Below are 72,089 nucleotides of genomic sequence, written 5' to 3'. Positions count from 1 at the left end.
TTTGCCAAAACAATTAGTAATGTCATCCTTTTGAAAACAAACTTGAATCTGTAGTTTGTCCCTCTTTTATAACATATTTTTATTTACAAAAATATATTTAGATCTGAATGCACCATGGCCTATTCACATCACCATATAGGGCCTGACCTACTTAATTTTACCCCCACTTGGGTAGATATCACTTTATTTAATGAGTAGATCCATTATTGCTTTGAAGCTTTAAAACACTAGTAAGTCAAAACTTCATATATTTATTTTATTAATGAAGTTGTGATTTACAAAATATTAATGCATAATGGACAGGTGCCCATACATCACTGCACAGCCAACACTTTGCATTGTTGTGGAATATTTGTTACATATGATAAAGAACATCATGACATAGAACTGGTAACATAGTCCATAACTTGTATTTGATGTACTTTTTCTTTAAACCACCATATTAATAGCACCATGTATTATTATTGTACATTTTTTATAGTTCATGAGAGAACATTTTTATATGTGTACTGATATACACAGTCTATTCTCCACCACAGGGTACAGTGTTATTCAGTCCCATAACTGATAACATCCACACAACATGTTCTCTCAGTGGCTCTCAGTTTCATCACAGATTTGTGCTGTCATTATCTCAGTCAATTTTAGGACATTTTCATTAATCCATGAGGAAAAATTTCAGATCCCCTTATACTCTATATTGTTGACCCTTAAGCTTGATATATTAGTTTCTTTGCCATTGATGGATAAATATTACGATATTACAGTTAACAACAGCCCATAAGTTACAGTAGTTATAATTTCCCCATGTGTCACCATATGCTTTTATTAACTATTTTTTTTATTTTTAAAGAAACTTTAGATTACATAAGTGGTATATAAAAATATAAGGAATTCCCAAATACCCCAGTCCTTCTACCTCCTATAGTTTCTCAATCAAAATATTTCTCATTAGTGTGGTATATTTGCTAAAACGGAAGAAGACATTGAAAAATTGCTACCAACTATAGATTGCAGTTAGCATTATAGTTTATACTCTCTCCTGCACACTTTTTTAGGTTATGACAAAATATACAATGGCTTGTATCCATCATTGCAATGTCATGTAAGACATCGCCAATGTCCTGAAAATGCCACCATTTTACATTTATTCTTCCTTCTCCCATCCTTCAGAACCTCTGTTGGCCAGTTCTTTTATATCACTGATGAGTTTTTCCATATTTAGACTAATAATAAGTTCAGAATAGAAAAATAATAAGTCTACTTTAGTCCATTGTTCAGTCTCCAATCTTGAAGATTTGGGGATAGCTATACTCCCTCTGCATCTAAGTGAGATGGAGCTTAGATTCCATGAGGCAGGTAGATGGAAGTTACTTCCATGCAGTTGCAGACACTCTCTGTTCCTTGGGATGGGTGTTGTCCATCATCATCTCCTTGTTAGTTATCCTGGATGAGTCCAATGAACTGGAGAGCAGGTATTGCAATTCTGCTGAAATTCAGGGCTCAACCAGCATAGAAAAAGACCAAAAGGTTAAGTCTCTGGACATATTTTTAACATGTGTAGTACAAATTATAGGTTCAAATAAAAGGATGAGAAGAGCATTGTTTAGAGAAACTATTAATGAGTCTAGGTCTGTTGCAGCAGAGAACATAAATTCCAAAGTAAGGCCCACTGACAGCGTGCCAACTTTCTGAGCTGTCTGCTCTGCTTTTAAGTTTCTGGAGGTCTATAGAGCCCTCTCTATACCAGCTATTTGAGGCACGTTTCCTTTGTTAGTCAAAGAGATCCTACTGAGACTTGAAGTCTCTTAGCCATAAAACGTTTTTATATTTATCATTGCCCCCTTTTGGTCAAGGTCTTTTTTCAGATGCATTGCTAGTTGGCACTTTGTCATAATCCCTCAGTCCAAGGGCCTCTCATCCCTGGGGAGTCATGTCTCACACAAGTGGGAAGGTATTGCATTTATATGCTGAGTTTGGCTTACAGAGAGGCCACACTGAGCAACAAGGAGGCTTTCAGGAGGTAATATTTAGGCAATATGTAATCCTAGGCTAAGATTTAATTTCACAAGAAAAGTTTCATAAGTAGAATCATCAATATTAACATGCTGGAGTAATGTTCTTTCTTCACTAGGCAGTGTCCTTGCACTCAGGGCATTCTTGTCCTATTAGAGAATGTAGCAGAACACTGCTGGATGGTAACTCAATATTGTTTTGGATATTGTTTTTATTCCACCAACCAAGATGATGCCCCATTAACATTTTAACATATTCATTTGCCCTAGAGTCATGCTGAACCCTTTCCTATGCATCCCCCATCACTGACACTCTTCATTCGTGATCTGCTCCTGCCACTGTTGTGACATTCTGTGATCCAAAACCTCTCCATAAAAGAAGTCAATAGAATAACCTAAAACATTAATAAGAAAATGAAATAATAATTTAAAAATAGCCAACAAAATAAAGTAATAAACTTTTGAAATAATTAAAAGTTAGACATTGTGTATGTCATCACTGTAAGATCTGTTTTGCAGGAGTACAGTGACGTTTTCTTCCATATATTCCCCCAGTGTCTTTTTTTTTCTCCTCAAAGAAGCCTAATATACAGAATAGTTACATAGAGGATAGAGGGTTTCACATATTCACATTGTACTCTTGCTTTTCTCTTCCTTATTAATATCCTTTTACATGTGAAAGCTACATTTATGAAAATTGATGTATAATTATTGAAGCATTGTTCCTAACCGTGGTCAATTATGGTTTACATTATATATCACACACTTTTTTAGGTTTTGACAAAACTTGAAAGGGCTCGTATCCATTATTGTAAGATCATGCTGAACAAATCTACTGCCCTAAAGATGTCCTAAATTCCGTCCATTCTATTTTTTTTTCTGCTCCACTCAGAAACTAGAGTAACAGGAGGTGGGGCAAGATGGCATCTGAATGAGTGAAACTCATAATCTCTCCTGCAAAGGACCAGCTGAGTAGGTTTGGAATCTTGCTGAAGCAGGCTGTTTCAGAGGCTTGCAAGGCAGGAGGTGTCTGGATATTTATTTGGAGAAACTGTGACAGAAGAAGTACGTGCTCAAGGTAGAATTGCGGGTTTCTAGCACTGAGGTTGGAAGTTGTGAGAAGGTGGTACCCTTCTTCCTAGGGCTGGTGGCCATAGCATTCCTGGAAAACTGTCGGTTGTGCAGCGGCATTCCCAAGTCCCATGTAACCCAGATGCAAGTTCTCCAAGTCCAGGTCCCCTAACCCCTGTAGCTCACATTCCGCAGACCCACAGACCCCGAGTCTGCAATATCCTGGATGTCCCTTTTCCAAATCCAGTGCTTTCTGAGATCTGGGATTACCTGTACCACTCCAGTTTTGGACTGACTCCATTATTGGGAGGGATTTGTTGGGAGATGTAGAGGAGCCAAATGAATGCAGGTTCAATTTTTGGGTCACCCTCCCCCTTTTTGAGCTTAGAGGAGCATACCAGCTGGCTTTGGGAGAGCCTGGGAAGAAAGATGAGGCAAATCTGCTGAGAAAGCCCAATTTACCTAAACACCCTGGAATTGGTAACTTGGTCTGTGAGAAGGTGGAGTCAGAAAATCAACTAGTCCTCCCCTAGCACACCTAAGGGAAAGGGACTGTAAGATCTGTTTTACAAACTTCCAGTACCATATTCGGTGTTCCTGGTGAGGTGTGGGTGCTCGCTCTCTCTGGAAATTAAGAGTCATTGTTTTCTGTGGTGTGTTGGTTCACCAAGGACATACTTAAATCTCCTACTGGACCCTTCACACAGCTTTCCTGCTGCCCTGGGAGAGAAAGAAGTGAGGAAGGGAAAAGGGGGAAGGTCAGACTCCTAATCATTTCATTTAACTGCAAAGAGAATTCCTTACTTGAAACTCTGTCAGGTTTTTTGTTTGTTTGTTTGTTTTGGTTTGTTTTCTTGTTTTCCCTTCCTCTTTATCCCTCCATGGCCTCTTTTTCTCTTGCTTCCCCCAGTTCACCCACTTTTTCTCCTTCTTCTTCTTCTTCCTTTTATATTAAGTGCTGCAGAGTGGTTCACACTTGCTGTGTTTCTTCACCTTTGTTTCCTTTTTTCCGTGTGTACTGATTTTGGCTACCAAAGCTATCCCCTTTCCTCTACATCTTACAATCCTCCATTGTTTATTGTTTCTCTTTCATTCCACCTCACTTTGGTTGGCATACTATTTTTCTGACTTTTTTTTACTAATATCTTTGTTCTGTTTTCAGTGTTTTATTCACTCTTTATATTATTGTCCTTTCTTTTCTCTTTCCCTCTCTCCTAACCACTCTGTCCTTTAAATTCATATTGTATTTCTCCCCATATTCAGTTTACTGTCTCATTAAAGATACTCCACTTTTCTTACCGATATAACTCTACACAGCTTACATGAGTCTCATATCCATTCTCCTAGATCTCTGTTCCCATTTGCTATAATGTTACTATTATACTTTTTCTTTTCTTATTCCTTTTGCTTTATTTGGTCCTAATATTTTCCGTCCAGTGAACTTAGCCAACAAGGAAATAAAATAAGAAGTAAAAAGTGACAAAAAGAAGAATTAACATGCACAGAAATACAGCAGCTAATTAAACCCCAAGATTAGACAAAGAAGATAATCACCTGAATAAATATATCATCATAAAACAATCACCAGAAAGCAAAAAAACTACAAAACAAACCAAAAATCAGGAAAATATGGCCAAATCCAATGAACAAAGTAAAAACCCAGAACATTGAAGAAGAAATTAAAACTCTCAAAACAAATATTAGGGACCAATTTAATGAAGAGAAGGAAGAGATTAAGAATATGAAGAAAACACATGGAGAGAATACAGAAGAAATTGCAATCATATGCAAAAAAAGATAAAAGATATGATGGTGATGAACAGCAACAGCACAATTCAAGAAGTCAAAAATACACTCTCAGCAAATAACAGCAGATTCAAAAAGGCAGAGGAAAGAATTATGATGTGGAAGGCAGTGCATGTGAAATCAAACAGATAGTAGAACTGATTGATGAAAGTTAGAAACAATCCAGCAGGGAATTAGGGACCAGAATGACAATGCAAAATGCACAAATATATGCATAATAGGCATCCCAGATGGAGTAGAGAAGGGAAAGGGGACAGAAGGGTTGTTGGAGGAAATAATACCTTAACACTTCCCAAACCAGTTGAGGGAGATGATGCACATGTCCAAGAAGCACAATGCACCCCAAACAGCATAAATCCCAACAGGCCTACCCCAAGACATATACTTGTCAAATTATCCAATGCTCAAGACAAAGAGAAAATTCTAAAAGCAGGAAGAGAAAAGAGAACCATCACATACAAAGGAGGCTCCAAAAGATTAAGTGCCTATTTCTCATCTGAAAACATGGAGGTGAGTAAACATTAGTATGACATAGTCAAACTACTAAAAGAAAAAATTTCCAACCAAGAATACTCCATCCAGGAAAGCTAGCATTCAAAAAAGATGGAGAGTTCAAAATATTCACAGATAAACAGAAACTAAGAGAGTATGACAAAAAGGATCCTTTGCTTCAAGAAATACTAGAGGGTATTCTGAAGGAGGATATAAAAAAACAGGAGAGACAGATTTGGAGGGGAGTGTAAGAACAACTAAAAAAGACAAACAGAAAAAAAAAAGAAAAGAAAATATGACAAACACAAATCCAAAGAAAATATGGCTAATATAAGTAATTTCTTGAAAGCAATAACATTGACTATGGATGCATTATACTCACCAGTCAAGAGACTAAGACTGGAAGATTGGAAAAGGAAATATGACTGATCTACATGCTGTCTACAAGAAACATATCTTTGACTCAAGAATTCAATGATGTTGAAAGTGCATGGCTGGGAAAAAACCTAACATGCAAAAAATGACCAAAAAAGGGCAGGAGTTGCTATATTAATATCAGACAAAATAGACTTTAAATGCAAAACAATTGTGAGAGAGAAAATGAAAACTACATATTAGTGAAAGTCATAATATTTCAAGAAGAAAGAACAATCATAATTATTTATGCTCCAAACAAGGGCATCTCCAAGTACATGAGGTAAACACTGGAGAAGGAAGTGACAGAATAGATGCATCAACAGTTATAGTGGGGGACTTTAATACACCACTATCACCTTTGGAAAGAACATCTCTAAACAGAATCAATACGAAACAAAGACATTGAGCAATATATTAGAGTAGCTGGAACTAATAGATATATACAGAACATTCTCACGTGCACATGGATCATTCTCCAACATAGACCACATGCTAGGACACAGAGAAAATCTCAATGAATTCAGAAAGATTGAAATCATACAAAATAATTTCTCTGACCACAGTGGAATGAAGCTGGAAATGTGCAAGGGCCAGAGACCCATATTTGGCAACAAGATATGGAAGTTAAACAACAAACTCCTAGAAAAACACTGGGTCAAGTAGAAAATCTCAAAAGAAATCAATAACTACCTTGAAACTCTTGGAAAATATAACACAGCATATCAAAACTTACAGGATGCAGCAAAAGTAGCACTAGAGGGAAATATATAACCAACAATTCATACATGAAAAAAGAAGAAAGAGCTAAAATTGAAGAATGAACTGCACACTTGGAGAAATTAGTTTAAAAAAAAAGAAAATAATAACCAAACCCAAAGGCAGAAGAAAGAAAGACATAGTAAAGACCGGAGCAGAACTAAAGGTAATAGAAAATAAAAAGTACTTGAAAAAATAAACAAAACCAAGAGTTGTTTATTTGAGAAGATCAATAAAATTGACAAAACCTTAGGTTGATTAAGAAAGAAAAATATGATAAGATACAAATATACAAAATACGAAATGAGAAAGGGGACAAAACAAATTAAGGAATATCAAAGAGGATATTTTGAAAAGCTCTATTCCAACAGGAAGGCCAATTTAGAGGAAATGAACAAACTCCTGGAAACACATAAGCAGCCTACATTGATAAAAGATGAAATTGATGATTTCAGCAAACCAATCACAAGTAAAGTGGTAGAATCGATCCTTAAAAACTTCCCAACTCATTGTATGTCCTTCATTGTACGTATGGGTGGACTGGGGGAAAGTGTAAAATATAATGTAAACCAGTATCCATGTGGTGCAGCAGTGATCCAAAATGTATTCAGCAAATGCAATGAATGTCCCAAATGATGAAAGAGGTTGCTGATATGGGAGGAGTTTTGTGAGGGGGGTGGGGGTTACATGGGGGCCTCATATTTTTTAATGTAACATTAAAAAAAGAGTAAAATAAAAATTAAAAAGTAGAAAAACAAAACAAAAAAGAAAAACAGCTTCCCAACTAAGAAGAGTCCTTGCCCAATGGCTTCACAAGTGAATTCTATCAAGCATTCTGGAAAGAAATAACACCAATCTTGCTTAAACTCTTCCAAAAAACTGAAAAAGAAGGAAGATTGCCTAACTCACTCTATGGTGCTGACTTTACGCTAATACCAAAGCCAAACAAAGACACCACAAGAAAGGAAAATTACAAACCAATCTCTCTAATGAACCTAGATGTGAAAATCCTCAACAAAGTCATTGTTAATCATATTCAATAACACAGTAAAGGAATTATACACTATGACTAAGTGGGATTCATTCTAGTGTGCAAGGATGGTTCAACATAAGAAAAGCAATTAATGTAATACACCATTTAAACAGATTGAAGGAAAAAAACCTATGATTGTAGGGTGGCACCGTGTGGGAGCGCGGCGACAGCAAGGGTCGGCTCGTCTCCAGGCGCTGGTGCGAGTCGGACCCGGGTGGCGGGAACGGGCGTTAAGGCCCTCCACTTGGGGTTCGGGCGTACTGCCCGCCCCTCTGCCCAGCTGCACCCGCTTCCCCCTCGGTGGCCTAACCCCACCTCTCCCCCGAGGGCCACCGCCGCGCCATGACAGCCCCGCCTCGCTGCCGCCGAGAACCCTGGCTACCCCGTCTTCTGCCCGCAACCAGTGATGCACCCCTGCATGAACCTATAAGCCGTCTGCTGCCCCCCGGCCACGCCCCCTGCCCCTCCCCCATCTTCGCCCTATATTAACTGCTGTACTTCCTGAATAAATCAGACTTGCGCACAGATCCTGGTCTCCTCGGTAGCCTTCTTCCTACCGCGCGTCCTCCGCACCTTGCCAGGCCCGGAGCACCTTCTTGGAAGGCCCCTCCGTGTGTTGCAGCCCTCCGCCCGAGCCCACACCTCCCCTGCAGCGGCCCTCCGGGCGAGCCCACACTGCGACATATGATCATATTTATAGATGTAGAAAAAGCATTTGAAAAATACAGCACACTTTCTTGATAAAAACACTGCAAAAGATTGAAATAGAAGGAAACTTTCTGACCATGATAAAGTGTATATATGATAAGCTCACAGGTAAGATCTTTCACAATGGTGAAATCCTAAAATCTTTTCCTCTGAGATTAGGAACAAGACAAAGATGTCCAATATCACACTCTGAGGGAAGAACCAGACATAAACAGCATCCAAACTGGAAAGGAAGAAGTCAAAATTTCTCTATTTGCAGATGACAAGATCCTATATATAGAAAACCCTGACAAGTCTAGAACAAATCTCTAGCTCTTATAAATGAGTTCATTAATATCTCAAGTTATAAGATCAATGTGTAAAAATTAGTAGCATTTCTGTGCACCAATAATGAGCAATCAGAGGAGGAAATCAAGAAACATACCATCTACAATAGTAAATTAAAAAATCAAATACATAGGAATAAATTAAACTAAAGATGTAAAAGATTTATACACAGAAAACTACACAACACTATTCAAGGAAATCAAAGAAGACCTAAATAAATGGAAGACTATTTCCTCTTCATGGATAGGAAAACTAATTATCATTAAGAAATCTATCGTACCTAAACTGATGTACCGTTTCAAAACAATCCCAATAAAAATCAATGCAGAAATTTTTAATTAAGTAGATAAACTAATTATGAAATTTATGTGGAAAGGAAAGAGGCCCTGATTAGCCGTAGAAAGATTGAAAAGGAAAAATGAAATTGGAGGAATCATACCACCTGACTTCAAAACATACTACAAATCTACAGTATTGAAGAATGCATGGTATTGGCACAAAGATAGACACACTGATCAATTGAAATGAAATAAGAGTTTTGATATAGATCTCATATATTCAGTCATATGATATTCAACAAGGCCTCCAAACCCACTTAACTAGGAGAGAATGACCACTTCAAAAATTGGTACTTGGAGAACTGGATATCCATATGCAAAAGAATGAAGGAGGATCATCAACTCATACCTTGTATAAAAATCAACTCAAGATGGTAAAAGACCTGAATGTAAGAGCAAAGACCATAAAGCCCTTGGAAAGCAATTTAAGGAAGCATCTACAAGACCTTATAAAAGGAAATTGTTTCATCAATTTCACACCAAAAGCACAAGCACAAAAGAACAAATAGAAAAATGGGACTTCCTCTAAATTAAAGCCTTTTGCACATCAAAGGAGTTTGTCAAGAAAGTGAAAAGACAGCCTACTCAATGGGAGAAAATATTTGGTAACTATATATCTGATAGGAGACTAATATCCTGAATATATAAAGAACTCCCAGATCTCGAAAATACAAAGACAACTCATATAAGAATTGGCAAGAGTTTTAAACAGTCACATCTCCAAAGAAGAAATACAAATGGCTAAAAAGCACATGAAAAAAATGGTCACTATCACTAACTGATAGAGAAATGCAAATCAAAACTACAATGAGATATCATCTTATTCCCATGAGACTGGCAGCTATCAAAAATCAGAACTCTACATGTGCTGGAGAAGATGTGGATGAATGGGAGCACTCATTCCCTGCTGGTGGGAATCCAGCTGTTCTGGGGAACAGTTTGGAGGGTTCTCCAAAAACTAGCTAAAGATTTTCCATATGACCCAGTAATTCCTCGGCTGTGTATATACCCAGTAGAACTGAAAACTAGGGCCCAAACCAATATATGCACATCAGTGTTGATAGCAGCAATATTCACTATTGTCAAAAGTTGGAATCAAACCAAATACCCATCAACAGATGAATGGATAATAAAATATGGTATTTACATTCAATGGAATAATACTTGGCTATAAGAAGTTATACAGTAAAACCACAAGTGAAAACATGGATGAAACTTGAGGACCTTAGGTTCAGTGAAGCAAGCCAAGCATTGAAGGACAAATACTGCATGGCTTCTCTAATATGAAATAAGTAAACCAAGCTGTCTCATAGAGCTAGAGATTTGATGATAAGGCTTAAAGGAAGTTGGGGGAGAGGAATATTGCCAGCTGACACCTACATTGATGAAATCTATGTAAGCCTCAAGTAAGTATTTGTAGATGGAAGAGATATAATGGGGCCATAAGGATACTTTTGGGGGGTTATTTGTTGGTGGAAAAGGGGCTAGAGATGAGAGGTTGTGTCAGATGACCCGAGAAATTAAGGAGAGGGTGGGGGGAACATTTAATATAGGAGATTGTTAGTTATGTGCTTGAAATTATAATGTTGAGAAAATTCTTTAAAAATAAAATAAGGAAAGTTACCTATTTAAGATGCTTAAAGGGGGCATCTGAAACAGGCCAGGGTTCTAGGGACTGTATGAGTGCTCATTTTGTCATAGTGGATTATGTCATTGGGTGGGACCCATACAATGAGTGTGAAGGTGTTGCCACATCTTGGGGAGTCCTGATGTACTCAAACAGAGGGAATTGTGTCTGTGGAGAGAATTGGTGACTCCCAATGGGTTAGAGTGGTTAAAATGTCAAGACCTCAACATTGTTGCAAATATCTGTGAATATGTTCTTTCAAGTAATCAAGATCGATTGTCACTGTGGGCCCTAAGGGGAGGGGAGAGAGATTTAGAATAGATAGACTCAGTGTAACTGTGTGGCAATGGAAGTGTTCCATAAGATCATGCACTGATAGATGTAGGACATGTTAAATTACACCAAAAATGTATAGAAGTCTATAGGCTAAAATGTTAGCCATAATGTAAAACATAAGATAACTAAAAATTTAGAAAATTATTTAGTATAAAATATAAACCAGAAGGTAAAACTAAATGGAAACATGTTTGAAAGCTATGTTTCAATATCAGTACATCAACTGCAGTAAATACAATATGAATATATAAAAAGATCATTGCTGGAGAAGTGCCAGAGTGTTTGATGTTGGATATGTGGGAGTACCCTATATTGCATATGTGAATTATTGCAATCTAAAACTTTTGTGAAGACAAAATGAATAATTAGTAAAAAAAAAGGATGTAGACACTGAGGAATAAATAAAAGTAATTGCCTTGCAACTGTGCACACAGGGCAACAACTTTTGCAGTGATAAAACGCAAAATGCCAAATACAAAGCTTTTTCATTTTTTCATTGTTTGATACGCCAATTTATTTTGACTTTAGTTTTTCTAAATTAGTATGTATTCTATATCTAACCTTAAACCCATCACTATATTCCATTTTACTATTAACGGAACTTGGTAATATGTTAGGTATAATTTTTGAAGAAGTTTCGGGCCACAGAGAAGTTCAAATATGGCAGGGGATGAAACCTGGTGTGGGGTGTTATTGATGGGGGAGCACATGGTTGGGAGGGAGTTCTCCAGGGCATGTATACAGGGAACATAAAAAATGGTTGGATATTTCATAGCAGTTACAGTTAAAAATGACAACTGAGGGAGTCCTGAGTTCCTAGCCAGAGGAACTTTCACATTACCCAATGGAACAGCAACAATCCCCCAAGGGCAATGGCAAAGAACAACCAAGAAGGATGGTCCAACAATGAGCCCTTGATACTGATGACTATGTTTATGAGCCTGTGCATCTGATATATGAACTAGGCCTAGAGCATCAAGGTGCCTAAGGGTTATCTCCTGAGAGCCTCCATGTTGCTCAACTGTGGCTATTCTCTAAGCCAAACTCAGCATGTAAATGAATTACCTTCCCCCAGTATGGGACATGACTCCAGGGGATGAGTGTCCCTGGCATAGAGGGATTACTACCAAGCACCTGCTGGTGGTGTAACTAGAAAAGGCATTTCAATAAAAGGGTCAACAAAGACCAACAGAATATCTCAGCCTACATATAGGATCAGGTATTAAAAACTGCTTTTTGATGTTAATAAAAGGGAGAAATGGAAAGGACAAATGAGTTTATATGACTATGAGTATCCAAAAAGGAGTTGGGAGACCATCAGAGGAGTCGTGCTCACACACATCTCAGCAAGATCCCATAGACTGCTAAAGTAGATACAAGCCTAGGTACTTGTTCTCCTGAGGGCTACAGATACCCAGAAGTTCTATGGTCATGGCAGATGACTTGGGAGTTCAATATCAATTCAGTTGGCCCTACTTTGCAGTTTCTGTGCCTGTGATGTAATTGAACTTGGATATGTCCTTCCTTTACATGTCTCTTCTGTCACTTTTACTGAATCTGTGGTTGGTGCCGGAGTTGGTTTATACTCAGGACACATGAATCTCTGGACTTTCCATGTGACAGCTGGGCCCTGAGCTTCAGCAGACTTGTAACTCCTACTCTCTGGCTCATTGGATTTACCACAGTCAACTAACAAGGTGGTGAAGAAGATGGAGAAGGTCAACCACCACACCAGAGAGCCAAGAGTACCTATAACTGCAAGCAGGAGAATTGCATCCATCATCCATGTGAATCTAAGCCCCCTCTCAATATAGAGGTGTAGTGGACATAACCATCCCAGGGTACACAGGATGGAGCAATAGAATATGGATTAGAGTGGGCTTACTGATATTCTACTATGGAACTATTGTGATTAGTAATGGGAAAATTGTAACATTGACGTGGAGAAAGTGGCCACGTAAGTGCTGAGGGTTGGGAGAGGTAAGAAGAGATATGATGTGGGGGCATTTTCAGGGCTTGGAGATGTACTGGTTGGTAATGCAGGGACAGATGCTGCACATTGTACCTCCTGCCATGGCCCACTGTATTTACTGGGGTAGAGTGTAAACTACAATGTAAACCATTACCCATGTGATGCAGCATTGCTCTATAATGTATTCACCAAATGCAATGAGTGTGCCACGATGATGAAAGTTGTTGATGTGGGAAGAGTGGGGTGAGGGGGATGTGTAGTATAGGTGGAACTTGTAGTATTTTTAATGTAACATTTAAGAAAAATAAGAGAAAAAAGAAACTACATTAACAGTTATATATTAGTTTTTAAAGAGTATGAATCATAATTACTTGCAATAATATTGAGGGTTACACATAATGATCTTTTTACTTTTTTTGATTACTGCCTATGTTCTTTAGGGAACCTTGTCCCTTTAATTGAGAACTTAGCAAGACTCTCCAATACAGGAGTTTGATTTTTTTTCTTTATCCGTTTCCACCCGCTGATAAACATATTATAAGATGAACACTTATATATCCCATAGAAGCCTGCCTCAGTTACACCTGTCCCATATACCCCCCAATATCCAACATCCTACACAAGTACCTTCCCTTTCCATATTTGTCAAAAGTACACTCCCAACATTGTAGTTTTATCCACATACCTACAACTCCCAGAGTTCACCTGCTCCTTCCTGTGATCTTCCTTTCAGTTCCATGAATAGCCCAATCCAACACCCCCACCTATTACACCTCAGAAACCAGCACCTCCCAATCCAATAGCATCACTGCTCCACTGTGCTGCCAAACCACTGCACAAATTCACCCTTCCAGTTTACAACAGATTTTGCCCAAAAGGGCATGATCTCACCACATTCTACTCCCTTTCTGTCTCTTCTAAATCTGTCTTCCAAACTCTATCATTGTGAATCTGCTCAATTTGCTTAATTCCATATCATGAATTATCATGAAGTCATGTAGTGTTTGTCCTTCAGTGCCTTGCATACTTCACTTGACGTAAGATTTTCAATGTTCATCCATATTATCCCATGTGTTAATACTGCATTCCTTCTTACAGCTGAGTAATATTCAAATGCATGTATATACCATAATTTGTTTATACATTAATCTGTTGGTGGACATTTGGGTTGCTTCCAACTTTTGGCAATAGTGAATAATGCCAGTATTAATATTGGTGTGCATACATCTGTCCATGCCCCTGCTCTCAAATCATCTGGTATATATACCCAACAGTGGGATAACTGAATAATACGATCGTTCTATAGTTAGATTCTTGAGAAACCACCAAACAGTCCTCGCCAATGGTTGCATCATTCTGCCTTCCTACCAGAAGTGGATAATTGTTCCCTTTCCTCCACATCCTCTCCAATATTTGTAGTCCTCGGTTTGTTAATAGCTGCCAGTCTAATGGGCATAAGATGATATCACATTGTAGTTTGGGGTTGTGATTTCCTAATAGCTAGTAATGTTGAGCATCATTTCATGTGATTTTTAGCATTTTTCTTTCTTCTTTGGAGAAGTATATATTCATATTTCTTGCACATTTTTTAAATGACTTGTCTTTTTATTTTTTTACGTGTAGTATTTCTTTATATACACTGAATGCTATTCCTCTATCAGCTAGTTGGTTACCAAATGTATTCTGTAATTGTGTAGGCTCTCTTTTCACTTTCTCATTACTCATTTCAGGCACAATCACATTTGTAAATCAGCAGTGTTAATTATACTCAACAAAATATGTTCCATAGATTCTATTTCCGCCTATTACAACCAACCTTATTAAAATTTTTCATACATTAAGTGATGAAGCATCACTTCTCTCCTTCTCAAACCTAATTCTATATCTGAATAAGCTATATTGAAAATTTAACTGTCTGAATTTACTCATTAAAATTAGCTTATATTAACAAGACCATACAATGTTTTTTGCGTTTGACTTATATCACTCAACATAATGTCCTCAAGATTCATGCACTTTGTCATATGCAGAGAGTACATTTTTTCTTTCAGCTGAACAGAATTCCATCACATTTGTGGTCTTTAGACCACATTTTGCTTATCTATAAATAAGTTGATGGACACTTTTGCAGCTTCCAACTTTTAGCAAACATGCAAATTGCTGCTATCAACACTGGTGTGCACATATCTATTTCTATCTTGCTTTCAGATCTTCTGAATACAATCCTAGTAATGGGATTGCTAGATTATATGGCAGTTTTATATTTAGGTTCCTGAGGAATCACCCAGCTCTCCTTCACAGAGGTTGCACCATTCTAAAGTTCCACCAACAGTGAAGGGGTGTACTCATTTTTCCCTATCCTCTCTAGCACTTGTACTTTTCTATTTTGTTTTGTTTTAAATAATGGAGATTCTCTAAGATGTGAAATAGTATTTCCTTTCACTTCGGTCTTCATTTCCTTAATAGCTAATGACATTGAATTTTTTCATGTGGTTTTGTCCATTTGTATTTGTTCTTTGGAAACATGTCTGTTTAAGACTTTATAAACTTTTCAAATGGTTCCTAGCTGTTTTATCATTGAGTTGTGTAATTTATATAACATGGACACAAAACCCTTATAGGATATGTGCTTTCCTAACATTTTCTCCCATTGAGTGGGCAGCCTTGCCAAACTCTTAACAGATACCTTCTTGTTGGAAAGTATTTAATTTTGAGCAGTCCCATTTTTCTATTTAGTTATTTCATTGCTTGTGCTTTGAATATAAGGTTTCAGAATCCACCAACTGTTGTAAAATTTGAGAGAGGTTCAATTATTTGCGTATAGAGAGGCCAGGAATCAGGAATGATTTTGAGAAGGAAAAATGGTTTATTGATGGCTGGCTGGACTCGGGAGCCCCGAACAAGATTTTCAAATTTCTTTTATACAGAGAGGAAAGGCCAAACAGTCCCTTTGTTTCAGTTCTAAATAGGCTTGAATTAGCATATATATCTTCCACAGCTTAGGTAAGCTTTTAGCATGGACTCCAGACATTCTAGATAAGCTTTTAGCATATTTGGGTTGCATTTCCCCTAAATACTTAAAGTTTATAGACCTTGCATTGCTAAACAGTTTCCTGGGACTGGAGTCCTTGCCATGAGACTGCAGCCTTTTATCATTCCACACGTACAAATCACAAATAGTTTAGGTTATCTCTGAAGAGACAAAGAGCCTCCCACCCATAGCTCACATCATTTCCCCCCTTTGCCAAACTTTAATTTGCTAAGCTTTGGCATAATTATTGTTGGAGCTTTGAGGTGGATCCATCAATCTTTAGTGTAGCATCCAGGACTGTTTTAGAAGTTTTTATTCTGGACAGCAGAATCCTGGGGCAGGGGCTGCCTACCGACATCCTGGGGCCACTGGCACTCCCGTGGATTTCTAGTCAGGTTCCAAGTCCATCTATTAATTTTGTTTTACACTTAAAGAGTTTACACCTTTAATCTAAATGGGATGCTGAAGGGAGATGATCTCTTTTCTGTAACTGCTTCCTGCTGGCCATGGGCTGTAGTCATTGCCTAACAAGGTGTAAACTTATTTTAACTGGAGGAAGATGGATCCGGCATTCTGTACGAAGTTGGATGAAGTTTTCATATGGTTAATAAGATGTTCACTCTGAAAGAAACAAACTTAATTAAAAATTTGGAATACCCATTTTTAAAAGAGGACATTGGGTTACAGAGGTAGACAAGGTTAGGTGCCTATAAAGATGGCACTCCTTCTTAAAAGCTGGTGGGAACAGCATATATATTCTTTTTTAAGTTATTTATCTTTAGAGAGAAATTGCAACAGACACTTAGCTTTGTCTGAAGACACATTCCAAGCTGTTCAATGGTTGGCACTCATTCGCTCCGTCAGATACTCCTGGTGAACTGACACTCTTTGGGCAACTGACTTCATTCAGGATTAGAACACTAAGTTGGAAATTCTCTTAGTTTTCAAGCTGTGGGAGTGATCAGAACCACAGAATAAATGGTTTTTACACCTTGGTTTTAATTGTACAATTTCTAGCAATTTTAACTTGTTCAAAAGGTGACTCACCATCAGCAAGCAAAAGCCTCACCTTTGTTACACAGTAGAGTACAGCAGAATATATTAAGTTGACTGAGCCTGGCTGAGACTGTCACCTTATTCTATAGACATGTTTATTAACTGTTCAGAAAATGAATTTACTAGGAATTTAACATGTCCAATATACTCTCGTACTTGATCCAAAATAGAAAAGATAACATTATAATTATTAGGCATATATTTAGTACAGGATAAAAGTACAGCACTTAATATTAACTAATGTATTACTTAATGCATAAGGATTCAGAGTTGCAATTATTAGTTTTGAGTTTCAGGTTTGTAATACTTTACATGTTATCCTCCATGAGAGCAGGCCATAATGCCAATTGTGTTTAAGTTTTACTTACAGCATCCTGGTATCATGGTGCCACTTAGAATGTTCTTCATGCAGTGAGCAAGTCGCAGCATTGTTGATCCTACAGAGATTTTCCAGTATTCTACTAGCCTGATGCATAGTGCTCTCTGGCACTATGGAACAGTGCCAGTCTGGAGGCGATGTCCATTCTACACTTGGCTGTACTGAGTCATCATTGGCTGCTGCAGGAGCTTGAAACTGCAATGTAGTTTCCATCGACTTTAGGAGCAGAAGCAGAGGCTGAGATAGCAAATATTTCTAATTGAAGGGTCAGTGACCAGCCTAGCCAATAACTCACATGGAGAGGAAAATGCAATGTATACAAGGCCTGGTTGAATGCACAAGAGTTTGATAACGTTAAAGTTTGTTCCTTGTTTTTATATATATTTTTTAAACAATTTAATGCAACACATCATATATCAAATGACTGTTTACTTACACAATTTTACCATGAAGATAACAGTAGGTACTTTACTTTAGTAATAGAGGGGGAAAAACATTATTTTTCATTGTTAAAATGAAAACAGAATATTTCCAATAGAATCAAGATAACTTTTTATTACCATTTACTTAAATATGTACCTTGTGGTGGCCTTCAGACAGGTTTTATTATCACGAAGTTATTTTTTTTTGCAACCAATACCAATCTAAGTTTTCGTTAACAATGACTTTTAGAACTAGAACTATTTAACTATTTTCAGTTTGGAAGATGTTTTACAAACTCTTTATAATTGGCTATAACCACATTGACTAGCCACCTCATGTTTAAATAAACTTATTAAATTACAATTACCAACCAAAGAAATTTACTCCATTTATTTAAGAGAGCATATCTACAATCTTTTTCTTTTAGCCTAATTTCAATAATGTGAACTTATATTTTTCATTTCTGTAAAGATTTAGTACATATAATGTTAATTTAATTTATAAATTAACTATGGGAGATAACACTCAAGTTAAATAAAATTGAAACCATTATAGTTTATGCAAGGAATGTTCTCTTTTTTCCTTACAGGAATCTAAAAACTTCTCTTTAAGTTATGAAAATGAATAATTTAAAAGCATACTGACTACCAGGTTTAAAAACACATTACACAATTACTTAATTTGTTTAATCATAATCCAGGAAAGACCTCTCTGTAGTTTTTATGGACTTTTCTTTGCTTACTGAAATTTGTTAATAGAGCCACTAATTACCTTTATTTTGTTGGAAAGAAACCTTCTGGAAGAAAATAAGACTCACCAGATTGTGGAGAAGAAAAGAATTTATTCTCAATCTTGCAAGAAGGGGTGCAGAGCCAGATATGGCTGGCGCCCCGAACAAAGAAAAATGACATAATTTATACCCTGAAGCCTAGCACGCAAGCTCTTCCTGCTTCTCCATAGATTGGATACTTCAGAAGTTACAGTTTATCTGAGAAGATCTAACTTTCCCGTGCAAAAGTTTGTGATTTAACTGCTTCCTCTATCACATTCTAACCATTTTGGTTTTTACCTGTTTCCCTTTTTAAAATAAGGAATAGAATTTAGTGATGAAATGGCACTGACCTAGCTCCTTCTTGGGCAACCTTTCACTGCCCATAGGACTGGCCTAAGCCGGTCTCCTCCACTGCTGTCCAACCTGGGAGTGGGAGACTGAGGCAGCAGGCCACCAGGTTACACCAATCAACATTTTTGTGTGTGTGTGAAAACTAACCTAATCTTTGTTGTTTTTTTTTCCTTCACATTTTATGGCTGACAAAAGGTTTAAACTGGGAAATTACCGGGCAAACTGATTCTTAATTCCCTAGCCTAGTAGATAGGTTTAATCTGCCACACCTAGTCTTGCCTTAATGCTTTTGCAAAGTGGAGGCCCTTTCCCAATTGTTTCTATAATCATATTTCTATATGACTTTTTCATCCTGCTTAGTTTAATTTGGGCTTTAAGAATATTTACATATATAACTGCATATTTAATGTTTAACAATTTGAATAGAGCTCTTTTAAGAATTTTTATTTGTTAATTTGATATTATTATATTGATGTATGAAGACATACACTGAGCAAATGGGCAGACAAAGAGTTATACACAGAAACACAACTCATTGATATTACTTATAATTTGCATTATTTTATATATTGTTTAGCTTAATTTGGGGTCCAGAAATATACATTACTTATATAACTGCATATTTAACCTCAACAATTTGAGCAAATAGGCCGACATGAATAGTTTGACACAAAAACATAACTTTAGTTGCTTTAAACTTATAATTTTTGCAAAGCAAGTGTGACTGCAAAACATTTCAAAGACTCCTGAAACTTTTCTTTATTTGCACTATGACTGTGCAGTTTTACACTATGACCATGCAGTTTTACCCAAGAATTTTCTTTTTTAATTAATGGATTGTAACTAAAATGTTCTCAATACTTTAGCACTATTTTTTGTTTCAGAACTTTATATTTTACTTTGAATTTAGCAGAATTTTGGGTAAACAACAAGATTAATTTTATATATATTTACTGAGGCTATTTGAAGCCTCAGGGAGGACAGACTGGTTTCTCTCATGAATTGCCACTCTTAGGAACACTGACCCTCAAGGCAGAAGACTTCTCCCCCTCCACCCCCCTTTTTGATTTTGGAGATAATAAAACTCCAGTGGTCGTTTAACCTTATTCCATCAGGCAGCAATTTATTTAGTTTACACTTGAATTCATGAGAGAAAGGGTTACTAATACCAGGACAGGAGACAGTGATGTCCCAGCTCTTCTCTGGCCTATAGGGGCAAAAGCTATTATAAAATAACCATAGGAAAGGCAAGGGGTGAGGTTAGGTTTGAAGTAACCATAAACAAAGGAAAGGTTAGTTTAGAATTTACACTTAAATAATAGTTTCAGGCTAAATTCACTCAGCTATAATTTCGGTTATTGTCTTTTCACTGTTTTATAATATAAATGCATTTATAAATGATTTGAACTCTTAGTTACAGTTTTTATTAATTTTTTTAAAAACCTGTTAATTTTATAACACCTTTAAACACCTTTCATTCAACTTATAATGTATTAAATGAACTTAACCATTACTTTAATTTTTCTTTTAAGGTAAAAGAATAAATCTCTTGCAGTTAGTTTGAAATAAAAAGCTACTTTTCAGGATTTGATTTCTAGAACATAATGTTCTTTTTTAAAAAAAGAGATAAGACCCTTTCTTTTTCAAACACTGAGGAAATGATGAGGTTAAAGGACAAGAAGCTATTTTGATAAAAGATTTTCTTTGTATATTGATCTTACTCAATTTTAATCATAAAAATTTTCTTTCCACAAACCTTCTACACTTTCAGTATTCATTCAGGTTTTGTCCCACACTCTACTCTTTCCAATAATCAATCATTTTACCTTAGGACAAAATCATCTTCTGTTTCTTTAAAACACATTCCATATATCCCACATACTAAGTTACCAGGCAAACTTCTTACAACATATAATTGCCATTAATACTAAACAAGCTTGTTAAAATAATGAACTTTTCTTCATTTTAAATACTTAGTAGCATATAATACCAGAAAGTTTTTTTGGAAGCAAGTTGGCAGGGTGAGGCTGGCTGCCGAAGAAATGTTTTCTTATTATAAAATTACCTTTTATTATTATTATTATCAATTCAGTTTTTGTTTAGTGATGACTTTCTGCAATTAGCCATTTAAATATCTTAATTTAAACAAAGCTTTGTTAAACTTTTGTAATTATTTATACCTTTAAGACAAATTTTACCTTCACAGAACACATTCTCTTACTTAAAGTTACTACAATACCGTCTAAGAACCTGGGCAGAATGCAAACATGTTTTGGGTTTGACACCCTATGGAGGGAACTTTACTGCATTTATTCTGATTCTGCTTTTCACCCCCTTCACTTCCCCCCTTCCAGGCAGTTGGGTGCACAACAATCAAACAGGAATGTGGCTTATGAATAGAAGGTGTGGACTAACTGGAAAGGTGCGAACCCCTCCCCCCTTTCCAACTTTCAGCCAAAATGAGCAGACAGAACCTATTCAAATTCGGCAACTCTCCCAGGGACCCAGCCACCATGACTGGGGCAGCCCCAACAAACTTGGGTGCATTGCGTGGACACAGACGGCCTCCAAGCCCTGGTAAAGGGCCAGACCAGAGACAAGCAGCAGAGCATGCACAAACATCTAGACTCTGCAAACATCCAGACTCCTCACAGTTTTGTCCCATAATCATTTCACCTCCTTGCCAATGGCAAGAGAGGGCTCCAGCTCCACTGAATTCTACTTTACATAACCACACAACTCCAACACTAGCTTTGAGCTGACAGACAGAAGCACAAAGGTCACTAATCTGAACCACAAGTTCTATATATGTATTTTCAGCACTGCTGCCCCCACAGCCATCACAAACCTTAGAACACTTATCATTTGGTATAAAGCAAATTCATTCACAATTTAGCACTATAACAAAAGATTTCAGCTAGACTTTTTCCACTGTTTAACTTTACACACAGACCAAACTCCACTAGGAAAGCCAATCCATTTTTCTGTAACCAAGTTTTTTTTTTTTTTTTTCAATCTGACCAATTTCCAGGACATTAGGGCTCGAACCTATAAACAACCCTTCCTATTAAAATCAAGCCTCCACTCCTTTAGCGGATATAAGACCAGTACCAGATTCTAACATGCACTTAGACAAGCCCAAAACACCAGGGATTTTCCCCGTTTTTTCTCCAGGACATTAGGACTCAAACCTATAAATAGCCCTTCTTATTAAAATCAAGACTCCACTCCTTTGGTGGATGTGAGACCAGTACCAGCTTTCAACATGTAGTTAGGCAAACCTAAAACACCAGGGCTTTTCCCCAGTTTTTCTCCTTTTCCCAGGCCTAGAGAGAATGGCTTCCCCCCCCCCAATTTTCTGGGGCTACTAGGGTTCTCTTGGGACGTGATCAGCCTCCTCTTCCTAGCAATTAAAGCTAGGGCTTTCCAGACTGTGCTCACCCGGGGAGACTTACCTTCTTCTGTGTTCAGAGTTCTTTTTCGTTCCCAGAATCTTTCTCTTCAGACCTTCCTTTGCCCTTGATTTTTGTCAGGAAGATTCTAGTGGAGCCCACATCTTTTCTGGATTAAATTTAATCCAGGGGCACCCAGATTTGGGTTTCACCCAACTCTTCCCAGCTTCCTCGGGGATTTGGAAGGGGCAGCAAAATGCTACCGTCTCTGGCCTTCGTTTGCTGTCCTGGCGGAGTCGCCAAAACTGTTGTAGAATTTGAGAGAGATTCAATTATTTTCGTATAGCAAGGCCAGGACTCAGGAATGATTTTGAGAAGGAAAAATGGTTTATTGATGGCTGGACAGACTCGGGAGCTTTCTGTTTCAATCCCGAGCCCAGGAACAAGATTTTTGAGTCCCTTTTATACAGAGAGGAAAGGCCAAATGGTCCTTTTGTTTCAGTTCTCAATAGGCTTCAATTAGCATATATATCTTCCACATCTTAGGTAGGCTTTTAGCATGGACCTCAGGTATTCTAGGTAAGCTTTTAGCATATTTGGTTTGCATTTCCTCTGAATACTTAAAGTTTATAGATCTTGCATTGTTAAACTGTTTCCTGGGACTGGAGTCCTTGCCATGGGACTGCAGCCTTTTATCATCCCTTATCCACAAGTCACAGATAGTTTAGGTTATCTCTGAAGAAACAAAGAGTCTCCCACCCATAGCCCACATCACCCCACTTCAGCCAGGCTTATAAAGAGGTTTCTTGCTCCTTGTGGGTTGGAAAAGGGCTTTTCCATTTCTTCATGGAAGGAGTGGAACACAGAGTGGGCTTTACTTAAGAGTGGGTTCCCGATACCCAACCCAGATGTAGGTTCCTGTGTCTATTTCTCTTCCATCAATGTGGAGGCCCATTTGGACTCCCTGAGTCTGTTAGGATTCAGGGTTAAGGATGGTGAAGTTTAAGAGGTTACATTGACCACATGGATAGTTAGCTGGGACCTTTTCTTTGGTGAGGATGGTTGCTTTTCTAGTTGTGTCTGTGTTCCAGGTAGCCCATGTGACACAGGACCAGTAGGGGCAGTAGTATGCACCTATGTATTGCACCAGAAGCACCCCCCCTTGGGCTGCACTTTCCATTTTGGAACACACATATACTTATTGTTATGAGTATATGTCTGCTCCCAGCTGAGCCCTCCACAATCAGTGTTTCATGGTATCCTGGAGTCTATATCTTGACATGCATCAAATAGGAGGGACACTCGTTGGTTCTGGCTAGTGACTGGAGTAGAGGAAAGTAGCTCCTGATTTTTATCAAGCACTGTTATTTCCCATTTATGGGAGACTGTTGGGGTTCTAGGGTCATAGCAGGTTATTCAGCCAGATGCATTACAGACACTATAGGAGATTCCCAGAAACTGGCAGGTGGTTACCTGACCCTTGCAGGTATAATGACTATGATATATTAATGTGGTATTGAAATGGGCCCCTGTTTGCACCTTTTGAATACATGGCTCACACTCTGATATCGACCTGGGACCAGGGGAGGGTCAGGGCTAGGAGTAGGGAAAATAGCCGAAGGGGCATTGTAACTGGAATTAAATTGGATTCCTATTCTTCAGCTGTGCATAGACCAGTCAGGTTCTGGGGTGTGACTGGAGTGGGGCTTGGTGTTCTGTTTCATTGCAAGATGAATTTGGTTGAACTGTGGGTGCCTGGAATACAGGTACAGGACTCTGGGGCAGCTCACTTTCAAGTGAGCTATGGTGTATCCATGGGGTGATTTCAGCTACTTTATCTGCAGTGAGGGTGGATAAAATGACAAGATTGCATCCTTGCCATCGAGGGGTTAGTGGATCTGATTTCCAGTACTTGACCCAGACTCCATCTCCTGGCTTGTACGGGAGTATGGAGATGCTTAAGCTAATGGGGGTCCTTTCTTGGACAGTGATGCAGGTTTTGTAGTGTTTTTCCTAAGCTGATCATTTGCTGAGCTATTGATGTTTCCTCTTTCTCTGAGATCCCCTTCTATATTTCTGATTGAGGGGGGGGGTGGTCCTAAAGAGGCTTTCATAAGGGGCTAGGCTTAGTTTTCAGCTTGGGCCAGCTTGAACTTGGAGGCAAGCACTTGGAAATATTTGCATTCATGTTAGCCCAGTTTCTTGGCAAATCTTGGCAATATAAATTTTTATTGTAGAGTTCATTTGCTCTACTCTTCCTGAGCTTTGAGGATGGTAAGCAGTGTACAGTCTCCATTGGATGCACAGTGCCTTTGCAAACTTTTGAGAGATTTCAGAGATGAAGGAGGGTCCATTGTCAGAGCCAATTGTGAGGGGTAGCCTATATCAAGGAATGATTTCCCTGAGGAGAACTTTGGCTACTTCTTCAGCTTTCTCTGTTCAAGTAGGAAAGGCTTCCACCCAGCCAGAAAAGGTGCAAACAAGGACAAGGAGATACCCATAGCTTCTGAATCATGGCATTTCAGTGAAATCAATGACTAGATCTTCAAGAGGTATACTGCTGATTCTCTGGACTCCAGTGCTCCTGTGAGCCCCTGGCAAGGTTCATTTTTTGCACATGTCACACACCATTGTCATACAGCATGGGTGATAGCAGCTAGTCTTGGGATGTAGAAGAATCTTTCTAACACTTCTTTAAGATGTTTTTTTTCACAAGTGTGTGTTCTCAGGGTAGTGTTGAACTATAGTTGCAGGTTAATATTTGTGGCACAACTATTCTGTGATCAGGCAATGTCTACCGTCCACTTTCTCCTTGTGTCCTGCCCTCAGGGAGTATCCACTCTCTTTCGAGGGGTATACTGTGGCTCTTGGTGATTCAGAGGCTGCGGGATAAGAGCAGGCAGTGTATACTGGATATTCTGATGTTGTAGAATTTGGGAGAGGTTCAATTATTTGCGTATAGAAAGGCCAGGACTCAAGAATGATTTTGTGAAGGAAAAATGGTTTATTGACGACCAGACAGACTTGGGGGCTTCCTGTTGCAAACCCAAGCTCTGAACAAGACTTTTGAGTTTCTTTTTAAGGTTAAATGATCCTTTTGTTTCAGTTCTCAATAGGCTTGAATAAGCATATATATATTCCACATCTTAGGTAAGCTTTTAGCATGGACTTAAGACATTCTACATAAGCTTTCAGCATATTTTGTTTGCATTTCCCCTGAATACTTAAAGTTTATAGACCTTGCATTGTTAAACTGTTTCCTGGGACTGGATTCATTGCCATGGTCACCAAGGGCAGGACTGCAGCCTCTTACTGTCTCATGCCCACAGACAGCTTAGGTTATCTCTGAAGAGACAAAGAGCCTCCCACCCATAGCCCACATCATGATAGTTAAGTGGCTGAGGAATGAGACCAGCAGCCAGGTTTTCAGATAGGGACCCTTCCTATGCCACTCTTTTGCTTCAGTATCTGCCTTCACATTTCCCTGGGCAATGGGGCTGTGGTTTAACTGGTGTCCCTTACAGTGCATTACAGCCACTTTGACAGGCTTCCAAACTGCTTCTAGTAGCTCCAGAATCTGTATGCATATTTAATGCTCTTTCCTTCCTAGTCAATGAGTCCTATTTGTTTGTATAAGCCTCCATGCACATGTAGGGTAAAGAAGGTGTATTTGGAGTCTGTGTAGATGTTTAAGTTGGCTCCAGCCACAAGTTGCAGGGCTTGGGTTAGGGCAATGAGTTTGGCTTTCTGTGTTGGTGTGTTATCTGGGAGGTACTGAGCCTCTATTGAGTCTCAGGTGTTACTAGAGCATAGCCCACTCATTGATTTCTGCCCTGCATGAAGTTACTCCCATACATGAAGAACTCCATGTCAGGATTTAAAAGTGGTTGGTCTTGGAGGTCTGGCAGGCTGAAATATACTTCCTGCAATGATTCCAGGCAGTTATGGACTGGAACCCCTGGCTCCACGGATAGCAGGGTGGCTGAATTTAGGGTTTTTACAAGTTTAAGTTGAACAGCAGCTGAATTTTCACATAATAGGGTTTGATATTTAAACAGGCAGCTGTTAGTGTGAGTCACCTCCTATTCATAAACCCCATTCCTATTTGATGGCTGTGCACCCGACTGCCTGGAAGGGGGGGGGGTAGTGAAGGGGATGAAAAGCAGAATCAAAATAAATGCAGTAAAGTTCCCTCCCTAGGGTGTCAAAGCCAAAATATGTTTGCATTCTGCCCAGGTTCTTAGAAGGTATTGTGGTAACTTTAATTATGGGAATGTTTTCTCTGAAGGTAAAATTTGTCTTAAAATAATATAATTATTGTCTATATGCTTATAAATAATTATAAAAAGTTTAACAAAGCATTGTTTAAATTAAAGTATTTAAATGACTAATTCCAAAAGTCTTTATTAAACAAAACCTGCATTGATAATACTACTAATAAAAGGTAATTTTATAACAGGAAAAATTGTTGGTGGCCAGCCTCCCCTGCCAACTTGCTTCTAAAAAAACTGTTTCTGGTATTACATGCTACTAAGTATTTAAAGTAAAGAAAAATTCATTATTTTCACAAACTTGTTTAGTGTTAATGACAATTATATGTTGTAAGATGTTTGCCTGGTAATTCAGTATGTGGGATATATGGAATATGATTTTATTGTTAAAGAAACAGAAGATGATTTTGTCCTAAGATAAAATGATTGATTATTGGACAGAGTAGAGTGTGGGACAAAACCTGAATGAATACAGAAAGTGTAGAAGGTTCGTGGAAAGGAAATTTTTATGATTTAAGTGGAGTAAGATTTAATGGGTCTGTCTATAAAGTTTTAAAAGGTTTAGTATCAAATAGTATACTAATGCAAAGAAAAAAATTTTTCCTTTTTCAAAGTCTCTCAAATCATTAGTTTGTTTTGGTAAAAGTTTCCTGAATAATAGTATACAAAGAAACTCTGTTTTATCAAAACAGCTTCTTGTGCTTTAACCTCAGCATTTCCTCAGTGCTCAAGGAAGGAAAGGCAAGACTTCAAGAAATTGTTATTAATAAAATTCTTGTAGCTTAATTAATAAAGGTATCCAATTCACCTTAAGGTTAAAAAATTAATAAAAACTGTAACTGAGTTAAGATCATTTATAAATCAATTTATATTATAAAACAGCAAAAAATAATAACTGAAATTATAGCTGGGTGAATTTAGCCTGAAACTATTATTTAAGTGTAAATTCTAAACTAACCTTTCTTTTGTGTATGGTTACTTCAAGCCTAACCTCACCCCTTGCCTTTGCCTATGGTTATTTCATAAGAGCTTCTTCCCCTACAGTCCATAGAAGAGCTGGGTCATCTCTGTCTCCTGTCCTGGTATTAGTAACCCTTTCTCTCATGAATTCAAGTGTAAACTAAATAAATTGCTGCCTGGTGGAATATTAGCCCTTCGGTTTAAATGATCACTGGAATTTTATTATCTCCAAGGATTGGGGGGGAATAAAGGAAGTCTCCTGCTTTCATTGTCAGTGTTCCTAAGAGTGGTAATTCATGAGAGAAACCAGTCTGTCTTCCTGAAGCATCAAGAATTAATCTTGTTGCTTATCAAAATTCTGCTAAATTGAAAGTAAATATACAGTTCTGAAACAAAAAAATGGTGCTAAAGCATTGGGAACATTTTAGTTACAAGCCATTAGTTAAGAAACAAATTCTTGTGTAAAACTGAACAGTCATAATGCGAATTAAGAAAAGTTTCAGGAGTCTTTGAAATGTTTTGCAGTCACACTTATTTTGTAAAAAATGGAAGGTTTAATTAAGTAACTAAAGTTCTGTTTTTTTGTCAAACTATTCATGTCTGCCTATTTGCTCAAATTGTTGAGGTTAAATATGTAGTTATATAAGTAATATATATTTCTGGACCCCAAATTAAGCTAAAGAGTATATAAAATAATGTAAATTATAACATCAATGAGTTTTGTATCTGTGTCTAACCCTTTGTGTCTGTCCATTTGCTCAGTGTATGTCTTCATACATCAGGATGATAGTATCAAATTAACAAGTGAGAATTCTTAAAAGAGCTCTATTCAAATTGTTAAATATTAAATATGCAGTTATATGTGAATAAATATTCTTTAAACCCAAATTAAACTAACCAGGATGAAAAAGTCATATAGAAATCTTATTATAGAAACTATTGGGAAAGCCCCTCCTCTTTCCAAGAGGTGTGGCAGATTAAACCTATCTACTAGGCTAGGGAATTAAGAATCAGTTTGCCCTGTTATTTCCCAGTTTAAACCTTTTGTCAGCCATAAAATTTTAAAAAAAACAAAAATTAGGTTATTTTTCACATAAAGGAAGAAAAATATCGATTAGCGTAACCTGACAGCCTACTGCCTCAGTCTCCCACTCCTGGGTTAAACAGCAATAAAGGAAACAAGCTTAAGCCAGTCCTATAGGCAATAAAAGGATGTTCAAGAAAGAGCTATGTCAATACCAATTCAGCACTAAATTCCATTCCTTATTTGACGAAGGGGAGCAGGTAAAAACTAAAATGGTTGGAATGTGATAGAGGAAACAGTTAAATCACAAATTTTACATGGGAAAGTTAGATCTTCTTGGATAAGCTGTAACTTCTGAAGTATCCAATCTATAGAGAAACAGAGGAAGAGCATGCATGCTAGGCTTAAGTTTATAAACTGAGTTATTTTTCTTTGTTCTGGGGGCAGCCATATCTGTTTCTGTGCCCCTTCTTGCAAGATTGAGAATAAATACTTTTCTTCTCCACAATCAGATGAGCCTTATTTTCTTCCAGAAGATTTCTTTCCAACAAAATAAAGGTAATTAGTGGCTCTATTGACAAATTTCAGTAAGTAAAGAAAAACCCATAAAAACTATGGAGAGATCTTTCCTGGATTATGGTTAAACAAATTAAGTAATTAAGTAATGTGTTTTAAAACCTGGTAGTTAGTATGCTTTTAAAAATTATTCATTTTCATAACTTAAACAAAGAAAAAAGTATTTAGCTTCCTGTAAGGGAAAAAGAGAGCATTCCTTGCATAAACTATAATGGTTTCAATTTTATTTAACTTGAGTGTAATCTCCCATAGTTAACTTATGAACTAAATTAACATTATATGTACAAAATCTTGAAAGTAATGGAAAATGTAAGTTCACTTTGGTGAAATCAGGCTAAAGGAAAAAAAATTGTAGGTATGCTTTCTTAAATAAATAAAGTAAATTTCTTTGTTTGGTAATTGTAATTTAATAAGTTTATTTAAACATGAAGTGGCTAGTCAATGTGGTTATAGTCAATTATAAAGAGTTTGTAAAACATCTTCCAAACTGAAAATATTTAAATAGTTCTAGTTCTAGAAAATATTGTTAACTAAAACTTAGATTGGTACTGGTTGCCAAAAAATAACTTCATGATAATAAAAACCTGTCTGAAGGCCACCACAAGGTGCATATTTAAGTAAATGGTAATAAAAAGTTATCTTTATTCTATTGGAAATCTTCTGTTTTCATTTTAACAATGAAAAATAATTTTTTCCTCTATTACTAAAGTAAAGTACCTACTGTTATTTTCATAGTAAAATTGTGGAAGTAAACAGTCATTTGATATATGCATTGCATTAAATTGTTTAAAATATATATAAATACAACAGCCTTCATGTCACTCAAATGTGGCCAGTCTCGAAGCCAAACTCAGCATGTAGATGCAGTGCATTACCCTCAGCGTGAGACATGACACCCGGGGATGAGCCTCCCTGGCACCGAGGAATCACTAACAAATACCAGCTGAAGATGCAACTAGAAAATGACCTTGATAGTAGGGGGGGGTACTGGGTTCCTGGCCAGTGGTGCTCTGTCGTGGTCCCTAGGGGAGCAGCGACAGTCTCCCAGGTACAGTGGCGGGGACCGGGAGGGAGTGAGGGTTCAACAGTGAGCCCCTGATGCTAATGACTATGCTTGTGAGCTGATAAACCCAAAATAAGAACAAGGCCTAGAACAACTTTGTGCCTGGGAATTTCCTCCTGTCAGCCTTCATGTTACTCAAATGTGGCCAGTCTCGAAGCCAAACTCAGCATGTAAATGCAATGCCTTCCCCCCAGCGTGGGACATGACACCCGGGGATGAGCCTCCCTGGCAACGAGGGACCACTATCAACTACCAACTGATGATGCAACTGGAAAATGACCTTATATGGAAGGTTCAATGCGGATCAGCAGAATATCCATGTCTACATAAAATACCATGACTTTAAAATGCTGTTTGACCTAAAGTAAGGGGGAAATGGAAAGGAGAAATGAGTTTATATGGCTACGAGTTTCTAAAAAAGAGTCTGGAGGCTGGCAGAAGGTTTGCCCTCATGCACAACTGAGCAGAGTCAGAGAGACAGATAAAGCAGATACAACTCCCAGATACTGGTTCCTTTGAGGGCTAAAGAGACCCACGGGAGTTATGGTCATGGCCGATGGGGTTAACTACCAGGGCAGATGGCCCCTCTTTGCAAATGGTGTTTATGTGTGATGAATCTGGACTCAGATGGGATCTCCCTTCATAAGACTTTCATGCCAATGTGCTGGAGGTGCAGTTAATGTTGGGGTTTAAGATATATTTAGGGGATTTGAATCTCTGGACTGACAATGTGATAGCCAGATCCTGAGCCTCAACAGACTCCAGCACCTACAATCTGATTTATTGGACTTACCACACTCAGCTAAGATGGAGTTGAAGAAGGACAACCACCACACCATGGAGCCTAGAGTGATTACAACTGAAAATGGGAGGATTGCATCCAGCATCCAGGTGGAATCTGACCCTCCTCTTGACATAGAGGTGCAATGGACACAACCAATCCAATGTCCACATAGAAGAGGTGGCATTGGAATGGGAAAAGTGGACATAGTGGACGAAGGGTATGGGGAAAGGCAGGAAGAGATGAGAGGTGGAGGCGTCTTTGGGACATGGAGCTGCCCTGGATGGTGCTTCAGAGGCAATCACCAGACATTGTAAATCCTCACAGGGCCCACTGGATGGAATGGAGGAGAGTATGGGCTATGATGTGAACCAATGTATATGAGGTGCAGAGGTGCCCAAAGATGTACTTACCAAATCCAATGGATGTGTCATGATGATGGGAACGAGTGTTGTTGGGGGGGGAGGGGGGGGGTGGGGGGATGGGGTTGAATGGGACCTCACATATATATTTTTAATGTAATATTATTACAAAGTCAATAAAAAATAAAAAAATTAAAAAAAAACAAAAAAAACAAAAAAAAAACAAAAAAAAAACAAAAAAAAAAACAAAAAAAAAAAAAGAAAATGACCTTGAATTAAAGGTTCAATGCGGATCAGCAGAATATCCCTGTCTACATATAATAACATGACTTTAAAATGCTGTTTGACCTAAAGTAAGGGGGAAATGGAAAGGACAAATGAGTTTATATGGCTATGAGTCTCTAAAAAAGAGTCTGGAGGTTGTCAGAAGGATTGCCCTTATGCACACCTAAGCAGAGTCTCAGAGACAGATAAAGTAGATACAACCCCAGGTATTGGTTCTTTTGAGGGCTAAAGAGACCCACGGGTTCTATGGTCATGGCAGATGGGATTCACTGCCATGTCAGTTGGCCCTTCTTTGGAGCCAGTGTTTCTGCGTGATGGAACTGGACTCAGATGGGATCTCTTTTCACAAGACTTTCATGCTACTTTACTGGAATTGTAGCTGGGGTTGGGGTTTAAGATATATTTAGGGGATTTGAATCTCTGGACTGACAATATGATAGCCATGCCCTGAACCTCAACAGACTTCAACTCCTACACTCTGATTTATTGGACCTACCCCACTCAGCTAACACGGAATTGAAGAATGTCAACCACCACACCATGGAGTCGAGAGTGCCTACAACTGAAAGCAGAAGGATTGCATCCAGTATCCATGTGGAATCTAAGCCCCCTCTTGACATAGATGTGCAATGGACACAACCACTCCAATGTCCACAGAGAAAATGTGGCATTGGTGTCGGAAGGGTGGCCATGGTGGCTGCTGGGTGTGGGGAATGGGAGTTAGAGATGAGATGTGGAGGCACTTTCAGGACTTGGAGTTGTCCTGGGTGGTGCTTCATGGACAATTATGGGACACTGTAGATCCCCCCAGGGCCCACTGGATGGAACATGGGAGAGTGTGGGCTATGATGTGGACCATTAACTATGAGGTGCAGCAATGCCCAGAGATGTACTTACAAAATGCAATGGATGTGTCATGATGATGGGAGAGAGTGTTGCTGTGGGGGGAGTGGGAGTTGGGGGCAGTGGGGTTGAATAGGACTTCCTATTTTTTGAATATAATATTTAAAAAAAAATGAATAAAAAATAAAATAAAATAAAATATATATAAATACAAAGAATAAACTTAAATATTGTTAAACTCTTTTGTGCATTCAAACAAGACCTTGAATACATTGCAGGTAGCCTCTCCATGTGAGTTATTGGCTAGACTGGTCACTGACCCCTCAATTAGAAATATTTGCTATATCAGCCTCTGGTTCTGCTCCTGTAATCCATGGAAACTATGTTGTATTTTCAAGCTCCTGCAGCAGCCAGTGATGACTCAGTACAGCCAAGTGTACAATAGATATCACCTCCAGACTGGCACTGTTCCATAGTGCCAAAGAGCACTATGTACCAGGCTAGTAGAATACTGGAAAATCTCTCTAGGATCAACGATGGTGCAACTTGCTCACTGAGTGAAGAACATACTAATTGGAGCCATGTTACCAGGATACTGTAAGTAAAACTTAAACACAACTGGCTCTAATGGAGAAATAACATGTAAAGTATTACAAACCTGAAACTTAAAACTATTAATTTCAACTCTGAATCCTTTGCATTAAATAATGCATTAATTAATATTCAGTGACTAAATATATGCCTAATAATTATAATGTCTTTTTTATTTTGGCTCAAGTGCAAACTATATTAGACATGTTAAATTCCTAGTAAATTAATTTTCTAAACAGTTAATAAACATGTCTATAAAATAAGATGGCAGTCTCAGCCAGGCTCAGCCAACTTCCTATATTCTACTTTATTGTGTATAAAAATGAGGTTTGCTTGCTAATAATGAGTCACCTATTGAACAAGTCAAAATTACTAGAAATTGTACAATTAAACCAAAATGTAAAAAAAACTTTATTCTGTAGTTCTGATCACTCCCACACCTAAAAACTAAGAAAACTTCCAACTTGGTGTGCTAATCCTGAGTGAAACCAAATGCCCAAGGGGTGCCAGTAAACCAGGAGCATCTGACAGAACACGAGTGCCAATCAATAAACAGCTTGAAATATGTCTTCAAACAAAGCTAAGTATCTATTGCAAATTCTCTCCAAAGATAAATAACTTAGAAAAAGTATATATATACTGTTCCCATCAGCTTTTAAAAAGAGGTGCCATCTTTATAGGCACCTAACTTTGCTTACCTCTGTAATCCAATGTCTTATTTAAAAACAGGTATTACAATTTTTAAATTAAGTTTGTTTATTTCAAAGTGAACATCTTATTAACCATATGAAAACTTCATCCAACTTCGTACAGAATGCCAGATCCATCTTCCTCCAGTTAAAATAAGAGTTTTACACCTTGTTAGGCAATGACTACAGCTCATCACCAGCAGGAAGAAGTTACAGAAAAGAAATCATCTTCCTTCAGCACCCCCTTTTGATTAAAGGTGTAAACTCTTTAAGGGTTAAATAAAATTAATAGATGGATCTGGAACCTGACTGGAAATCCATGTGAGACCCGGTGGCCCCAAGATGACTGCAGGGGACCCCTGCCCCAGGATTCTGTTGTCCAGAATGAAAACTTGTACACTTCTAAAAACAGTCATGGATGCTACACTCCAGATTGATAAATAATCAATCAAAACAACAAACAGCCATCCAACTCATAGCTCCAACAATAATTATGCCAAACCTTAGCAAGTTAAGATTTGGCCAAGGATGGAAATGATGTGGGCTATGGGTGAGAGGCTCTTTGTCTCTTCAGAGATAACCTAAGTTGTATGACTTGTGGGTGTGAGTAGGTAAGAGGCTGCAGTCCTGCCCTTGGTGACCATAGCAAGGACTCCAGTCCCAGGAAACAGTTTAACAATGCAAGGTCTATAAACTTTAAGTATTCAGGGGAAGTGCAAACAAAATATGCTATAACCTTATCTAGAATGTCTGAAGTCCATGCTAAAAGCTTACCTAAGATGTGGAAGATATATATGCTAATTCAAGCCTATTAAAACTGAAGCAATGGGACCATTTGGCCTTTCCTCTCTGTATGAAAGAAACTCAAAAATCTTGTTCAGGGCTCGGGATTGAAACAGAAAGCTCCCGAGTCTATCTGGCCATCAATAAACCATTTTTCCTTCTCAAAATCATTCCTGAGTCCTGGCCTCTCTATATCCAAATAATTGAACCTCTCTCAAATTCTACAATATTTTGGTGACTCCTCCAGTAGAGCAAATGAAAGCCAGAGACAGTATCATTTTGCTGCCCCTTCCAAATCGCTGAGGAAGCCAGGAGGCCTCAGGTGAACCCCAAATCTGGGCACCCCTGGATTAAATTTAATCCAGAAAAGATGTGTGCTCCACCAGAATCTTCCCGACAAAAATTGAGAGCGATGGAAGGTCTGAAGAGAAAGATCCTTGGAACGAAAAAGAACTCTGAACATGGAAGAAGGTATGACTCCCTGGGTGAGCAAGGTCTGGAAAGCCTTAGCTTTAATTGCTAGGAAGGGGAGGTTGATCACCTCCTGAGAGAACCCTAGTAGCCCCAGAAAATTGGGAAGAAGTCATTCTCTCTAGGCCTGGGAAAAGGAGAAAAACTGGGGAAAAGCCCTGGTGTTTCAAGTTTGTCTAACTGCATGTTAAACCTGGTACTGGTCTCACATCCACTGAAGGAGTGGAGTCTTGATTTTAATAGGAAGGCCTGTTTATAGGTTCAAGTCCTAATGTCCTAGAGAAAAACTGGGAAAAAGCCCTGGTGTTTTGGGTTTGTCTAACTGCCTGTTAGAATCAGGTACTAGTCTTATATCCACTTGATTTTAATAGGAAGGGCTGTTTATAGGTTCAAGTCCTAACATCCTGGAAATTGGTCTGGATTAAAAAAATAATAATACAACTTGTTTACAGGAAAATGCATCGGCTTTCCTAGTGGAGCTTGGTCTGGGTCTAAAGTTAAACAGTGGAAATTATAGAATTATAGTACTATATTGTGAATGAATTTGCTTTATAACAAATTTTAAGTGTCCTAAGGTTTGTGATGACAGTGGGGGCAGCCATGCTGAAAATATATATATAGAACTTGTGGTTCAGATTAGTGACCTTTGTGCTTCTGTCTGTGTCAGCTCAATGCTAGTGTTGGAGTTGTGTGGTTATGTAAAGTAGAATTCAGTTGAGCTGGAGCCCTCCCTTGCCATTGCCAAGGGGGTTAAATGATTATGGGGCAAAACTGAGGAGTCTGGATGTTTGCAGAGTCTAGATGTCAGTGCATGCTCTGCGGCCTTGTCTCTGGACTGCTCCTTTGCTGGGGCTTGGAGGCCATCTGTGTATGCACCATGCACCCAAGTTTGTTGGGGCTGCCCCAGTCAGGGTGGCTGGGTCCCTGGGAGAGTTGGCGAATTTGAGTAGGTTCTGTCTGCCCATTTTGACTGAAAGTTGGAAAGGGGGGAGCGGCTTTCCCTTTCCAGTGAGTCCACAGCTTCTATTCATAAGCCGCATTCCTGTTTGATTGTTGTGCACCCTACAGCCTGGAAGCAGGGGCGGGGGGGGGGAAAGTGAAGGAGGTGAAAAGCAGACTCAGAATAAATGCAGTAAAGATCCCTCCATAGGCTGTCAAAGCCAAAATACGTTTGCATTCTGCCCAGGTTCTTAGAAGGTATTGTAGTAACTTTAAGTAAGAGAATGTGTTCTGTGAAGGTAAAATTTGTCTTAAATGTGTAAATAATTATAAAAGTTTAACAAAGCATTGTTTAAATTAAGGTATGTAAATGGCTAATTGCAGAAAGTCATTATTAAAACAAAAACCAAATTGATAATAATAATAAAAGGTAATTTTATAACAAGAGAACTTTTCTTAGGCAGCCAGCCTCCCCTGCCAACTTGCTTCCAAAAAAACTGCTTCTGGTATTACATGCTACTGTATGAAGTGAAGAAAAGTTCATTATTTTAACACGCTTGTTTAGTATTAATGACAATTATATGTTGTAAGAATTTTGGCTGGTAACTTAGTGTGTGGGATATATGTAAAGTGATTTTATTGTTAAGGAAACAGAAGATGATTTTGTCATAGGATAAAATGATTGATTATTGGAAAGAGTAGAGTGTGGGACAAAACCTGAATGAATACTGAAAGTGCAGAAGGTTTGAGGAAGGAAAATTTTTAAGATTAAAATTGAGTAAGATCAATATACAAAGAAAATCTTTTATCAAAATGCCTTCTTGTGCTTTAACCTCATCATTTCCTCAGTGTTTGAAGAAAGGGTCTTACCTCTTTTTTAAAAAAAAGAACATTATATTCTAGAAATCAAATCCTGAAAAATAGTTTTTTATTTCAAACTAACTGCAAGATATTTATTCTTTTACCTAAAAGAAAAATTAAACTAATGGTTAAGTTCATTTAATACATGATAAGTAGAATGAAAGGTATTTAAAGGTGTTATAAAATTAACAGGTTTTTAAAAAATTAATAAAAACTGTAACTAAGAGTTAAAATCATTTATAAATGCATTTATATTATAAAACAGTGAAAAGATAATAACCGAAATTATAGCTGGGTGAATTTAGCCTGAAACTATTATTTAAGTGTAAATTCTAAACTAACCTTTCCTTTGTTTATGGTTACTTCAAGCCTAACCTCACCCCTTGCCTTTGCTTATGGTTATTTCATAATAGCTTCTGCCCCTACAGGCCAGAGAAGAACTGGGACATCACTGTCTCCTGTTCTGGTATTAGTAACGCTTTCTCTCATGAATCCAAGTGTAAACTAAATAAATTTCTGCCTGATGGAATAAGGCTAAATGACCACTGGGGTTTTATTATCTCCAAAATCAAAAAGGGAGGTGGAGGGGGAGAAATCTCCTGATCTGACGGTCAGTGTTCCTATGAGTAGTAATTCATGAGAGAAACCAGCCTGTCTTCCTGAGGCTTCAAATAGCCTCTGAATATATATATATATAATTAATCTTGTTGTTTACCCAAAATTCTGCTAATTTCAAAGAAAAATATAAAGTTCTAAAACAAAATGGTGCTAAAGCATTGAGAACATTTTAGTTACAATCCATTAAGAAAGAAAATTCTTGTGTAAAACTGCATTGTCATAGTGTAAAACTGCACATAGTGTAAATTAAGAAAAGTTTCAGGAGTCTTTGCAATGTTTTGCAGTCACACTTGTTTTGTAAAAATTAGAAGTTTTAAGAAACTAAAGTTACGTTTTTGTGTCAAACTATTCATATCTGCCTATTTGCTCAAATTGTTGAGGTTAAATATGCAGTTATATAAGTAATATATATTCTAAACCTCAAATTAAGCTAAATAGTATATAAAATAATGCAAATTATAAGTAATATCAATGAGTTGTGTTTCTGTGTCTAACTCTTTGTGTCTGCCCATTTGCTCAGTGTATGTCTTCATACATCAGGATAATAATATCAAATTAACAAATGAAAAATTCTTAAAAGAGCTCTATTCAAATTATTAAAAATTAAATATGCAGTTATATATGTAAATATTCTTAAAGCCCAAATTAAACTAAGCAGGATGAGAAAGTCATATAGAAATCTGATTATAGAAACTATTGGGAAAGGGTCTCCTCTTTGCAAGAGCTTTAAAGGCAAGACTAAGTGTGGCAGATTAAACCTATCTACTAGGCTAGGGAATTAAGAATCTGTTTGCCTGGTAATTTCCCAGTTTAAACCTTTTGTCAGCCATAAATGTAAAAAAACACAAAGATTAGGTTAGTTTTCACATTTAAAAAAATGTTGATTAGTGTAACCTGGCGGCCTGCTGCCTCAGTCTCCCACTTCCGGGTTGGACAGCAGTTGAGGAAACCAGCTTAGGCCAGTCCTATGGGCAGTGAAAGGATGCCCAAGAAAGAGCTAAGTCAGTGCCATTTTGGGACTAAATTCTATTTCTTATTTAACAAAGGGGAACAGGTAAAAACTAAAATGGTTAGAATGTGATAGAGAAAGCAGTTAAATCACAAACTTTTGCGTGGAAAAGTTAGATCTTCTCACATAAGCTGTAACTTCTGAAGTATCCAATCTATGGAGAAACAGAGGAAGAGCTTGTGTGCTAGGCTTAGGGGTATAAATTGTGTCATTTTTCTTTGTTCGGGGCACCAGCCATATCTGGCCCTGTGCCCCTTCTTGCAAGATTGAGAATAAATTATTTTCTTCTTTTCCACAATCTAGTAAGCCTTATTTTCTTCCAAAAGATTTCTTTCCAACAAAATAAAAGTAATTAGTGGCTCTATTAACAAATTTCAGTAAGTAAAGAAAAGTCCATAAAAACTATGGAGAAATCTTTCCTGGATTATGATTAAACAAATTAAGTAATTGTGTAATGTGTTTTAAAACCTGGTAGTCAGTATGATTTTAAAATATTCATTTTCATAACTTAAATAAAGAAAAGTTTTTAGCTTCCTATAAGGGAAAAAGAGAACATTCCTTGCATAAACTATAATGGTTTCGATTTTATTTAACTTGAGTGTAATCCCCCATAGTTAATTTATAAACTAACATTATATGTAAGAAATCTTTAGAGTAATAAAAATTGTAAGTTCACGTTGGTAAAATTAGGCTTAAAAAATTGTAGATCTGCTCTCTTAAATAGAGTAAATTTCTTTGATTAGTAATTGTAATTTAATAAGTTTATTTAAACATGAGGTGCCTAGTCAATGTAGTTATAGTCAATTATATTTTGTAAAACATCTTCCAAACTAAAAACGTTTAAATAGTTCTAGTTCTAAAAGTCATTGTTAACTAAAACCTAGATTAATATTAGTTGCAAAAAAATAACTTCGTGATAATAAAACCTGTCTGAAGGCCTCCGCAAAGTACATATTTAAGTAAATGGTAATAAAAAGTTATCTTGATTCTATTAGAAATATACTGTTTTCATTTGAAAAATAATTTTTTTCCTCTATTACTAAAGTACCTACTGTTATCTTCATAGTTAAAATTGTGTAAGTAAACAGTCATTTGATATATAATGAGTTGCATTAAATTATTTTAAAAATATATATAAAAACAAGGAATAAACTTTAACATTGTCAAACTCTTGTGCATTCAAACCAGGCCTTGAATACATTACAGGTGGCCTCTGCATGTGAGTTATTGGCTAAGCTGGTCACTAACCCCTCAATTAAAAATATTTGCTATTATCAGCCTCTGGTTCTACTCCTGAAGTCGATGGAAACTACATTGCAGTTTCAAGCTCCTGTAGCAGCCAATAATGACTCGGTACAGCCAAGTGTACAATGGATATCATCTCCAGACTGGCACTGTTCCATAGCGCCAGAGAGCACTATGCACCAGGCTAGTAGAATACCGAAAAATCTCTCTAAGATCAAGGATGCTGTGACTTGCTCACTGTGTTGAAAAACATGTTAAGTGGAGCCATGATACTAGGATACTGTAAGTGAAATTTAAACACAATTAGCATTATGGCCTGCTCTCATGGAGAGATAACATATAAAGTATTACAAACCTGAAACTTAAAACTATTAATTGCAACTCTAAATCCTTTGCTTTAAGTAATAATACATTAATTAATATTAAGTACTGTACTCTTATCCTGTGCTAAATGTATGCCTAATAATTATAACGTTATATTTTCTGTATTGGATCAAGTGCAAAAGTATATTGGACATATTAAATTCCTATTAAATTCATTTTCTAAACAGTTAATAAACATGTCTGTAGAATGGGGTGGCAGTCTCAGCCAGGCTCAGTAAACTTACTATATTCTACTGTACTCTGCTGTGTAGCAAGGGTGAGGCTTGCTTGCTGATAGTGAGCCACCTATTAAACAAATCAAAATTGCTAGAAATTGTACAATTAAAACCAAGGTGTAAAAAACCTTTATTGTATAATTCTAATCACTCCCACAGCTAAAATCTAAAGGAATTTCCAACTTAGTGTTCTAATCCGGAATGAAGCCCACTGCCCAGGGAGTGCCAGTTCACCAGGAGCATCTAATGGAGCAAATGAGCGCCAATCATTAAACAGCTTAGAATGTGTCTTCGAACAAAGCTAAGTGTCTGTTGCAATTTCTCTCTAAAGATAAATAACTTAAAAATATATACATGCTCTTCCCACCTGCTTTTAAGAAGAAGTGCCATCTTTCTAATCTAACCTAACCTTGTCTGCCTCTGTAGCCCAGTGTCTGCTTTTGTAGAAATGGTTATTCCAAATTTTTAATTAAGTTTGTTTCTTTCAGAATGAGCATCTTATTAACCATATGAAAATTTCATCCAACTTCGTAAAAAAAGCCAGATCTATCTTCCTCCAGTTAAAATAAGAGTTTTACACCTTATTAGGCAATAACTACAGCCCATGGCTAGCAGGAAGCAGTTACAAAAAAAAATCATCTCCCTTCAGCACCCCTTTTAAATTAAAGGTGTAAACTCTTTAAGGGTAAAATAAAATTAATAGATGGATCTAGAACTTGGCTAAAAATCCACATGAGCGCCGGTGGCCACAGGATAACTGCAGGAGGCCCCTGCCCCAAGATTCTGCTGTCCAAAATAAAAAAGTTCTAAACTTCTAAAAACAGTCCTGGATGCTACACTAAAGATTAATAAATAATCAATCAAAATAACAAACAGCCATCCACCTCATAGCTCCAAAAATAATTATGCCAAAGCTTAGCAAGTTAAAATTTGGTCAAGGGGGGAAATAATGTGGGCTATGCATGGGAGGCTCTTTGTCTCTTCAGAGATAACCTAAACTGTCTAACTTGTGGGTGTGATGGTAAGAGGCTGCAGTCCTGCCCTTAGTAACAATGGCAAGGACTCCAGTCCCAGGAAACAGTTTAACAATTCAAGGTCTATAAACTTTAAGTATTTAGGGGAAATGCAAACCAAATATGCTAAAAGCTTATCTAGAATGTATGAAATCCATGCTAAAAGCTTACCTAAGATGTGAAAGATATATATCCTAACTAAAGCCTATTGAGAACTGAAACAAAGGGACCATTTGGCATTTCCTCTCTGTATAAAAGGGATTCAAAAATCTTGTAGGGCTTGGGATTGAAACAGAAAGCTCCCGAGTACAGCTGTCAATAAACCATTTTTCCTTCTCAAAATCATTCTTGCATTCTGGCCTTTCTATACGCACATAATTAAACCTCTCTCAAATTCTACAGCAATATCTACTTGGGCAATGAAAGAGAAACTGCTGAGTCATGCATAAGTGTGACCTCTTGAATGGTCTCCCAACTCACTTTGAAGTCTATTAACTATATAAACTCATTCATCTTTACATTTCCCCCTTTGGTAAAGGTCTTTTAACAGTTGTATTGCTGGTTGGTGCTTGGGAGTAATCCTGTGGTGCCCAAGGATGGTCATCTCTTGGAGTGATATTCCACACTGGGGGGAAGGTAATGTGTTTATATGCTGGGTTTGGCTTAGAGATAGGCCACATTTGAGCAACAAGAAGGCTTCCAGAAGGGAATTCTTAGGCACAGTACAACACTACACTAAGTTTCAATTTCAAGGGTATAGGTTCATATGCACAGTCATCAATATCAAGGGTCAGTCAATGGACCCTCCTCCTTCACTAGTCATTGCCCCTGCACTTGGGGGATTCTTGCTGATCTATTAGAGAATGCAGCAGAGCTCCCCAGGGTGGGAATCTGATATTTCTTCAGTTGTTGTATGAATCTCCACCCCCCATGAAAATGGCCCATGGGCATTTGAACACATTTATATGCCATATATATATGAGCAGGTGAGCGTCCTTCCTTGTATGCCCCATCTCTGACAATCCACACCAATGGTACTCCTCTGCCACAGTTGTAACTCTTCCATGATCCAAAACTTCTTCAAATATGAAGCAAATAAAATAGCCAAATATGATTAATAAGAAAATTAAATAGTAATGATAGTTTTAAAAAGAAATAAAATTTTAAAAAATTTTTAAATTTTTCAGAAAATAAAGATAATGAAAACATATATTTAAAAATTTTGGAATTTTCAATTTCATCAATATAACATCTGTTGTCTTATATGTACAATAACATTGTCTTACATATATTATCCCAGTTACTTCCTTTTTTATAATTTTTAATAAATTTTTATCATTTTGCCCTCAGAGAAGTTTTAGGTTATAGAAAAGTAATGTACCAAATACAGGGGACTCTCATATAACCAACATCTTTCCCTTTTTCTCCATCTCCTAATAATAACATTATATATGTGGCTGGTACATTTATAACAACTAAAGTACAAATACTGAAACATAGCTACCAACCATGATCAGTGATTTACAGTTTGGTTTGCATTTTGGACCATACATTTTATACATATTGATGCAATTCTACATGGCCTGTATCCTAAATAGCAATATTATGTAAAACACTTCCATCTCCCCCAAAATTCCCCCTCTTCCATCTATTCTATTTCTCCATTCCCCTCAGGATCTGTGGAAATTACCAGGCTTCATTCCTTGATGGAAATAATTCATATTTACTTGCAACAACACTGTGGGCTTGCACACTGGTTTGCCCTCCCCAATAAGGTACTGCCCAGGCTCTCCAAAGACACCTGCCAAAACATTTAAGAACATAGTGGGCTTCCCCAGGATGGAAGCCCACCACCTTGATACTCATTAGGTGGGTCTCCACCCATGGATATAATACATTATGGCAAGATGAACACTCACATGCTCCCTAGAATTCTGTCCCAGGTGAACCCTGAATGCCCCCTCTTCCATTGACTTACTGATTCACAATGATTAATGTTTTATACATATTACATTAAGCTTTAGTAATAATTAATATTTATATATATTGCCATCTTGATTTCATACCACTGTTTTCTTTATTGTATTTTTTGTCTTTTGTTGTTATACCTATTTCTGTACTTACATCACATTCTGTCATCACCTGAAAGCATTTTTCTTTATCACTGGACAAGAGGTCGCCTTTATTCTCTGCATAATCTAAAGGGTACATCATCACTGATTACTGAGATGGATCCTAAAGAAGTGAAAAATGGATTGAGGAATGGAGACTTATTTGGAAAAAATGAGACATTGTAGAGGTAGATTAAAAATTAGCCTCACATCATCACCTGTGATAGCCATTCATTAGTGGATGGGAAGGAACCATGCTAATGCTTTTCAAGATATTAATTCATCATTTGAACAATTTCAGTAGGATGGGTACCAAGATCAATCCTTTATAGATGACTGTATTAAGAATTAAAATATTTTGGTTCCTATCATATTTCAACAGCTAATATAATTGTAGATCTGTGCTTCAAAATCAATTTGATCTGGTTCCACCATTATTTTGCATTTAATATCCCTTAAATGTATTCTACTGCTTCCCATAAAATTTCCCAACTTTTGTGCTACTTAGTATATTTTCTTTTGTGTAATTTTGGTTTGTTCCCTTCATTCATTTTAGTCTTTCATTGTTCAATCTGTATGATGTCTTGACTCCAAAAAAAATGACTACTTTTGTTTTGGATAAATTGGTCTTTGTTCTTTTATTAGCTTTTCTATGTATCAGGGTATATTATCAATTTTGGAATGCCATCAAAACCAAGGAAATTTTCTTTATCACAGCTTCTCCATGCTGATTTTTTAAAATAATTTGACTTTTCACCAGGTACATTATTTTATCTCTGCCTAAGTAGCAGATTTTTATTTTTCTTTAAACACAGGCAATATAATTGCTATAACCAAATGAAGCCCCTAATTTTCATATGGAAGGAGCCTTTGGAATTTTTGGGTACCATTTCTAAATACTTTTGGGGAAATAATATGATGGCAGCTTAAACCGTAGTCATCCATGTTCACCTTAGTTTCCTGTGGGGGATAAGGGCATTTGACAAACAGGACACCAGGAAATCATTTTGTCAAGTTGTTGTATTACATGTATGACTGTATGTTTTTTTAATCTGTGTCTTTGTGTGCCATTGTGTCTGAGTCTGTCTGTGTGTGTGTCTCTTTGAATAGGTCTATGCATATTTGGTGGTTTACACAGTCATCATAGCAGGCATATTTTAATTCATAAATTCTAAGACGGGTCTTCTACAATATAGAATATGGACACACCTTTCCCATGGAAACAGGAATGGTTCCCTTTAATTTCTGTGACACATTTTTATGATTATTAATTTCATTTATCAGTTTATCTATGTTATGGTTCTTGCCCAAGCAAGCTCTGACCTAATGTTAATGTGATGGTGTGTTTTTCTTAGAGTTTCTATGACAAAGAGATTTAATTTTACATATTTTTTTTTCATTTTTAAAGAAGCTTTAGAGTACATAAAATTTGCATTATAAAAATAAGGGCTGAACCAGCAAAATGATGGCAGAGTAAGGAGTTCCTGAAGTCAGCTTCTGCTACAAGGCAGTTAGTAAACATCCAGAGGTACCTGGACCTAGCTGATGCAACTGTTTGGGAGTTCCAGGAGACCAGAAGAGCATCCTGCCACATACTTAAAAAAATTGAAGGAGGAGGCTGCCCATCTGCAGAGAAGATTCTTGAGTAGACCATTCCACACCAAGAAGGCTGTTACCCATCTTCCACTGGAGGCACAAGTCACATCAGGAGCTGTTTCATGGCTGAAATTGAAAGCTCCACTTCTTAAAAACAGGGGAGGAAGAGACAGTTGGGACTCAACTTCAGCTACTGATGAGTAAATTCTGTGGGCTAAAGTATAACCCTAAGAACAGCTAAAATTTGACTCTGTCCAAGTCAGAAAGAGGCCAGTAGCCACCATCTTAACTCCACACCTGGCAAGAGGGGAGGCAGAGCCAACTGAAAATCACAGTGCTGGTGGGGACCAACTCCTTTTATTTTTATTTTTTTTTATTTTTTAAAATATTACATTAAAAATATATGAGGTCCCATTCAACCCCACCCCCCACCCCCCACTCCCACCACAGCAACACTCTTTCCCATCATCATGACACATCTATTGCACCTGGTAAGTACATCTCTGAGCATCACTGCACCCCATAGTCAATGGTCCACATCATAGCCCACACTCTCCCACGTTCCATCCAGTGAGCCCTGGGGGGATCTACAATGTCCTGTAATTGACCGTGTAGCACCATCCAGGACAACTCCACATCCCGAAAATGCCTCCCCATCTCATCTCTTCCTCCCATTCTCCACACACTGCAGCCACCATGGCCACCCTCCCACACCCATGCCACATTTTCTCTGTGGACATTGGATTGGTTTTGTCCATTGCACATCTATGTCAAGTGGGGGCTTAGATTCCACATGGATACTGGATACACTCCTCCTGCTTTCAGTTGTAGACACTCTAGGCTCCATGGTGTGGTGGTTGACCTTCTTCAACTCCATGTTAGCTGAGCGGGGTAAGTCCAATAAATCAGAGTGTAGGAGCTGAAGTCTGTTGAGGCTCTAGGCCTGGGTATCATATTGTCAGTCCAGAGATTCAAATCCCCTAAATATATCTTAAACCCCAGCACCAACTACAATTCCAGTAAAGTAGTATGCAAGTCTTGTGAAAAGAGATCCCCTCTGAGTACAGTTCCATCATGCAGAAACACCAGCTCCAAAGAAGGGCCATCTGCCATGGCAGTGAACCCCATCTGCCATGACCATAGAACCCATGGGTCTCTTTATCCCTCAAAAGAAACCAATACCTGGGGTTGTATCTACTTTATCTGTCTCTTAGACTCTGCTCAGTTGTGCATAAGGGCATTCCTTCTGACAACCTCCAGACTCTTTTTTAGAGACTCGTAGCCTTATAAACTCATTTCTCCTTTCCATTTCCCCCTTACATTAGGTCAAGCAGCATTTTGAAGTCATGTTATTATATGTAGACAGGGATATTCTGCTGATCCGCATTGAACCTTTAATTCAAGGTCACTTTCTAGTTGCATCTTCAGCTGGTATGTGGTAGTGATCCCTCAGTGCCAGGGAGGTTCATCCCCGGGTGTCATGTCCCACGCTGGGGGGAATGCACTGCATCTACATGCTGAGTTTGGCTTTGAGAGTGGCCACATTTGAGTAACATGAAGGCTGTCAGGAGGAAACTCCCAGGCACAATGCTACTCTAGGCCTTGTTCTTATTGCAGGTGTATAGGCTCACAAGCATAGCCATTAGTATCAGGAGCCCACTGTTGGGCCCTCATTTCTTCCTGGTTCTTTCCTTTGCACCTGGGGGACTGCGGCTGCTCCCCCAGGGACCATAACAGAGATCCCCCGGCCAGTAACCCAGTACCCCCCCAGCTGTTGTTTTTAATTTTTTCCACTATTAGTATATCTAAACATTACCATGTACCCTGGATGTATGCCCTGTATAACTCCCTGTCAACCATATATAGCCTGTCAATAACATCCCATATCAGTATTCCTCCGCCACCATTTTTGAACCACTCTGTGATCCAAAACTTCCTGTAAAGTGAATCCCAACATAATGTCAGTTTCCCTTACTAGTAAAATGGAATATAGCAATGAGTTTAAAGGTTAGATCTAGAGTACATATTGATTTGGAAAAATTTCTACATCCTATCTTTTTCTTTTCTTTTTTTTCCTAATTATTGAGCTTCTCTTCACAAGAGTCTTAGATCACAGTAATTCATATATACAATATACAGTACTCCCACTGATCCACCATAAAACCTTTTCCCTTCCACAGCAATAATCTTTTAACTTATTCATATCATATTTCCTGAAACTGATGTACAGATTCCAAAACAATAGCTTTCAAACAAGGTGACATCTGTGCTTACAATGTGGTCCATACTTTAGGATGTACAGTTTTCTAAATTTTTTTAGTTATCCTATGTTTTACATTATGGTTTACATTATTAGTCTGTCGTCCCCTGTATGTTTTTGGTGTAATATTACATGTTTTATTTTCATCCTCGTGTATTCTCGCAAAACTCCTCTCTTGCCCCCACATTTACCTTGGTTCCATCCATTCAACATCCATTTTCCCCTCCCCTTGGGGGACCAAATTCTTTCCATCCAGATCAGATTTCAGGTCTAGTTTAAACCCCAGTTCCAATAGTAGGAAGGAAGGAGTTTTCTCCACCAGCCTCTCTGGGAAATTACTGGCCAAGCCATGGAGGCTGGTGAATATCCTACTTCAGCAGCCCAACCTGCCCAAGAGCAATTCTGTGGCTGCTACAGGGGAAAAGGAGACAGTTGGCCATTGATTTTGGTTACTGTTTAGTAGACTTGGCTCATTAAGGTATAACCCTAGGATCAGCTAGGATGTGAAAGAGACTGATAGCCACCATTTTGACTCCACCTCCAGACTGAGAGGAAGTCAGGACTGAAAATCACAATGAGGGTAGGAATTGGTTTCTTTCATCCAGGTTGGCCTGCAGCCCTAGCCAGAGCTTCAGCCCACCTTTGGCAGGGAGGAAGCTGGTGGGTCCAGTGCTAGCCTATCCAGATTACTGCAGGTACCTTTGGCTGACACAGAGTGAATAATCACAATTCTACTGGGGCAACTGCAGTCATCTTGGAACCAGACTGCATAGATTGCTGCCCACACCTGCAGCTCCTTCCCTGCCCCAGGTAGGGGAGAAAGGGGCATGAAGCTTCATCAGTCTCTCTGGGCAACTACAGTCTAGGCCTGCTCAACTTGGATAATTCCACACAGCTATGACCCTGTCCCTATCCTTGGCAAAGGAGAAAGTTGGGAGAAGCTTCATTTATTCTTGGGGCAATGAGGGAAGCTTGAGCTTCCACAATTTATAGCACTGACTACATCCTTGCCTCCTATTGCACAACCAGCAAGGGAGAAAGGGCACAAAACCCTAAACTAAAGAGAAAAACTGCATCCAGAATAAATTCTCTAGTAAGCCAGATGTCAAGACACTAACAAAAAGTTACAATCCACACCAACAAATGAGAAGATATGGCCCATTAAAGAAACAAAACAAGCCTCAAGATGACATAAAGGAGTTGAGACAACAAATCATAGGTGTTCAAACAAGTCCCCTTAATAAATTCAATGAGATGACTAAAGAGATTAAGGATATTAAGAGGATATTGGATGAGCACATGGTTGATTGTAATCATCTCATGATATTATCTCATAATCAGAAAGAAATGTTACACTACAGTATGGTGTCTTGGTGAAGCGGTGTTGAATTGGAATTCTACACATGTGCATGATTCCTTTATAAGTTAACAACTTCAATAATAAAAATGTATTTAAAAATTGTAATAATAGTGTGAGTTCAGGGAAATCATGAAATGAAAGATAAGGACTATAATTTGTAGTAACATTTTGATGATATTCTTTCATAATTTGAACAAATTTTCACATGACAGCAAGGTGTTCATTGTGGGGTAATGTATGGGACCCATGTGTGATGCCATGCATTCTTGATTTGTAAGTTTGCAATTATTACTACACACTTATTTTTTATGTGTGTTCAAGTATGAGTGTTATAGTTCAATAAAACTTTTGAAGCATGAAAAAAAGAATTTGAAAGCATACATAGAAAAATAGAAGATTCTATGGGAATGAAAGTCACAATAAATGAAAATTTAAAAATATTGGAATCATGATAGCAGACTTGAGGAGGCAGAACAAAGGATTGGTGAGCTTGAAGAAATGGCCCCTGAAAGAGAACATACCAAAGATCAAATGAAGAAAAGAATGAAGAAAATTGAACAATGTCTCAGGGAACTTAAAGTCACCAAAAATGGGCAAACGTATGTGTCATGGGTATCTCAAAAGGAGAAGAGTAGGGAAAATGGGCAGAAGGAATATTTGAAGAAATAATGATAGAAAATTCCCCAAGCCTATTGAAGGGCATAGATATCCATGTTCAAGAAGTACAGTGTACTCCCATCTGAAAAAATCTGAATAGACCATCTCTGAGACACATAATAATCAGAATGTCAAATACCAAAGACAAAATGAGAATTCTGAGAGCAACATGAAAAAAGCCATGCATTACATATAAGGGATACCCAATAACACTAAGTGCTGATTTCTCACCAGAAGCCATGTAAGCAAAACAGTCAGTGATATATTTAAGATAGTACAATAGAAAAACTTTCAGACAAGAATCTTATATACAGCCAAATTGTCGTTCCAAAATGAGGGTAAGATTAGAATATTCACAGATAATAGAAACTGAGAGACTTTCTAACCAAGAGACCAGATTTTCAGGAAATGCTAAAGGGTGTGCTAGAGCCTGAAAAGAAAAGACAGGAGAGAAATGCCTGGTAGAGAGTCTGGAAATGAATATTATATCAATAAAATAACCAAAAGTGTCATAAGAGTGGGGATAATAAAATATGACAGATAAAACACAAATAGGAACAAACTTAACCAACAATGTATACCACTTTTATTCAGCAAAATGCATCTTAATGTTCAAAGAAATTTTAAAAAGGCAAAAATAATTAGAAAAACATTGCATACTCATGGATTGGAAGACTATATATCCTAAAGATCTCTATTCTACTCAAATTGATATGCAGATTCAATGCAGTCCCAATAAAAATTCCACCAGAATTTTTCTTTGAAATTGAAGGCATGATTATCAAATTGATTTGAAAGTGTCAGGGGTCCTGAATATCCAAAAACCTCTTAAAGAGGAAAAGTGAACTCTCATATCCAGACTTTATATTACTTGGCTATAGTGGTAAAAACAGCATGGTACTGACATGAAGACAGACACATAGACCAATGGAACCAAATTCATGGTTCAGTAACAGACTCTAACATCTATGGCCAAGTTATTTTTGACTAGCATGTCAAACCCTCACAGTTTGGGCAGAACAGTCCGTTCAACAAATTGTCTTGAGACAACTGGATATCCATAGCCAAAAGTAGGAAAGAGGAACCCATTTCAAACCTTATCCAAGAATTAACTCAAAATGGATTAAAAATCTAATGGAAAAGCAAGAACCATATAACTTCTAGAGGAAATTGTAGAAAAATATCTGCAAGCTCTGGTGGTAGGTGGTGGATTCTTAAAGGGCATAAGACAAAAACTGAAATGTAGAAGTTTAATATATGTAGAAGTTTTAATTAGCTTTAATGTAAAAGTGTGGAGCTGAATAGTGTGGTTGGTAAGAAATAATAATATTTAGTTTATAAACAGGGATGTGGCTGATAGTGGTAGACTGGGGATGCAAATGCCAATTGACAGAATACTAGAGAGTAATCTAATACTAGAGAATACTGTGCTAGTCATAGCACAGTAAACCAAGAGGTGGGTGAGACTTGTGGTTGATGGTACAGATGCAAGAGTGTCCTTTGTGAGCTAGAGCAAATGTACATCACTATTGCAAGGTGGTGGGAATGTAGGGAAGCATAGGAAAAATACAACTGGAATGATATATGGACTGTGGTTAGCAGTAATAATGTAATATGCTTGCATCTATGCCAAAGATGAAATGTGTTGACAATGTGACAGTATGGAGAATGCATATCAAATATACACTATGGATTGGTAAAATTAGATGATATCATTTTATCTGTAACAAATGTTCCACCACAGTGTAGTGTCTTGATACATGGATATTGTTTGGGTATTCTGCATATGTGCATGATTGTTTTTTAAGTTTACAACTTCTGTCATAAAAAATATATTAAAAATAATAGTAAGGTGGGTTGGGGGAAAAATATACCAAATGTAAGATAAGGGCCATAATTAGTAGTAAGATTTTGACAATATTATTTCATAATCTATAATATATGTTTCATGACAATGCAAAGTGCTGGTTAAGGGGTGATGTATGGAACCCCTGTATAATGTTATGCATGTTTACTTCGTAAGTCCACAACTTTTACTATACACTTATTGTTTATGTATGTTTATATATAAATCATAGAAAGATAATAGTAATAATATGATTTGTTGGGGGAAAGTACCTTGGTTAGTAGGAATATTTTGACAATGCTTTTTAATCATTAGTTTAAAATGTTTTACTCAGAAAAAAAAAACACATGTTCTTAAATTAATCCATTACTGTTGATGCAAACTCTTTCCAAGTAGGAACTTTGCATAAGGTTGCTTCAGTAAAGGTGTGGCTCAAGGCAATCCTTCCATTGCCTCAGTCAGGATGGCTCTTAATCTTATTACTGGAGTCCTTTATACGCTCAATGAAATTCATACAAATAGAAAGTCAAAGGAAGCAAGAAGGTGAAGGTCAACAGAACCTAGAAGAGAAGGGAGAGGCAAGAGAGTCCACCATGTGCCTTGCCATGTGAGAAAGGACCCCTGAAACAAGGGCCACTGACAGTCTGTCTCAGAATGACTCAGTCTTTAGGAAGAAAGCATAACCTTGATGATATATTGATTTGTCCTTTTCCTTGTCCTCAAGACATTGTGCTAATTAATTCATATTATTTAAGTCAACCCATTGCATGATATTTACTTGACCAGACAAGAAAATTAAAACATCATAAAATGAAGTGATTTCACTCATAGCTATTTTATTAGTCACAGATTACTAGGGAGACAGAATCAACAGGAGATATCTGTAAATAGTATGAGCATTTATAAGAGTCTGTCAGGTGACTGTGAGGATACCAAGTACAGGTTCTGCAGGCAGCCTGCAAACCAAGGACTCTGATGGAAGACCAATGAACTTCATCGATAAGTTTTTGGGAGATGTTGGCTGTCCAAAGCTGAGCTCAGAAATTCTCTCTGAATGTTGAAATCACTTCCCATTTTAAGATATTCAACTGATTGGGTAAAGTCTCACTCATTGCTGATGACAATATTTCTGGCCCATGCAAATGCAGCCATCTATGCAGTAAACTCACCCTTGATTAAAGCCCATATATGCCCTTGTATTACAATTAGCCCAGTGCTTGCTTGACCAAACAACTGGGCACAATTATCTGGCTGAGTTGTCATATTAGCCTAACCATAACATTCTACCCCTTGTCAACTCAACAACCATACCCATTACCTTAAACCATAATTAGTTTCTAAGTAAAAACAATAACAGATATATATATATATATATAAAATATATATATATATATATATTTATCTCCACCTAACAATGTTCAACTCTCCTGTGTACAATCAGAAATACAATAATTCTATACAAATTAGGGTGCATGCTGTTGGGTAACATTCACTCTTAATTTTAACCTCTTCAAATATTATATGAAACTAATACAGCTTGTCATGTGATAAGGGAAAATGTTCAGGAATGAAATACAGAAATTCATTGTGTGTACATACACGGTCATTTTCATAATGAGAAAGTTTCATGACTATTACAATCCTTGTTTCTGTATCTGCTCACATACTCTAAGTTCATATTTATCATTACTTTCTTCCAATACCTTTTCCATCTTCCCATTACCCTCAGCAAGCACTTCACCTGGCCATGGTTCTATGCCTGGTGGAGTGACCCAAACGTTCAGTCCTGAAGGTTCTGGGCCATTATTAGACTTCCTTTGATTGGGTTGTTGTGATTTTCAATTTACTTTAATCACAGAACATTGGATTATTAGAAGATGACCTAGAGGATCTCCTGTAGACCAGGGAAACTCTTCTTTACCCCCACTATGTAGATGTAGTCCTATTTCCCCTTAATTGTCAGGATCAATCACATCAGCCAATACAGTAATTTCCTTCTTTACTTGTTGATTCAGAGGTAAGAGGAGCCCAAAGTGGCCAGGTTGCAATCTTATCTTCCAATTCAATGGAATCGTTGTGTTTCCTGCTGGAAGAATTCCTCCTTTTAAAATTAAGAGCTGTAGATGATCCGAGCTTAAGGTTGTGGGGAGGGAATAAAAAATTTTCCTAGTGGGTCACTAGGAGTAATAGGGAATTGCTTCACTTCCATTTATACCCCTGGATTCCTGGACCCATGAATCCTTGCTATGGGATAAACAGCACCAAAAACTGATCACTGATTGAGAGCATACACAACCACCTGCAGGGCATTGCCCCAGGCCTACAAGGTATTGCCACCTAGTTGGTGCTGTGGTTGACCTTCCACCATTCTTTCAGTTCAGCTACTTCAGAGAGATGGGATACATAGTAAGACCACTGAATTCTATAGGCATGTGTCTATTCCCATGCTGTGAAATTGTTTCCTTGATCAGATGCAATGCTGTGTGGACTGCTATGGTGGTATATATGACTTATGGCATGTCCATGGATGGCAGTTTTTGTAGAAGCTTTGCATGCAGGAAAGTTAAACCCCTACTGGGAATATGTGTCTATTTCTGAGAAAACAAATCACTGCTCCTTCCATGGTGGAAGTTGTCCAATGTAGTCAACCTGCCACCAGGTAGAAGGCTGATCATGTTGTGGAATGGTGACATATCAGGGGCTGAGTGTGGGTCTCTGCTGCTGGAAGATTGGGCACTCAACAGATGCTGGAGACAAGTCCACCTTAAGGCCCTTGTTGCTGAGCCCATGATAATCCCCATCCCTACCCCCATGGCCACCTTGTTCATGAGTCCATTGGGCAATGACAGGGGTGACTGGGGAATGAGGCTGAGACTTAGCCACAGAGTGAGTCATCTTATCCCCTTGATTATTAAAATTTTCCTATGTTGAAATCACCTTCTGTTGAGCATTCATGTAGGACACAACTACTTTCATGTTTTTTGCCCACTCAGAAAGGTCTAGTCACATACATTGACTATAGACCTCTTTGTCACCAATTTTAATATCATGTTTCTTCCAAGTCCCTGACCATTCGGCCAAACCATTGGCAACAGCCAGTAAATCAGTTTGCAACACATGTCCGGTCATTTCTTTTTCCAAGCAAAATGAACAGCCAGGTGTTCTGCTAAAATTCATAAAAATTCATAAAAATTCAACACCCCATGAGTGTTGGGATGATTTTCACACCTTACCCAAACCTTGGGTCAGAGTTTTAACCTGCCTAGCACAGTGATGTGAAGACAACATTCCTCCTAACCTTTGGCATACAGGCTCAGCCCTCTCAGAGCAACAAGTTGACAACCTGGCTTTCCCTAACTTTTGGGGAAAAGGTCCAACCCTCTCAGACCTCTAGGGTGCTAATCTTAATTGTCCTAAGCCTTGGGGAATGTCCTTCACCCTCTCTGTACCATGGGTCAGCAAAACTCTCCCAGAATATCAATGGGGAAACAGCCACACTCTTCAAGTGCTGGAGCAAACTAACCCTCTCTGTAAACATGAGTGGGGTTACTCCCTTGGCCCAAGATAATTTACGAATTCCAGATCTCAGCTTCCATGGTTTTCCTCTTAAAACTCTTTCTCCTTCAAACTCTCCTTTCCATGTACCTTTTATTCCAGGCTGACAGTGGTTTTGTCCACACAGCTCTCTCTATTGGTTTAGCATACAGGAAGCAGGGTTCCAAGCCATCAGACAGTAAGACTTTCCACAAGTCTTTCTGACATAACTGCATCTTCAATCCTGATTTACAAGTTTCAAGTTTAGTTAAGCCTTCCAATGGGGCACTTTCATCTGGGAGCTTGATCTCAGAGGCTTAGAATTTCCAGAATCAGTTTCTGTTTTCTTTTACCCAACAGTTCCATCCTCAGCATATCTCCCTTGGCTAGCATCTTGCTACAAGCTGCAAGCAGAAGCCAAGCCACATTCTCCAAGTTTACTTTGGAAATTTCTTCCAATAAATGCCCAGACTCACCATTTTCATTTTCAAATTCTGCCTTCCATAAAAACACCAGAAGTTAATGTTGCTAAGTTCTCTGTAACTTTATAACATGCATTGCCTTTCCTCCAATTTCCAATAATAGCTTCATCATTTACTTCTAAGGCATCATAAAAATTCTCTTTAGCATCCATATTGTACACAATAGTCTCTTCAAATCACTGTAGGTCTTTTCTTCCAATCGTCTCACAATTCCTCCGTAAAAAGTACCCCTTACCCATTTATAAAACCAATCCAGCATTTTAGTAATTGCAAAGGCACTACCCCACTCCTGGTACCAAATTCTGTATTAGTCAGCCAAAGGAGTACTGATGCAAAATACCAGAAATTGGTTGGTTTTTATAAAGGGTATTTATTTGTGGTAGAGTCTTACAGATACCAGACAATAAAGCATAAGTTTCTTCCCTCACCAAAGTCTATTTGGAGCAAGATGGCTGCCGACATGTGTTAGGTTTCCTGGCTTCTTACCATCTGGCAGCTTACCTTTCTCTGCAGGCTGACTTCACAGTGTTCCAGCATAAGTCTTCAGCGTCAAACTCCAACATCAAAACTCCAACATCAGAAACCCTTGACAAATAGTGTTTATCATCCCTTTGTGCCTAGAGGTCCAGTATCTTCAGGTGAAGAAGAAAAGAACTATTGGAAGTTCTTATAGAAAACTCTTAGTTTGTATAAATAAGGCAAGACATCCGACATACCTCTACAAGTATTTAGGCTGATTTCTTATCCACTCAAGAGATAGATCACTTCACCTCTATGTTTTGTTCTAATTTTCAATCAACTAGAGTGGAAACTTAAGCAAATAATTTATTTAAAGTTCTTTTATAGGAACTTTTATAAAAGGTCTCATGTGCTCTAGCTTTCCATCCCCTGATATAAAATGTGGTGTAAGAATGTGGATGACTCTAACAAGTGTAAATATGAGTGAAAAAACAGTTTTCTAAATCATATATTGAGGGTGATGCCAGTTATTTATTTGTTTTTATTGAGATAAAACTCATATAACTTAAAATTAAGCCCTTAAATATACAATTCCATGGCATCTAGAACATACATAATGTTATAACCATCACCATTATGTAGTCCAAAACCTTTTCATCATGCCTGAAGGAAATTCTGTACCCATTAAGAAGTCACTCCTAGGCATTGCTTCCCTAGCCTCTGGCAAGCACTAATTTTTTATCTATGACTTTGGATTTACTTCTTTTGGATAATATGTAACTGGAAGCATGCTACATGTGTCCATTTGTGTCTGGCTTTTTTCACCTAGCATACCTTCAAGTTTCCTCCATGTTGCAGCATGTGTCAGGGCTTCATTTCTTTTTTCAAATATGTTTATTTTAAAAATATATATTTGCATAACATAAATGTTACATATAAAATGTAGGGGATTCCCATATGCACTAATCCCCACAATACCCACAATTACCCACATTAACATCTTTCATTAGTGTGGTACATTCATTGCAATTGATGTACACATGTTGGTGCATTGCCACTCAACATGAAATATAATTTACTTTGTACGTTAGCCTCTTTCCCACACAATTATGTAGATTATGGCAAGATCTATAATGGCCTGTGTCTCTCATTGCAATGTCATTCAGGACAATTCTCAAGTCCCAAATATGCCCTCATATTACACTGGTTTTCCCTTTTCCTGAACTCAGAACTTCCAGTTGACACTGCCTCCACATCAGTGATATAACATCTTCCATTACTATAATCACAATAAAATTATAGTAGATACCTGTAACTTGACTCTCGTCCATGGTACATTTCTTTATATGAATGGATACTATGCATATAATGCATTTTGTTTATTTTTCAGTTGGTGGGTATTTGGTGGTTTCACCTTTTGACTACTTTGAATAGTACTGCTATGAACATTCCTGCAGATGTTTTTGTTTAAGCAACTTTTTCAATTTTTTTGATGTTTATATGTAGGATTTGAATAGTAGAGTCATATGGCAGTTTTATGTTTAACTTTTTGAGGAACCGCCAATAGGTGTTCTAAGGCATTGGCACTATTTTGCCTTCCTACAAGCAATGCACAAGGACCGTATATTTATTACAGTGTAAAATGATGAAAATTAACAAATGAACAAGTAAAATTCAGAAGATAAAAGAAGTACAGGATACAGACCATTTACATGTACGGGGGTATCCATCAGGGTTGGGACTTTAAATTATTATTGACATGGGTCATTTTCAGGATTTGGCATTGTCCTGAATGATATTGCAGGAACAGATACAGTACATTATATATTCTGCCATAATCCACTGAATGTATTGCAAGAGACTGTAAACTACAATGTAAACAGTAATCCATGCAGTGTAACAGTGATCTGAAATGTATTCATCAAATGAAATGAGTGTGACACACTGATGAAGGAGTTGGTCATGTGGGTGGAGTCAGGGTGTGGGGAGTGGGAGTATATGGGATCCTATATTTTTAATGTAACATTTTGTATGATCTATGTATCTTTAAAAATAAATAATAAAATTTATTAATATGAAAAAAAATAGGTACATTGAACCTAATCTCTGTAGTAGGCTTCACCAATGTTCTTCTCAGCCCACAGAGTTTTCAAGTAGTTGAAACTTTCATCGATGTTACATGGCTATGGGAGAAAAGTGAATTCTGGATTTCAGTCATAAAGTTTCCACCAAAATATCAGAGTCAAGGCAGGCCTCTGTCCATGGGATACAATTTCCCCATGCCTTATCTGTCCTCTCCAACAAGGACACTTACATCTTGGTCTGTGCCCATAGAAAACCGAATTCTTAAGGAATTGGAAGCAAGTGGATGCTTCACCTACTGGTTCATTTAACATACATGTATTGTACACTTGAAATGTGCCAGTCACTCTGCTAGGTACAGAGTAATAAAAATTGTGTCATCATTTTTATTTTTGGCATGCCCACAGAAAGCATAAAATGAATGTCAAACTCATTATGCACTGATTTTCCTATTTATCTCTGTGACAATTTCATTACATTAAAGTTTCTCTTTGGGAGCGTGTGTAGCTCAGGTGGTTGAGTGCCTGCTATGCTCAGACACGATCCTGGGTTCAGTCCCCAGTCCTAATACCTCAAAAAAAGGGAGGGGGTTCACTTAATGATATTTCTTAATTAGTATAAGTATTTTAGAAAATCAGTCAAAAGGAAAGAATGGCTTTGTTTTGAATTATTGGGGCCAATCACTCCCAGTTCTCTCTCCATAAAACTTGTTTGCTTCTATTTGTTGCAAGAGAAGTTTGTAATTCAGCATCCTATTTGGAAAAGTTCTGCCTTGCCTATATTCATGAAAGGATGAGAAATTAATCCAGAAGTGATGGTTCTGCCCAATTTTCATAAGTTTCATATCATGTCCATCTGGATATCATCTCTACCTCCTTTGGATCATGCCTTTGATGCCTTCTTCTCAGAAAGTTTACTCTCTTCTCCCAATATAGCCAACTTGCCTGATTTTCTCTGTAATATGGAAACACAGGTGTTTGTAGGTCTCATTCATAATATCAGAACTCAACAGATGTGCATTACCCTTTACTGTAAACAATAATTCACCTCTATCACCAGTTAGGATTATCAAGTCACCTTTAAAACTATTGATATAATATTATAAATATATAGATATTATGTACCATGGCATGTGATGTTATGAAGTAAACTTTGAGTGCTATATGTGAGCCTGCTTCTTCACAAAGGAAACCTAATAAGTTGATGTGTTATCACTGTCCCCGTGAGACCTCTAGATCTATATACATAACCAGAGACCATGCCTATGAATCTATACTATAATCCTCACACCCTATGTCCTCATCACATGGGTGAATTTTCCGGTATTAAGATCCATCATTCAAATTATATGGAAGGAAATCATGATAAAAGTACAGTTGTGAAATGATGAGGGTTTATTTGTGCCCATGAGTATTTGCATAAAACATTTTTACCTTAAGAAATTATACCAAATATGTTCCCTTTTTTTTTTTTACATTTTAGTGTGGTTTTTTTTTTTTGGAGATATATAGATCAAAAAATGTTACACTAAAAAATATAAGAGGTTTCCATATACCCAACACACCATACCCTTCCTTCACAAACATCAACAAGTTCTTTCATTTTTTTGGCATATACATTGCATTTGGTGAATACATTTTGGAAAACTGCTGCACTGTATGGATTACAGTTTATATTGTAGTATACAGTCTCCCCCAGGAGTTTCAGTGGGTTATGACAGGATATTTAATGTCCAGCATCTGTCTCTGTGATATCATTCAGGACAACTCCGTGTCCTGAAAATTCCCCCACATCAGATCTCTTCTTCCCTCTGCTTGCCTTTGGCAACTACCTTGGCCACTTTCTCCATATTAATGCTATAGTTTTTACCGTTAGTAGTCACAATAGTTCTCTAGAAGAATACCTGTAAGGCCACTCTAATCCATATTTTCTGTTCTTTAACATTTTTTTTGTCTTTATTTATTTTTTAATGTTACATGCAAAAAATATGAGGTCCCCATATATTCCCCACCCCCCTCACCCCACTCCTCTGCCCATAACAACAACCTCCTCCATCATCATGACACATTCATTGCATTTGGTGAATTTATCTCTGAGCACTGCAGCACCTCATGGTCAATGGTCCACACCATAGCCCACACTCTCCCACAGTCCACCCAGTGGGCCATGGGAGGACATACAATGTCTGGTACCTGTCCCTGCAGCACCACCCAGGACAACTCCAACCCCCCAAAATGCCCCCACATCACATCTCTTCCTCCGATTCCCTGCCCGCAGCAGCCACCATGGCCACTATTATTATGGAGTAACTGAAATGGGAGACCAAAACCAAAAAAGTTGACCTCCTCCTAGGAGGAAGAAGTCCAATCGATAAATTATGTATATGGAGTGCCAAGGAATACTTCCATCAGTCAAAATTGGCACACATTTGCATTTTGTTTCTCTCCTAGTTCCAGAAAGCTGTGTAGTAGGGGTTAGAGATCAAAGGCTATTTCATTAATGAAGATCATGAGAATCTAGACTCTAAATCGACAGAAACTGTAAATACTTCCCTGACACCACCTCACATTTGCATTAATAGTCTCAGTAATGTTAAAACAAAATTGTATCTTCCCAAGTGCTCATGAATGCCTCCATCTCCTTGTCATTCCTAAGAGAAGGGCTTCCAACTTTATTCATAACCCTAAGAAGAAATTCTGTGATAATGAATGGGTGTAGGAGATGTGGTCAGGGACCTCTTTGTTACTTTGTGTTTTTTTTTTTTTTTAGCATTCTTTTTTTTTGTCTTTATTTGTTTTTTTTTAATGTTACATTAAAAAATTATGAGGTCTCCATATACCTCTCACCCCCCTGACCTCACTCCTCCCCCCATAACAACAACCTCCTCCATCATCATGAGACATTCATTGCATTTGGTGAATACAACTCTGAGCATAGCTGCACCTAACGGTCATTGGTCCACACCATAGCCCACACTCTCCCACAGTCCCATGGAAAGAAAGTTAAGGAGAGTTTAATGACAAACTTCTAACAAGTGGAAGTCACTGATTCTGGAAGGAGATTTTGGGTACAATAAACTCTATTCATTCTCCCATATGCTTCTTCTGGTGTTGGCTCTCACTTATGGCAATATATGTTGAATCTTATTCCATCATTTGTTCTTTCAGTCAGTCAACAAACAATTATTTAGCAACTTTTAAATACATTGCTAAATTGTATTCTGGGAATGAACAAATGGTAAGACATTGTTCCTTCTTTTTAAAGGACTCACATTTTAACAGGGCAAGAGACATGGAAATAAGCAGCTGCGGGATCTTTAGTTGGCACAGCAATCTTAGTGAAGTGTTTCATAAAATTGATTACTTTTCCTGAAGAGTCTAGTGAAGGCTCCCCAGGTTTTCTTATCATTGTATCAAATCTTAAAAGAGGATATGAAGTTCTTTTGCACGGATATTGGGCAAGAGGAAGAAAGAGAGTTTATTGGTAGTCAATTAAATATAGGTTGTGTTTAGGAAATCAAAGAGTTCTTTATATGTGACCAACAATGGTGATCAGGGAATGAAAAGTGATACTTCAGCTTAGCCAGGTAAACAGCATCCAGATAATAGGGAACTTTACATTTAGGCAAAAGAATTGATAATAATTCTGAAGTTAGTGGAAATTCATTGAAGGTTTTATTGCAGGTGAAATCTATGATCAGACTAGACCCATGGAAATGTCACTGTGGGTGAATATTGTCCAAGTCATAGAGAGATGCAGAGGTGTGGAGGTAGCACAGTAGAAGTGGTTAATAGTATAAGAACGTTCTTCTTTTACAAATTGTTAAGAATATGGTGATATATAGGAAATTTACAACTAATGTAATTGAAGGACAATATTTTCAGTATTTGCAATATTTCTCTCCTCTGTTTCATTACTCTAGGTGTCTATTCTATCACCAATAGAATGTTATCTTGATTATGTAGATTTATAGCAAATCTTTTTTGAATAATAATAAACTTCACTTTTAAGGAAATTATAGATTTAGAGAAATTACACTGAAAGTATAGGAGTTTCCCATATATCCTCCCACATATTTTCCTTTATTATTACCATCTTACATTAATGTGTATATTTATTTCAATTGATGAGCCAATATTGAAACATTGATACTATCCAAAGTCTAAATTTTACATTATGTGATCCTCCAAAGTTGATCTTGTTCAGTATTGTGTTGGCTACTATTTTGCCTTTTCATAAAACCTTAGAATACTTTTGTCAATATCTACAAAACAGCTTAATGAGAACTTGTGATTGAGTTGAATATATAGATCAAGTTGGAAAGGCTGACATGTAAACAATGTAAGAATTGTGAACCATGCATTGATGGGATACATTACCAATTGGAATAATATGCTTGTGCACAGTGACCATTGACTTCATTTTATAGACTCTGTTTATATCTGATATGACTATTTCATCAACTTTCCCCCCATACCATTCAGAGAGGGCATTTAACATATTTGCAATGCAGTTAGATTATTTCTGAACACTTTGTATACCTTGCAAATGAATTTTTACTTCCATACATTAATGTTCCCTCTTTGTGTTGTCTAGTTCAAAGGGCTTTGGCAAATGCATAATCTCGGGTATCCAAAAATTACAGTATACTGCAGAATAGTTTCACCTTTCAAAAAATTCCCTGCACTTGACCTATTCAGTTCACCTGCACTCCCCCTAATCCCCTGGCAACCAGAGATAATTCCATTGTCCCTGTTGTTTTGCTTTATCCTGAAGATCATAAAATATGCTGATATCTTACAAATGTAGTATTTTAGGCTGGCTTCTTTAGCAGCAAACATTTGAGATTCATGCTTGTCTTTTGTAGGATCTTTTTACATATCCTTTATTGACTTCTTCATATCTTTTTTTTTAGGATTCTGTTCAGATTTTTGCTTGTTTTTACATTCAGTATTTGACTTCTTATTGTTGGATGCCAAGAGTTCTTTGCATTTTTGAATACAGATAATTAATTGGCTATGTGTTTTGGAAATATTTCTCCCAAGACTTGGGTTGTCTTTTCAATGTCTTTTACTGAGCAGATTTTTTTTTTATGTTTAATAATGTAAAATTTAGAAATTTTCTTCTGCCATGGATCATGCTTTGGGTGCTTTATCTAAACACTCATTGCCAAACATCTGGCCTCTTGATTTTCTCATATTTTTCCAGAAGTTTTAAACTTTGCATTTTATTTGTAAGTGTGTGGTTGAAGTAGACTTACATTTTCTGAAATGTATACAATCTCTGCCTAACTTCCATTTCTGTTTTCATATGTGCATCCCATTGTTCCAGAACCATTTGTTGAAAAGACCACACTTTCACCAATGAATTGATCTTTTCCCGTTGGTCTCATGTGACTTGAATGCATTTCTGTGAATCTATTTCTGGATTCTTCTCTAATATTAGTTTATGTGTCCATTTCAAAAATATCTCAGGGCTTCGTTATTACATTTTTAAATAAGTCTTGAAATCAGCAACTGTAGTTCTACAACTTTGTTCTTCAGTCTTGTTTCAGTTATCTAAATACTATCAGGTGGAATAGGTCCTAAACTTTGATCTTTTCCTTCAGTATTATATTGGCTTTCTAGTTTTTGTTTTGCCTTTCCATATAAACTTTATAATTATTGTTTAGATGTCCTCAAATAATTTGCTTGTATTTATAACTGGATTGAGTTGAATGTACAGATCAAGTTGGAAAGACATTGCATTTTACTAATATTGTGCCTTACATATTTTAAAAGATAATATTTCTAATTATTTATTTAAAACTTTTCATTATAGAAACCTATATACAACTAAAAATTTCCCATTTTATCTATTACCAAGTGTAAAATTTTGTAAAGCAAATTAAATTCAGAATATTGTGCTAGAATCAACAATAACATTTTACCCAAAAATTTCATCACAAGGTACAAAATGAGAGTTTATCATGTTCTTTTTTTGAATAAAATAAATTCTTAAGAATTTGTAGTGAAAGTGTTCATAGAGAAAAGCTTTCCAATTATGTACTTGAATGGCTAGTCAGAAATAGTATCAAGGGCAAGCAGGAATGGGGAGCAGATAAAAGCCTGCTTTGCATGTATGAGTCCAGGGTTCACTTCCTGGCATATCCTTTAAAAAACAGAAGTAGGATGATTGGTTTCCCTTGTATTTTCAGATAAGAAGTACTAGATCTATGCTTATATAAGAAGAAATTAATATAATGTGTGTACTCAGCATAGCATTTAAGTTAATCAACTGATAGATGCTTAGGACTTAATTTAAATTTCTTTTATCTCTTTTCCAGTAGATGCATCAAGTACATGAAGTGGAAAACCAAACACATGTTTCAGAATTTATCCTTTTGGGGCTCTCAAATGATATGAAAATCCAGTCACTGCTATTTGGGATGTTCTTGTCCATGTATCTGGTCAGCTTCATTGGGAATCTACTCATAATCCTGGCCATCATCACTGACTCCCACCTCCACAAACCCGTGTACTTCTTCTTCTCCAGACTGTACTTTAGAGATATCTGTTTCCCCTCCACCACTGTTCCAAAGATGCTGCTGAATACCCAGAGATCAAAACCATAACTTATGAAAGCTTTCTCAGTCAGATGTATTTCTTTATCTTTTTTGGAAAATTAGATAATTAATTCTTTACTGTGATGGCCTATGACTACTTTATGGCCATTTGTCACCCCCTGCACTACATGGTCAACATGAACCTTCAGATCTATGGCCTCCTGCTAATTGTATCCTGGTTATTGAGTGTTTTGCTTCCCTTTATATGTGATTAAATGGTTTTGCAATCGTCTTTATCCACAGAGTTGGAAATGCCTCACTTCTTTTGTGAAATTAATCAGATAGTTTGACTTGCTTTTTCTGACAACTTCTTCAGTGATTTAGTGATGTATTTTGATGCTGGACTTCTGAGTGTTATTCCACTTGCTGGGATCCTTTTCTCCTACTCTAAGGCTGTATCCTCCATTTTGAGAATGCCATCATCTGGGGGAAAGTATAAAGCAGTTTCCACTTGTGGGTGCCATCTATCAGTTGTGACCTTATTTTATGGTACATGTCTTGGAGTTTATGTTAGCACTTCTGCTGCCCAAAACTCAGGGGGTAATGCAATAGCCTCGGTGATATACACGGTGGTGACTCCAATGCTGAACCCCTTAATCTACAGTCTCAGAAACAAGGACAAAAAGCAGGCTTTAAAAAATCTCACCACCTGAGATACATTCTCTGTATAAAATCATGTCTTGTGTCAAGTTTAGATGTTTTCTCATAATTAACAGAAGTTGAACCTGGGGAATCTAAATCTAGATACTTTTATTTTTACATTGAAAGATAGTGTGCTACATGTCTAATTTCTAGAATTCTATTTAAAGTTTGCACATCAAATCACCACTTTTTAAAGTAATTTCTTAATTTATTTAAAATCATTTGATCTCTCTGATTGTGTTCCTTGTTGAAGACAGAATCTTCTGTCTTATATAGTAAAATGGTTACTACTAGTAATTGGTTGTTTTTTTCTCTTTTTTGGGTGATGAAAATTCTGTAATATTGATTCATGTGATGAATACACAGCTCTGTAATTATACCAAATGCCTTTGATTGTAAGCATTTTAGATGGATTGTATGGTTTATGAATATGTTTCAATAAAATTGATTCAAAATGCAATATAGGTATTTTTTCCACTGCCAGCTGTAGTTTTTCTCAAGGATTCATCCTAAATATTAGTAAATAATATCAATGCTTTTTCATAAACCTGTTTTCTTAGTGAGCTAGAAAAAGTCTAATGTATTGTTCATCACCCTACTCTAGAACCATCCCTTCAGTTGTAAAACCAAAGTGCCATTTTGGGATTAGTACTTGCTCAGACTTAGTGTCAAATTTTGAAAAAAATATGTGATCTGGTATTCACTTCACATTCTTTTACAAAGTTTTAATTTCATTATGTAATTTATCAATTCACAGGATCAGACTCTGATTTTTCTTCATCCACACATCTGATTATAGTTTTCTGAGGTTCCACCTATGAGAATTTTGAATTTCATCATCATATAAACCTCCTGTAAAAATGTAGAATCTTAGGCTCCTCAGTGTTGATAGTTTGTCAAAACTGCAGCTGTCATTTAAAATCTTTTGTTCCAGAATTTCTCTATTATTTTCTTTGTAGCTAAATGAACTCCTTATGTCCAGGCAGATTAGTGATGGATTTAAAAGATGAAGGGAAATTTATAGGTATGAAAACATATATTAGAAATGAAAGATCACAATCAATTGTCTTTCTACAGATCTGTGGGAACCATAAAAAGAAGGACAGCCAGAATTTAAAAGTAGTAGAAGGAAGAAAATAAGATTATTTGAGCGGAAAAAAATGAAATAGAAAATGGAAATAAAATTGGTGAGCCTAATGAAATTAAAAGTTCTTGGAAAAGATAAAATCTTTTTAGGTTTAGATAAACTGAAAAGAAAAAATAAGAATATACCAATTACAAAATATAAAATGAAATTGGGGACATTGCTAGATACTGTAGATATTAAAACAATTATGGTTGAATACTATGAAAAACTGTATGTCAATTATTTAGATAATTTACAATTAATGGACAAATTCTTAGATACACACACCTTACCTAAATTGACTCAAGAGGAAAATAGGGGAAACGGACTTTGGCCCAGTGGTTAGGGCGTCTGTCTACCATATGGGAGGTCCGCGGTTCAAACCCCGGGCCTCCCTGACCCATGTGGAGCTGGCCATGCGCAGCGCTGATGCGCGCAAGGAGTGCCGTGCCACGCAAGGGTGTCCCCCGCGTGGGGGAGTCCCACGCGCAAGGAGTGCGCCCCTGAGGAAAGCCACCCAGCGTGAAAAGAAAGAGCAGTCTGCCCAGGAATGGCGCCGCCCACACTTCCCGTGCCGCTGACCACAACAGAAGCGGACAAAGAGACAAGACGCAGCAAATAGACACCAAGAGCAGACAACCCGGGGGGGGGGGGGGGATTAAATAAATAAATAAATAAATCTTTAAAAAAAAAAAAGAGGAAAATAGGAGATCTCCATAGACTTATAAGAAAATAAGACATTCAATCAATAATAAATAATAAAAAATCTCCCAATAAAAAGAATTCCAGTATCATGCAGCTTCAAAGTTGAATTCTATCAAACATTCAAAGAAAAATCAATTGCAGTATTTCTCAAACACTTCCAAATTGAAGACAAAAGATATCTTCCTAACTCATTCTGTAAGGGAATTCTAATGTGATACAAAAACTACCAAAAGACTTAACAAGGAAAGAAAATCAAGGACCAATTTCTTTTATTAAAATAGATGCAAAAGCCCTAAACAAAAAAAAAACAGTGTATTGAATCCAACAGAATATTGAAATAATTGTCCTGCATGACCAAGTAATATTTATTCCAAAATGCAAGGGTTTTCACCTTAAGAAAATCAAAGAGAAAGAAGAACAAATAGCATAATCAAGGGAAAAGTCACTTGAAAATCTCTATTCATTCAGAAATTGCATTAGACAGAATCCAATGACCTTTCATGATAAAAATGTTCAGAAAAAATAAGAATGCTGGGTAAAGTCCTCAACATGTTAAAAGTCATATAAATAATATATATATATTTATATGTATATATTATATATACGCACACATATAAATAAATGTGTGTATATATATATATACACACCTAATCCTACACTTAATGCTGAAAGGTGGAAAAATTTCCCCATGAGTACTGCAACAAGAAAAGAAATGCCTGCTTTCACTCTTGCTACACAGTATTGCAGTGAAAGTACCTGTCAAAGAAATTATGCAATAAACCTTAAATAAAAGCATCTACATTAGTCAGGAATAATTAAATAATCTGAATTCAGTAATGACATTATCCTTAAAGTAACCAAACTTCCACAAGGAAATTTCTAGAGCTCATAAGTAAATATAGCCAAGTGCAAGCTATGAGATTAACATACAAGAATGAGTTGTATTATATTCACTAGCAATAATATTCCCAAACAGAAATTTTAAAAAATTCACAATAATATCTAAACAAATAAAATAACTAGGAATTGTTTTACCTAAAGAAATGAAAATCTTATACACTGAAAACAACAAAATACTCCTGCAAGAAATTTTTAAAAAAAAAGCAACACTTAAGGAAATGGAAAGATAACCTGTGATCATGGACATGAACAATTAAATTATTAAATGCCAATACTCTTCAGAGCTTGGTATTAATCCCTGAGTACCATGGAGGCTCATCTCTGGGAGTCGAGTCCTACACCATGGGTTGGGGGAGGTAGAGCATTTATATACTAAGTATGTCTTACAGGGAGACCACATTTGAGCAAAATGGAGGTTTTGAGTAGGTAACACTTGGGCAGTTTCTAATACTAGGCTAAGTTTCAATTTCACCAGAAAATGTTCAAAATTACAATCATCAATATCAGGGTCCAGGAAAAATGGTAGATCTTCCTTCACTAGGCACTGCCCTTGTATTCAGGAAATGCTTGAAGTTCTATTAAAGAATGTAGCAGTGCTCCCCAGGGTGGGAATTCAATATTCTTTTGATGAATATTTGGGTCTCCAGCCACCAAGACAATGAGCCTTGGACACTGGAACATATTGATATGCCTTAGAGGCATGCCCCAATTGCACCCTTCCATATATCCCCCCATTACCAACACCCCGTATTAATGATCCTTCTCTGCCACATGTAACACTTCTGTGATCCAAATCCCCACCAAAACCAAAGCCAATAGAACACATATAAAATTAAAAAGAAAATGAAATATTTTTTAAAATAAAATCAAAAGAATTTAAAAAATTGAAATAACTTTTTTAGACACTGTATTTCATCATGGTAAAATTTGTTGCCTTATATGTACAGTAACAATTTCTTCCTTATATTCCTCCGGTGCTTTTTTTAAAACTTTATTTGCAAAGAAAATTCACAATACAGAAAAGTCACAGAGAAATTATAGGGCATTCCCATATTCCTTATAAAGAGAACTTGGGCAAATGTGGTAAATGTTAAGAACAATTAAATTTTTATGGCTAAGAGTTTTCAATATGAGTCAGCAGATCATTCACAGGTTCCACTTATTCATGTCTTAACAGGATCTCTTTAGCTGCCAGATAAAACAGTTTCTCAATTAGCGGGATTTCTGTGTGCTTTAGACATGCAGACATTATAAACAGTACTGGCAAACACAAGAATTCAGCACTATCTCTGTCTGCCTTACTCTGGAATTTATGCTCCCCAGTGTAACAGGCTTTGACACATTTATATTTTCCATACACATGGCTTTTCTACCCCTGTTATTTGATCCTATAATAAGCATTATACTTGTTAAATACAGGTTCCAAAGACTTAAATCTTTGGTCTTTTCATGTGCCAGGTAAAACCTGAATCTCAGCAGAGTTGCAATACTACTCTCCAGTTCACAGAATTCATCCAGGAAAACTAAAGAGGAGATGAGGGAAAATGTCCATTCAAAGGAATCACAGATTGTCAACAACTGCAAGCAAGATAGTTCCATCCATTTGACCCATGGGACCTGAGCGCCTGCTCAATTAGAAAGAGTGGTTTTTCACTATCCCAATATCCTCAAGTTTGGGGAATGTACAATGGTCTAAATTAGACTTGGTATTATTCTATTACAGACTTACTACTATTCTAGCAAGGTTCAACATTTATCATTGATGTAATGGCTGTGGCCACCAGAGAGTCTGAATGGAATGGGGCAGAATAAAAGGTGTAGCTTTGGGGCATTTGGGGGCACTGGATTGTCCTGCATGACATTTCGGTGATAGGTACAAGCCATTATATATTTTGTCATAACCCACAAAATTGTGTGGAGCAGAGTAAAAACTATAATATAAACTATAGTCCACATTAGTAACAATGCTGCTCTATGTGTTCATCAATTGTAACAAATGTACCACATTAATGAAAGATAATGTTAAGATGGAGGAGTGTGGGAGGGAGAGTAGGTGGACAGATGAGAATTCCCTGGTTGTTTTTCTTAATGTAACTGTTATGATAACTAAAGCTTCTTTAAAAATACAAATACAAAAAAATCCAACCATAGGTAATAGTAGTATTTTAATATTTTCATTAGTTGTAACAAAGGTACCATAACAACACTAAGGATCATTAATATGGGATTATAAGGGGTAGGGTATTTTTATTTTCGTATTACTAAAAATATTTTAAAATTTATTGTGGTGGTGAATGCAAAACTCTGTGATTAAACAGTCACAGATTGTACACTATGGAAGGATTTTATGGTGTATGAATAAAACTATTTAAAAAACATGCCAATACTATTTATAGTGATCTGTAAGCTTAATGTAATCCCTATCAAAATCCCAGGAGCATAAGGGAAGAAACAGAGAATCCAACCTTCAGTCATAAAGAAGTAGAATTCACCAGGACCACTGTAACCCCTTAGGGTGTGATATTTGTACACTTCTCTCTTGGCTTGTTTAGACTCTGAAATGTTTGCAGGGAACACTGTACCTTATTCTTCTCTTCATTACCAGACAGTAGTTGAGGCTTTACCATATCATATTGCTGAATGAATATTCTTTGAATGACTGAGGAAACAATTCGTTGTGTGAGTTGAACAGATATTGCTAATTATGGGATAGAAGGAAGTAGTGGGACAAGAGGAAATCCTCTTGAGAGATGGTGGTTCCATGAATAAGCCCAAACTCTAGAGGAGACAATTTGGAGACATAAGAAATTTTAGTCTATCCAGAATCTTTCTCCAGAAGCAGAAATAGAGTAATCATTTTGGGAAACCTAGCAGAAGTAGAGACTGACCTAAAGAGGTATGTTCTCCTCCTGGGAAGTAGGTATCCACTGGAATAAGAGAGGAAATGGAGCTCCAAAGCTGTCAAATAGGTCAAAATTTCAAAAGTTTTCATTGCAATTTTCTTTCCTCCCTCCAGATAACTAAATATCACAGGGAATATTGAGACAAAAGAATATTTCACTAATGTGGCTCTTGGGAATGGAATCCCTAATTGCTTGTAAATTCTAAAAGATTCCTCTTCTCTATGACAAATATATTTTTCTAATCTCTGGTAAAGCAAAAACACAATTTGTTTTCTAGAGACCTCGTGAGTGATTCATCTCTCTTTTCTTCCTGGGAGCAGAACTTCCAACTTCATTCAGAATTCATGAAAGAATCTACATTTGTGAACTCAGACCATACCTTGATAATTTCAGGGTGAGTTACAGAATTTCACAGGTACTGGGGGAATGTATTTTGGGTCCATGATCCCATTTTTTTCTAGTAACTTTAAGGGTATCAACAGAAAATGCCCACAAGGAAAACTTAACATACACAGACCCAATTAAAATGCCGTAGTGAAAATAGATAGTGGATACACTAAATATCTCTTTTTACCAAGTTGCCTCCTCTAGCCTTAGCTCTCAGTCTTGGGTTGTCCCACTGTCAACAGAACTTTTACCTTGATTCACTCATTCTACTTTCTCTACAATTGTTGAAAGTATCTGTTTCATTACATTCTTTCTTTTTTTATACCCTCCTCCTTGTGGCTTTTGCATGCTATCTTCTCTCTGTGTCCATTTGCTATGCATTCTTCTGTGTCAATATTTATTTATTTTTTTCTCCCGCCATTCAGCTTGCTTGATGTCTGCTCTCTGTCCATTCACTGCACAATCCTCTGTGTTTTTGCTTGTCTCCCTTTTTTGTTGCTGTTGCATCACCTTGCTGAGCAAGAGTTCTGCTGGCCAGGTGGCTCTCTGCTATGTGGTGTGCAGGTAAAACTGCCTTCACAAAGAGGCCCTGGGATGTAAACCCAGGACCTCCCATATTGTAGATGGGAGCCCAACTGATTGAGCCACAGCTGCTTCCCCTTCATCCATTTTTTTCCTTTGGTCATTCAACAAATATTTAGTAATCAATTGCTTCATAAAGAGCTCTAAATATTTTTTGTAATAAAGAAATGCATAAGAATTTGTTCTTCATATTTAAGAGATTGCATCCAAATGGGGTAATTGACATAGAAATGAATATATCCAATAATTAGACATGGCTCTGAAATTCTGGTGTAGTGGGTCGAAAAGTATGGTCTTATCCTGTGGAGGCTAGTGAAGGCTTAACAAGGGAGCTAATGATCGTACTGCACCTTCAGGGAGGATTTGGAGTAATTTCTTCGATTACTAATCAGAGTAGTTCATGAATAGAATATCAGTAAGTCCACTCCTATCCATACTCTATTCCTCCTGTGGACCTTAGAATGGTTGTGTCCACTCCACATCTGTATCAAGAGGGGGCTTAGTTTCCAGATGGATGCTGGATGCAATTCTCCTGCTTTCAGTTGTAGGCAGTCATGGCTTCCTGGTG

This window comes from Dasypus novemcinctus, chromosome 30 (assembly GCF_030445035.2).
Source record: "Dasypus novemcinctus isolate mDasNov1 chromosome 30, mDasNov1.1.hap2, whole genome shotgun sequence".
Lineage (NCBI taxonomy): Eukaryota > Metazoa > Chordata > Mammalia > Cingulata > Dasypodidae > Dasypus > Dasypus novemcinctus.
The sequence above is the reverse complement of the archived record's forward strand: the minus strand, read 5'-3'. Positions refer to the sequence as shown.